At 35.5% G+C, this 72,089-nt stretch overlaps 2 protein-coding genes across 2 annotated transcripts; one reads left to right on the plus strand and one right to left on the minus strand.

Moving 5' to 3' along the window:
- Positions 1-9,233: 9,233 nt before the first annotated feature.
- On the plus strand, positions 9,234-13,318 carry LOC114265591 (vignain). Its single transcript, XM_028206414.2, has 4 exons — positions 9,234-9,790; positions 10,865-11,097; positions 11,198-11,338; positions 12,825-13,318. Exons 1-4 carry the CDS (start codon positions 9,346-9,348, stop codon positions 13,080-13,082), a joined length of 1,077 nt encoding a protein of 358 aa, XP_028062215.2. The 5' UTR covers positions 9,234-9,345; the 3' UTR covers positions 13,083-13,318.
- Positions 13,319-38,634: 25,316 nt separating this feature from the next.
- Positions 38,635-41,757, minus strand: LOC114265531 (protein terminal ear1 homolog). Its single transcript, XM_028206350.2, has 5 exons — positions 40,831-41,757; positions 40,010-40,694; positions 39,749-39,871; positions 39,469-39,610; positions 38,635-39,387 (listed from the first exon to the last, which is right to left on the minus strand). The coding sequence occupies exons 1-5, from the start codon at positions 41,489-41,491 to the stop codon at positions 39,037-39,039; spliced, it is 1,962 nt and encodes a 653-aa protein (XP_028062151.2). The 5' UTR covers positions 41,492-41,757; the 3' UTR covers positions 38,635-39,036.
- Positions 41,758-72,089: the final 30,332 nt, after the last annotated feature.

Raw genomic sequence — 72,089 nt, forward strand, 5'->3', positions numbered from 1 at the left:
GGAAGCCCAGGAATTTCCCTAACCCTACACCGAAGGCGCACTTCGACGCATTTAAGCGAAGCTTGTGTTGTTTAAGAATAGCGAACATCTCGGCTAGGTCGGACAAGTGGTCGGCCTACTGCTTGCTTTTGACCACCATGTCATCGATGTAAGCCTCCATTGTGCGGCCCAACAGAGGGGCGAACATCACCATCCTCTGGGAAGTTGCCCCGGTGTTCTTCAAACCAAAAAGTATGACTCTATAGCAGAACACTCTCCTCGGGGTCGTGAAAGAGGTTATCTCGCGATCGGGTGCATGCATGGCGATCTGGTGATAGCCGCAATAAGCAACTTAGAAACTGAGCCGGTTATGTCCGGTTGTACGATCCACTAGCTGGTCTATTCTAGATAGAGGAAAGTTGTCTTTAGGGCAAGCCCGGTCAATCGTCTTGTAATCAATGCAAACTCGCCACTTCCCATTCTTCTTGGGTACTACAACCGTGTTCAAAACCCATCAAGGGTAGTGCACTTCCTAGATTGTGCTAGCTTCAAGCAGGTTTTTGACTTCCTTCGCGACTACCTCGGCGTGATGAAGGACTGATCTCCTCGTTCTTTGAATGACAGGACGCGCATTCGAGAAGACATTGAGTTGGTGGCAAATAAAGCTTGGATCAATGCCAGGCATGTCATATGGCGTCCATGCAAAGACTTCGATATTCGCCATCAAGAACTCCACCATCTCGGTCCTTTCTTGGGTGGTCAGGCTAGATCCCAGCAGAAAGAACTTGTCAGGTTTTTCTATGTCGATCCGCACCTCCACCAACTCTTCAACAGCCTTTTCCTCGGCCCTAGTACCCACGTCATCTGGGACACTTTGGTCTTCCGGACCTTCGATCATTTGCACGAAGCCTTTGGCTACTCGGCTCCCATTCACTGCTACAAAACACTACTTCGCCATAACTTGATCGCCCCAAATCTCCTCAACTTCCCCCGTAGCCAAGAGAAACCTCATGACCTGGTGGAGGTTGATGCTACCGCCTGCATGGCGTGAAGCCATCCTCTACCAAGGATTGGATTGTATGTGGATGACACCTTCAATACCCAGAACTCCACCTGCTTGACCACGAATCCGACTTTGACCGGTAGGATTATCTTTCCCATTGGCCATTCCGTTGTGAGTTAAAACCAACCAGTGGCGAAGTTGCCGAAGCCAAGTCTGTATCTCGGAGTTTGAGCTGCTTAAAGGCGTCGTAATACATGATCTTGACCGAGCTGCCTTAGTCGATTAGGATACGCTTAACATTGAAGTCCCTGACGTGGAGGGTGACCACCAGGGCATTATTGTGCGGCGTTTGAATGCGCTCAAGATCCCTACTTGAGAAGCTAATCACATTTTTCTCCTCGGACTTGCCTCTTTTGACCGCGGGTTGGACTGACAAAACTTCCTTTATATGTTCTGCCTTTTTTATCATCCCTCGGAGCTCGCATACCTGCACCAGCTCTTCTATACCGTGGATCACATTGACTACTCCTTGGAGGGGTGCTTCTAGGTCATTCGAACCACTTGGCTCAGCCGGTACATGGTGCGCGGCCCTGACACCCCCATCGATGTAACAATCCAAGTGACCGGCTGCAACTAACTCCTCCAAGTGTTGCTTTAAGGGCAAACAGTTCTCCGTCTGGTGCCCTCGCTCCCTATGAAATGTGCAGCGGTTCCGCAGATTGAAGCCCTTTGCGCATCACCTAACTTAGCGGGAAACCGTACGTAAACCTCGTCGCGGATTTCACTAAGTATGCGGTAGATTGGAATTTTAAAAACCGTGGTGATGTCTGTCCAAGAGTTCAACTTTCTGTTTGCATCTGCTGCAGCATCGTAAGGATATTCTGCTCGGTCATTGCGGCGACCTTTACCCCGGTTCCTACGATTCGGACCACGGTTGGATTCTTTTGCGCAGTCACTTGGACGGTTTGTCTCATGTCCGACCGCGTGTACTTTTCCAGCCACCCTTTTGTCCGTTGCCACTGGATTTGTCTTCACGGTGGACGCCGCCACATCATCCTCTACTCGGATGTACTCATTGATGCGTTGCATCAGCTGCCCCATGGAAATCAGTTAGTTTATCATGAGCAAGTCCCTCAGTCTATGTCTGACCAGGAGACCGCGCTTGTATTGGGTGATTGCCAGGTTGGTCGGGAAATCTAGGATCTCGTTGAAAGTTTCCCAATACCTGGCGTTGTATGCTTTGAGGGAGTCACTCGACTCCATCTTGACGCTCAGAAGGTGGTCCACTTCCTTTGGCGTTTTGGTGTTGGTTTTGAATCGAGTCATGAATGTTTCCGCCAACTGCTGCCACCTTTCGATGCTTTCCTCCGGAAGCTTCTCAAACCATTTCAGGCCCAACTCGCCCAAACTTGATGGGAAAATAAGGCACATGAGAGCATCATTACACCTTTGTCCAGCCATAACCTGCCGGAAGTGGCTTACATGCATGTACGAATCGGTTTTCCTGTCGTAAAGCGTAAACTTGGGCTGGTGAAAGTCCGCTGAGAGCAGTGTGGTCTCTATCTCAAGAGAGAGGGAGGTGGCGCTCAGCCTCACCAAGTCTTTGTCCAAAGGAACACGCACGGCTGAACGAGGTGGCGGCATTATGACTTCCTCACTGGAGTGACCTCCGTAGAATAACCGCCGGAGCACCGGCACCCTTTAAACCTCCCGTCGGCGAGCTCGTTCCTTCAAGACGTCCCCCAGGTCCTCCGAATGAACGGAGTAGGAATACCCCGATGTCTTCAGCAAACCTGAGGAATGGTAGCTATTATATTGCGCGCTAGACTTCTCAGCAGGTGGGTCTGAGTCTCTAACCCCATAACTTCTGGTGATGGAAAGGAAGGGCGTGCGCCGCTGGTTCTAGCTGCCTGAGCGGCGGGGTTAGGTGTGCTCACTGTGGTCACCTACTCCAGCAACACCCTTCCCTTTGACTTGTCGTTTGAGAGCTTTCATCTCTGCCGCCATTCTTTGAATGACGGCATCTTGGTCCCTTAACTTGTGCTCCAGGCATTGAGCGTGTGACTCTCTTCACCGCTGGTGTCCGTCTGGACTCCGCGAGTGACCGAAGCTTCTGGCGCTCTTATCTCATGCATCTCTAGGAAGTCCTCCTGGGGAAGTCTCCAAGCCCGCCATGTTCGAAACGGCGGGAAGTCCGTCTCTCCGTCGGACTGACTCTGGGGTAATACCATCGATGGCAGACAATGGTACGTCGTCGTTGTTTTCCATAGAGGGCGATCTGATGAGCTTGAAGGGCAAGGTTGTATCTACTTAAACTTCCCACAAACGGCGCCAATTGTACGGGAAGCAAATATTCAACACCACCCGTACTCCTCGCGTCCAAGCTGCACCTTCCTCTGATCGTCCTGCGAACACAATGAAGGTGAGCTACCCGACGGTGTGTTGCCGGAAAACCCCTCCGACAGTCAAGTTAGCACATACTTAGAAAGAGAGAGAGAGAGAAAAGAAGACAATGTGCTAGAGTTTCTCTCACCAACAGATGTTCCATCCTCAACATGGGGGGCGCAGTCATGCTTATACACCTTCTGTGCGTATGCCTGCATCCATTTGCCTTCTGACGCATGGGCCTGTTCTCCTATCCCGCTCTCTCACATGTCAGTGCAAATTCAGCAAAACACCACCTAATCAAACTGCCAAACGGCATTGGCGCGAACGAATAGCCCAGCGGCATTACCCCAGCCTCATACGACCGTATTACTTTCCGAGACATACAGTGCTCCTAGCCGAGCTCCGTTATGACTGAGCTTAGTAGCCCTCCGTTATGACCGAGCTCCTACTAGGTTGGGCCGGTCTGCGGAGGATCTTACTCGCCGACCTAAACGAGCGAACAATATGAACCGGTCTGCAGAGAATCATCTCGGCCAAATCGGGTCTGGACTTCAGCCAAGCAAACTTCCCCAGGAACAGCCCAGCCCAGCTCGGCCCAAACACGCTCGGACTAATCTCTGCCCAGCCACTACCATAGCCCAAAGCCATATTATGAAATCTCCCTCTCAGTTAGCTAAGTTATTTATTTATTTGTAACTTAGCCATTTATTTATTTATAACTTAGCCATTTATTTTTTCGAATAGATGTTCAAAATGTGGTAGTTAGTGTGTGTTTAACAAAGGCTGGCTTTTGCAACCACAAATGGTAGCGACAAGATAGTAGTGTCGGCATCAATGGAGTTTGAGCAATGACAACAAGGACAATGTTGTCGATAGGTTTGGTGTTAAGTTTGATGTAAATCTTGTTTATTCAAATCATATTTGTGATAAGATGGGTAGTTTTTCAAAATTGTGTTTAATTTTTATTTTTATTTTTTTGGGAGTTTTTAGATAGTTTGTGTAGGGGTTTTTTTATTTGGACCAATGGGCTTTATTGTGTGTATATATATATATTAGATAAATTACACTGATAATCTTTATATTTTATCTCGTGTTATTTTGATCTTTACACTTTCAATTGGTTCAATTGATCCTTAATTTTAAAATTGATATCAATTTAATCTAATTGATAACGTCGTTAAAGTTTTTAACAAATAATCATTGAGTGATTGAGTTAGTTGAGGTTAATTCAACGTGAAAGTTCCTTAAACTGCAAAATGAGAAAATATCATTCTATCCTCCAAATTATTGTTTAAAAATTAATTTAACTCTTATTCTTTTAAAAATATCAATTTTACATTTAAATATTTTGATTTTGCATCAATTTTATTCTACCATCAATTACCGTCTATAATCAAATAGAAATTTTTGATGTGGTATTCAATATCATTTGAAATTTTATTTTATCTCAAAATTATTTTTAACATCAATTAATTTTTTGAATAAAATGAAACTTGAAGGTCTAATTAATATTTTAGAGATAATTGGGATAAATGTAAAATGAAATTTTAAATGAAAATGTGAATAAAATAAAACCCTCACGTGGGCTTAATGGCCCAGTAAAGTTATGAAGTTTCAATTCCGGAAAAGCCCAAAAAATGTCGGATATTCCTGATAAAACGTCGTCGTTAGGTCGGCTTCAGTGCGTTGGTCCTCATTTTCGTAGTTGCGATTTTGCGATCGATATTGATCTTCATCGTCATCATCACCGGTCAAAATTAGGGCAAAAATCTTGAGTTTTCTCGTCGAAGAAGGAAAGATGGTGAAAGTGGCGACTTACTTCGCGATGACACTCGGCGCCTTCGTCTTCTGGCAGTCCATGGACAAGATCCATGTCTGGATCGCTCTCCACCAGGACGAAAAGGTTCTCACTCTCTCTCTCTCTCTCTCTCTCTGTATATATATGTAACACGATGAAGAGGATTCAATCAGATTTAAATTGCAGTGGATTGGCTCAATTTGATCCCCACATGGTTGGATCTATTAATTGTTTTAACGATTGAATGTTCCAAAAGAGATTCCACAATCTGGTTCGAAATTTAGATACAATTATAAGATTGCACAACTTGTTATAATTTTATCTACATTGCTGTTTCGCTCAATTTTTCACTATTGGAAGATATAGCTGTGATTTGAGCTCTACATGCTTGTTTTGGCTGGTTCAGTTGGTGGAATTTCGGTACTGATTGTTAAAGGCAAATGCAAGCAAGTGTCCCTAGGCATTGTTTAATGTTGGGATTGGGCTTGAAAAGTGTTTTGGAAATAGGTGATTTTGTGCTTGTTTCTCATCACTTTGGGCAGTTCATACTGCCAAAAATTTGGTGTATATGATGAACGTTTTATTAGGATGTAAAAATGTAAAAATAGATTAATTTAAGACTTTGCGGTAGGGTGATGAGTGGGTGCTTGATTTGAATGTTTGCAGCAAGAAAGAATGGAGAAGGAAGCGGAGATAAGGAGGGTGAGAGCGGAACTGTTGCGACAACAGGCAGAGCAAAAGGATTCTCTTGCATAAGCATTGTGTCTTGATGCGGTTGGCCTTTTACTGTGAACTTTCTATTTTTGCCATTTTTGCTTGAATTATTCTGGTCAGAGTTGACAGAGTTCTCATAAAATACGACTCCTGTATTAAACTGATGAATTTGCATTGTTATGGACAAGAATTTGCTCTGTTCTGCCTTTTTAAGCTACTTTTTCTTTGTGGGGTGTGAAGGGAATATGCCTTTGCTTGCTATAAAACTTATGCATCTTGGATGATTTCTCTCTCTCTCTCTCTCATTGGAGTAGTTTTTAATTACAGTACAGTGGCAACCCCTAATTGCTGCCGGTAGCTAATAATAGGTCTCAGTTTAAAATGGGAAATGTACCTTTATTTTGAACTTATCATGGTTAATGGTGAGGTTGGTTTTACGTCGTCTAGCTTTCTTAGTAATTTAAGTAGGCAGTTCATTATTATCTCCAAAACAAAAAGTAGGCAGTTCTTCGTGTTTGGTGTCAAGTAAGTCTCTCAGCTTGATTAAGGAATAGGAAGCTCTATGTGTTATTACTTATCAATATAGGACATGTAAAGCACATTGATCTTTTGTTGGTTTCATGGCTTTACTAGTGTGCATTCGGTATAAAATTTGTTATACCTTCTGACACAAATAGAAGCAACCTGCAGTTATATATCAAATCAATAAAACTGGCTGTCGTATAAGGATATTTTGGGGATTAAATGAGCTTGTGAATATTTTTTCACCCTTCAAGTGTGTGATTCCCCCCACCCAAAAAAGAAAAAAAAACGTATATCTTTGTCTATGGGAGAGCCGAAAATAAACCCCACTTTAACAGTTGTTTAGTATATCAAGCATAGAGGGGGTTGCCGGAGGACTGGAGGAGGTCACTGGCCAGGGAAGCTAGAGGAGTGGGAAAGTAGCCGCAGAGGAGGAATGACTTAAGTTTTCCAATACTACAGTTCAGGGTGCTGAAAGAAGTATATGATGGATTAACCATATATTTTGTGGATGAGATTTCTGTGATCACTGATGATGCCATTTCTCTTGTTCTAGGCAGAAACTTTTAACTAAAGAAACCGTTAGTTTTTAGGTCACATTTTGATGTTAAAAGTCAATATCTGTAATAAAATGCTACTGTTTATCTATTCTTTTACAGAGTTGGACATAGAAAACCTCATAGGGAGGTTTTATTTCATATCACTATATATGCTTCTTAAAGGCATCATTGGCTGCCTGATGAGATGTGACATATAGAAACCTGCTAAAAATGGGGTTAAAGGAAAGGGTGATGATTGAGGGTTGCATAATTCTTGCTGAACCCTTGTAATTTACCATCAATACGTTGTGATTTTGTTTTCCTTATAGGTGCCATCCTGAACTGCTTTGGTTTAGGTGTGCACGGCTCTAAAATGTGTTATTACTAGAAAGGGATGTGAACTTATTTACATGATACAGAAACATTTCTTACCTAATTGATGTGGGATGGGATGGTGAGGTGGCTTGTAGAGAGCCTCCCGACTTCAAAATACGTCGTTATAAGAGTTATGTCAAAGACCTTAAATAATTTATCAAATTTTTTACCAAACTTCTGGTGTGGGATTCACAAATGTGGATTTGTGTGGGTCTCACACTCATGTGAAAGGTTTGATAAAAAATTTAATAGATTATTTGAAATTTATAGTATTTTCCTTATTATAAAGGGATGTGTTCTAACTTATATGGTCCAAAAAAAAATTCCTATCTAAACGATACAAGCTCTCAACTTTCAAACACATTATTAGAAAGGGATGTAAACTCGCATATATAATTGAAAAACTTTTCTTAACTAATTAGTAATTGATGTGGGACGAATAGTATTGTAAAGGTTTGGAATGAGGGCATTGCAGTTCTACTGTGAGTACCCTCTTTTGCAAATATGTTAAATTTCATATTTATGATTGAATGAAGAGTACATTTTCTGTTTTTTTTTTTTTTTTTTTTTTTTTTTTTTGGGGGGGGGGGGATCTATTTGTAGTTGCTGCTTGTGATATATACTTGATCCATGTCTATTTGTATTTCAAAATGAACTTGTTGAAAACTGTTCACTTGGTGCAAGAGAAATTAAAATAAACGATTTAAATTATCGAAATGAAACCTATCATAAGTTCTACTAGCCTAATTTGACAGAATTAAAGACGTCTCTGTATAAAAAAGAAGCCAAACCCTTGATTAATCTTGTGTGACTGACTGTTTTTTAAGGGTTTTTTTTTTTTTTTTTTTTTTATCACCAAAAAATCTAAATAAATAAATAAAGATTGTTAAAAAATATTTGCCAAAACATGAAATATATCATAATCATACACGCAATTCTTGTTATGTTGAAGCAAGCTTTTAAAAAAGTGGTTATAATTATTAGATGAACAGCAGTTTTGAAGCACTTTTTCATCATACACTTGCAAAGAAATCGTGTCTCTATAATAACATAATAACAAACTCTTCACCTTTGCAAAGAAATCGTGTCTCTGTATAAAAAAATGATGAAGAAATGTCAAGCTATTATTAGGTTGACACATGGCCACAAGCTTTTCTTTGATTCATATGATAATTTTTCTATTTCATTACAAAATTGAAATGGACATTAGTATAATTTAAATTGACACAACAATTATAGGATATTAATTTAAATTTGATGATGTGTTAGCAAATTTATGTTTTGAATTTGAGATTTTCATTTCAATCGTGCGATGAAGAGATGATTTTTTTTTTTTTGATTCAATTCTAATTTTTTTTGATGAAGAGATGATTTAAATCCCCTGTGGACTATATCCCTCCCATAGGGGGATTTTTTATTTAGAAATTCCTTTTCTTTCTTTTTTTTTTTTCTCCTTTTGTTTTAATGTACTTTCAGTAGCACAATTATATTTTGAGATTGTCATCATATCATAGTCCATTGAAATCAAAATAATCTATTCACTCTTCTCAAATAATTTGAATCGGTCCAATCTTTTTTTAATTGACCATTTTGTTCTTAATTTTTATCTAATTTTTTAACAAATTTTATCAACTGTAGTAAATTGCTATAATCTGAAAAAACTAAAGAGCAAATTAGTTCAATTAGAACTAGATTGACTAAATTTACGCAATAGGCAAATTATAAGAATCGTGGGTATAATTTGCCCATAAGTTTTAAATAAAAAATTTACAATAATAAATAAATAAATAAAATGGGAAAAATAAAAGGAGAGAGGTTTAGACATCTATGGATAAAGAAATTTTGGAAGCTTCCCTAAGCCTATCCCTCCATACTCCTATATAAGGGCATACTTGCATAACGCCATCATCTCAACCATCGTCATCACCACCACCCATAGTTCTCTCACACCTCCATTTTGATTTCTAGTGCATGCCCACAAGATCATAAACTACATTCTTTGAGAAAAATCAAATCATATCATAGCCATGAACATATCAAAGATTATCTTGATTTCTCTTTCACTAGCCATACTTTCCCAGCTAGTTCAGAGCATCGACTTCACTGAAAAGGACTTATCTTCCGATGAGAGCTTATGGGACCTGTACGAAAGGTGGCGGAGCCACCACACAGTGTCCCGGGACATCTCTGAGAAGCAGAAGCGCTTCAATGTGTTTAAGGAGAATGTGAAGCATATTCACAAAGTGAACAACATGGGCAAGCCTTATAAGTTGAAGCTTAATAGGTTTGGTGACATGACTAACCATGAGTTCAGAAGCACTTATGGATCTAAGGTTAAGCACTGCCGGATGCTACATGGCGGTCGTAGCGGTACCGGTGGGTTCATGCATGAGAAGACTGATAATCTGCCGCCGTCGGTTGATTGGAGGAAGAAAGGAGCTGTCACTGGTGTGAAAGACCAAGGCAATTGTGGTAAGTTTTCATTGAAGATGATAAAAGTTGTTAAATTTCTTGTAATTTTAAGTTCTGTTCTTCTATATGCACAGAATCTAATCATAAAACTTGATATAACTCTTTTATCTCTCATCTCATGTGTGAGAGTTGTATCCGATTTTATGATTAATTAGGTACATTTAGAATTTTTTTTTTTTAGTCAGGATAATTAAGTGACAAAGCTAAGATTTTCATGGAGGGAGGCAAAATGTCGAGTTGGATCCATTTAGTAGGCTTCTTTTTAGTCCATGATTTAGATATACGGGTCTTGTTTTAATAATTCTAATTATTCGTTTTGTAATATTTTTATATATATCATTAAAAAAAAAATTAAGTCATCTGTGTATTTCATTTTATTTAGTTAGGATATAAGCTAGAAAACGTACAAAACTTTTGATAACATAGATTAATTAATAAGTAAAAACCAATCAATCCATTCAATCTAAAATCATATATATATACACAAAATATAAAATAAAAGGAGATTTTATAGCAAAATAAATATTGAATGGGTAAACTATGGGTTTTATTAAAAATAAAAAATAAAAAGATGGACTACAAAAAAATTAGGGGCATATATATAATTTATAGGTGCCTTAAAGAGTATTAGCTAACAAAGTGTAAAACAGTTGTACATGCTTTATGGCACACTCTCGTAAGGTATATACAACTATTCCAAGCTTGTTAATAAATAATTCAAAATTTTTAGAGGAGTATAATGAAAGAGATTTGAAAATTAGAAGATAAACAGTAACTTTTTGAAAGTCAGATGCTAGAACCGGTTGTTGGGATAATAGATTTTTTCACAAATTCACATCCAAAGAGAAGTAATTATGTGGAGTTTGTGACTCAACTAAAATTCTCAATATATAATTGTAGACAAATTGTTATAATTAACAAGCTTATTCCCAATAACTTCTAAGAAGTTGGGTTATTGTTTAAATTGATAAGATGTAGCCATATGAAGCTGTATTCCTTTTGCTTTTAATACACCTCACAACATTGCTTGTTTTCCACAGCAATAATTTGCTTTTGATGTTTTACAAATTACAGGTAGTTGCTGGGCATTTTCAACAGTAGTTGCAGTTGAAGGTATCAACAAAATCAAAACAAATGAGTTAGTCTCTCTCTCTGAGCAAGAACTTGTTGATTGCGAAACCGACAACCAAGGTTGCAATGGCGGATTAATGGAAAATGCATTCGAATTCATCAAGAAAAATGGCGGATTAACAACCGAGATAATTTACCCTTACAATGCCCAAGATGGGTCCTGTGATTCATCAAAAGTATGCTCTATTTTTTTTTTAATAAAAATGTTAGAAAGAATGAACTGACATCTCAGTAAGCATCTAATTAAACGAATATTTTTGTTGGTTTTTTGTGTAGATGAATTCTCCGGTGGTGATGATTGACGGCCATGAAAACGTGCCTGAAAACGACGAAAATGCCTTGATGAAAGCCGTTGCAAACCAACCTGTATCAGTTGGAATTGACGCTGGTGGTTCTGATTTGCAATTCTACTCGGAGGTAAGTCATATATACTACTACTTTCTTTGGCGCGAGCTTATAAATTGACCTTTTTGACATATTTTTGTCTTTAATCATTTTTTAAAAAAGTTATGCCGGAATTTTTGGTTGCGTTTGGTAGAGTTTTGTAAATATGATTTGAGAATATGATCTTTGTTTTGAGTTTGTGAGTTATAAAATTATGATTTGAGTATAGAAAATTTGTTTGGTTATGATTTTTGAATAGATTGTTGAATTGAGTTTTGAATTGAGTATGGAATTAAGTTTTAAAAGTTTGATTTGACATGTGAAGTAAGAAAATTTGTTTGGTTATGAGTTTTGGAAAGAGTTTTCAAAACTTAATTCAAATTGTTATAACTCATAACAAAACACACTACTTTCACACTATTAAAAATTCTAATCAATACTTATAACCAAACTCTTTTTAAAATTCAATTAAAAAAATTTATTATTAATAGAAAATAACATTAATCAATTTTTTAATTGAAAATACTACAAAATAAATAATTTTTCTCAAAATAAATATTCAAAAAATTTAAATCATAAATATTTAAATAATTTAAATAATCTAAAAAATTTAATAAGTAAAAAATTAAAATAAATATTTAAATAATTTAAAATGTTAATATTTTAAATTTAAAGACAACTGTACACTCAGATCGTAACCAAACACATAAAACAAAACTCAATTAAGAAATTATTTTTAAAACTCATAACCAAAAACATAACTCGAAACTTCGTATTATTTTCACAACTCTACACTCAAATCGTAACCAAATACATAACAAAAAAATTAAAATATTTAAAAATATTTATATAAAATAGAGTTTGAATTTATTTAAAATATTTAAAAATTTAAAAAATTAAAATCGTAATATTTTGAAATTAAAATATTTAAAAATATTCAAAAAATTAAAAAATCGTAACATATTTAAATATTTAAATTCTTAACAAAATTAAAATATTTTTAAAATATTTAAATATTTAAAAAATTAAAATATTGATTTGAATTGAGTTTTGAAAAGAGTTTTGAATTATGTGTTTGGTTATGAGTTTTGAAAAGTAATGATTAAGTTTTGACTTGAGTTTTAAGAAATGGGTGTAGAATTATGATTTGAAAACTCAAAACAAACAACACATTCAAATCAATGAATGTAACTATAATGCAAATTGCTTACCAAACGGAGCCTTTAATTTACAAATTGGCCTAGAATAGATATTTTGAAAATTAAATAAATTTCAAAAAAATAATAAAAAGAGTAATGATTAAAATAAACCAAAATTTTGTTGAAAAAGCCTATAAAAAGTTGGTTTATTTTTGCCTTTACCAAAATTTTTTAATTAAAAAGTAAAATATTTTGATTTAAAATTCTAAAAATTTCACTAAAAACAAAAATAAATCCTAAAATATATCAATTTATAAGTTGCAGCAAAAAATAAATAAATTGAAAATTTATTTTTGAATGGTTGTGCAATTTCATTTCAGGGAGTGTTTACCGGCCCTTGTGGCACAGAGCTGGACCACGGGGTGGCAGCGGTGGGCTATGGAACCACCATAGATGGCACAAAATATTGGATAGTGAAAAATTCATGGGGGCCAGAATGGGGAGAACAGGGTTACATAAGGATGCAGAGGATGGTCGACGCGGAGGAGGGACTTTGTGGCATAGCCAAGGAGGCATCATACCCTATCAAGTTGTCCTCTGATAACCCTAAAAAAGTTTCTCTCAAGGATGAGCTCTAGATGATGATTCATAGTACACACAATTCTCAGTAGTTTTGTTTCAGCTTTGGTCACAGGCTCATGAATCTTTATGATTAATAAATCTGTCACATAGATTATATACTATGCTTTTGTGAGGACAGTTTTAGACATTGTATTTTATTGGTTTTTTATGTATTGGTTTGGATTGAACTAAAAGCTCTCTTTCTTGTTTGAAAACGAAATCATTGAAATATTATTTTTTAGACATTGCATTGTGTTTTTTTTTTTTTTGGGGGGGGTTAAATGTTGTGATTTTGATGTCAAGTGATTGTAATATCAAAACAGATTTGGTGAGCCTAAGATTATCGTATAGATGGAACAATCTAAGTGAAACTATTTCTTTCATGATAGCCCCACCATTTGATATGTATAGTCTGAATTGTTTTATATATATAGTTCTTTATTAGTAGACTTATTGTTTTATATTGGATCAACATATTATTCCCATTTTTTTTAAGGAATCTTTTTACTTGACTTATTTAGTGCAGTATTCGTGTCTTGTTTAAATTTTTTATTTTTTTTATTTTTGTGATTTTAGAAACAAAACGGTGAATTTTTGAATACACCCATCATTTTCATTTATATAAAAATAATTTTTGAAACTTCGAAGAAAATAACTTTTTGGTATTTCCATACCCAAAAAAAAAAATGTTCTTAGAAGAAAATAAATTGAAAATGAAACCTTTTCAGACACAGGCCTTAGTTGGGCTTAGGTATCATATGGACCCAAGAAGAATGACTTGATGTTGTGAAATGTGGATCCATCTACTCCCAAATGTTGGAACTTTAAGCTAATTTACCACCCAAAAAAAAAAGCCCATCTTCTTAGGGCTCCATACAACGTTTTCTTGTACTTTTTTCTGGCTCAGTCTAGTAAGCTGATCTCAGTCCAATACTGAAGTCGAGCCCAAATAGTGAATTAAGGCTTTTAAAATTAGGGACTTATAGACCAAACTAAACGCCCAATAAGCCCTACTCTAAATTAATAGGTCACATATTCGATTTTATCCTCATAACTCAATCCACTAAACCACAATTATAAATTCATATCGATTTTAACAACAAACTCATCACCTTCCAAACAATTTTCAATAACAAAAAGTACAATTTTTAAAACTAATATGTCTGTAAAGACCTCACTCTAAATTTATTGGATAATAACTCCAACTAATAGGCTGGCCAATAAAATAGATGGTCTAATTTTTTAAGCAGTAATGATATGTAGTTCGAAAATTTCCAAGCTCAAATTTATCCCGAATCCAAAACGACGTCGTTTTAAACGGTAATTTCGTTTTACGAGGGAGTTAATTAATAAAAATTATTTCATCGATAAGATAATTTTAATATATTTTACCGGTAAGAGAATCCAAAACGACGTCATTTTAGACATTCGAGAAAGAAAGATTTGGGGAACAAAACGTTATTGTTTTTTAAGACAAACACAGTAAAATAAAATAAAAAAGTTATAATTATGGATTTGATTTTTTTTTATTAATAATATATACAGAGAAATTTATAAAATAAATGATATAAATTATCAAAATAAAATTTATGATGAACGCCACGCATCCCTCAAAGCCCAACCCTAATGGAAAGGGGGGAGAAGGGTGAGAATGGAATATGAAGCGTTAAAAGCAAAGGAGTAATCAATGAAAAATACAATACAATAATCCGTACAAGTGTTCTTTCCAAAGTTGGCCTCCATCCAAGTATATATTCATATATATGTCTCACTTTTCTAATACTAGTAGTACTATATAATACTAGTATAATTTACATACTATACATATATACATATATTTGTGACATGTTATGAAGTTTATTAAATTAAAAAAAGAATTCTAAAGGTATTAAAAGAAGAAGATGGCATGGGGGGTGGTCCAAGTGGCCAACCGTGTGACCTTGATCCCCTCAAAAACCACTGCACGCACCCAGCACTTTTCACCCTCCCAAATCTAATTTTATTTTTTTAAGATTCTTTGACCACTTCAATTTGTGCAACCAACAAGAAAAAGATATTTTAAAATAATAAGGGCAAATTATATATCTTCTTCGAGATTTATCTAAAGAGCAATGGTAGAGGGCCCAAATTCTGTGGCTCAAATGTGGCTCAAATGGCCAAAACGACGTCGTTTTGGCCATTTGAGCCACATTTGAGCCACAGAATTAGGGCCCCCAAACATTTTTCTTATCTAAATTATAGATATTTTTTAACGTTTCAGAAATTACAGATACCTTTCGAAGTTTATATTCTCAGAACAAATTGTCCCTTGAGGTTTATATTTTCATAACAACTTGCCCCCTAATTTGTTATGCAAATAGTACTTCAAGGGGAATATCTGTAATTTCTCAAATCTCAAGAGGTATCTGTAATTTTGCTAAATCTCAAAGGAGTATATGTAATTTGCCCAAATAATAAATTTAATTAATTATTTTAAAAAAAAATAAAAACATCCTAGATTGGTACAACTCCACACTTGGGAAATGACCAAAGAATCCTGTTATTTTTTTAACAAACTTTATAAATAAAATAAAATAAAAATTGAACTAACATGTATGACATGCAAAGATGAAATTTTGGAATTTGAAACTAAATATAAAAAAAAAAACTTTATAAATTTATTTATTTGTATCGCACTATTTTTTTTAAGTATTGATTTTTTTATTATTTTTTATTTTACACAAGATAGGATGTGCTTATAAATAACATTAATACGCACACTGATGCCTCTTCATATAATTGAACCTGAGATCTCAAATTGGTACATAAATGTCTTTTCAAAATCACTTGGGTTAGAGACCGTGAATCATTTTACGATTGATGGTTGTGAGACTTTAGAATTGTTTTGGGCATAATTTATAAGTTGTTTTTTACTTATTATGAAAGGGTGTACAAAAAAAAAATAGAGAGAAAATATAATTCACATAAAGTAATAAATCAATAAGCTGGCTTATTTAGGGTTGGTTTGGGAAATGGGTTAGCTTTTTGACTTTTTTGATTATTTTAGCCTGGACTAAAAAGCTTGGTTTGGGAAGGGCTTTTTTGGCTTTTTGACTTTTTTGACTTTTTTTGTGAGAGAAAAGTATAATGATTATGGATTAGATGTAATGTTTTGTTTGTTGTGGTTAAAATAGCCTATTTTGTCTTTTATGTCTAAAATAGCCAAAAAAACTCACAACCTATCTTCCCGAACGATGCCCTAGATTTTAATAACTTGTTTTATAAGCTGACTTTTTATTTATTACGAAAGGACGTACAAAAAAAATAGAGAGATAATATAATTCACATAAGATGATAAATCAATAAGCTGGCTTACTTAGGCCCTGTTTGGTAGGGCTTATTTCCAGCTTATTTCAGCTTTTAGCTTAATCCAAACTATTTCGATGTGTTTGGTTCAGCTTAACTATACAAATTATAACTTTTTGTAAATCAAAAATCAACTTATTCTTTGAGTGGGGGAGAAGAAACTTAATTTATAAATCAAAAATCAGCTTATGTTCATAGTTATAAACTATAAGCTGTTAAGCTATAATCTATAATCACTTTCTCACAGCTCTACCAAACGGGACCTTAGTCGTTAGTGTTTTAATCTAGATTTTAATAACTTCCTTTGTATTTGGAAGACTGAACAAAAAATAAAAAAAATTCATACAAAATAAGTATAATATTGGATAGAAATGAGAGGAACTCACTAATTTTAGATTAATTTTATATAAAAAATTTGTTTGTATCTGATAACAACATTATACTTACAATTTATTGTAATACATTCAAACATCCACTAAATATATAGCACCCTTTTGAATACTTCCAACATTTCCCAACAGCGTATCTTTGTAGTCCGTCCAAACATCAACTGGGAAGAACCGATCTACAACTTCTATTCCGTGACGAACATACTCTTTATCCTTGCCACCAACGAGCTTGAATCTCATTTTCTTTAGCATCCGAAACCGGTCGGACTGGTCAGGATCAACAATCTAGGTCTCAGGATTACCCTCCCCAACTCCAATAAATATCTTGTCAGGTGTGGGGACGGACTCTGACGGACTATTATCACTTATGATGAAAAATAATATGTGGTGGACCACAGCTTCGTCTTTAGCATCTTGTCCCAATTGAACATTCTCAATTAATTTTATACCCTTAACCACGATCTTGTCTGATTGACGGTCACATCTCTTATTACCCAACTCAATACCATTAAGCAATCTGGCTACACCTTTATTATCAAATTTAACGTCCCTTAATTGTTCATCGTACAACTGTAACTTCCTTACTCCCCTCTTAGTCTTCTTAATATAACGCGGAATATTCTGAACGTACCGTCGGCGAATGTATGCCGCCTTAAAAGGTGCACGATTACGGTAACTCCGCTTATATCCACTGACCGCCGGTGTCCTTAACCTCCGGTACGCAAAGGGGGTTTGATACTGGCTGCTTCCTATTCTTTCCATTTTTTATAAAACACTCCAAATCTTTTATCCTACAAATTCTGCTGATTCTCTTACCTCTGCTAACCCTTCTGTTCAGATACCTTAGCTTTGATATATTTGCCCTCTGCTCCTTGTACACCGGAACAAACTTCGCTGGAGCTGACCGCCGGCTCTCTTCCCACAACTCTATTTGCCACGTCAAAAAGCGATCTACACACATTTGAGTGAACTGCCCGTAATTCTCGAGATACTCTTCTAAGGAGCACAACATTGTATACCAAATAAATCAACAAAAAAGACAAAGAAAAGGAGGGACGAAATAAGGTACCAGAAAGCAACCTCACCACAATAGCTATCCCACTGCAAAAGTATATTCCTCTATGCCATAAAATATTTTATGGTACCAAATATATAGCAAAAGTGGCCCTCGTGTAAGGACGAAGATTCCCCATTCAAAATAATTCAAACGCATTTATTTTCCCGCCTTTGCTTTATGTCTATCATTCTGCAAAAATATTTTCTTTACAGCCACACAAACCACTAGAAGAGCGACACGTGTATAGCACTATCTGACAAAGGAATCAAAAGTACTTATACCACTCACACCTGGGCCCGGGTGTGACTTCATTTTTACTACATCCATACACGTGTCCATAAGTACAGCAATGAATGGCTCAGATCAGCGGGAGGGGGGGCGCTGGTAATTTTAATACAGCGCGCCCCCAGTCACACCACTCACACCACGTTTTTTAACTAATAGGGAGGCCTTGTACGGCTGGTGTGAGTTCACTGTTTACCACTATAAAATGCCTCGCAAAGCCTCTTTCCGTTTTTATGCCAAGAATGTTTTCCTCACTTACCTACAATGCCCATGCCCAAAAGAACAACTCCTAGAACTCCTACAATCTCCCCTCCAACTAGCCTGTCAGCCATACTACATACTTGTCGCAAGGGAGCTCCATGAAGATGGAAACCCTCATCTTCATGCCATGGTTCAATGCGCGAAGAAGATCCAAACCTCAAACCCGAGATTTTTCAATCTCATTGGAACCAACGGGAGGATCTACCATCCAAATATAGTAAAACTCCACTCCCCAACAGTAAGTAGACAGTATATACAGAAAGAGGGCGAATTCGTGGAATGGGGAGAATTTTCAACTAAGGGGAAAAGTCCTTCGAAAAACAGAGACGAACTCTGGAGGGGAATACTTGGCGAAGCAGAAACGGAGGAACAATTCTTTACTCTCTGTAAAGAAAGATGTCCCACCGATTACGTCGCAAAATACCCCCAATTAAAAACATTTTCGAGGGATATTAAAAAAGAGAGAGGCCCCCATATACTAGCCCCTTTAATTCATTTCCTTTCTTAAATGAAAAAGTAAAAAAATGGGCAGAAAAAAATATTTTGTTTGTAAGTTGAAATTTCGTTCAGTACGAGTTATGTCAAAATTGTTGTCTCTCCGTTTGGAGGGAAAACGACTTCCTTAGATTAGGGATATACAAAAACAATATCAATAATTTATATACTGATGAAGAACTCTCCTCCTCCTCTGACACTACAAGAAATCATCTTTTTAGGGACAAATTTATTCCATCCCTAAAAGTGTAATATTTGTTGGAAAAAACTTTAGCCAACAAATTTCCTCTGTCACGAAGTTTGTCCCAAATGACCCGTCCGGAAAAGTCAAAAAATGACTTTTAGAGACAAAATTTTGCATTTGTCACTATAAATAGACTTTTAGAGACAAAAATAGGTGGTTGCAAAAAGTTTTGATTTTGAGACAACCAAAAATTTGTCTATAAAAGTCTAATTATAGTCCAAGGCAACGGTGGTAGTTATGGAGACAAAGAAACTGATTTTTGAGACAACACAAATTGGTGTCTAAAAGTTTTAATTTTTGGAACAAATGGTAGTGGTCCGTAAAAGTTTTAGGTTTTTAGGACAAAGGGAAATGGTGGTTAAAAGTTTTAATTTTTGGGACAAATAAAAGTAGTGGCTAAAAGCTTGTTAAATATTTTTTGAGACAACTAAAATTGGTCACCAAAAGTTTGATAAATTTTTTTTTTTTTTTGATTTTGTAACAATTATTCTAAAAATACTAATTTGAACATTAACTTATATTCCTTTCTTGATTTCTCAACAACCAAACAGAAAATATATATCACCAAACCATCCACTCTTCTCCAAATTAAAATTCAACTACACAATAAATAAATAAAAATGCTCATCGCATTCAATAACAAACAAATACCATGCTCTAATTCATTAGTACGTAATATCTTGATTGTATATATGACAGAGATTTCAAAAGTATCATTTCCAATTTATAAGGCTAGTGTTATAAGCATTGTTTATAGCATTGTTTATAGCGTTCAACTATTCAATGAACAAATTGTAATTAGAATTATATCTACCTACATAACAAAACAACTCAACTCATCGCATCTTCTTCTCAATGGTTTCGTTAAAATGACATTCAAAATCTAGCAGAGAGCTCCCAAGTGTTAAATCGACGCAAGCTTGCAGGACCTGCATAGAATAGGCCAAACTCTCAAATAGATTACCAATTAAAAATTATCCAATGATAGATTAATTTAATAAATTGCAATTTAATGTGCCGATTGTAGTATCTGAAGTTCAATTACAAACATTACTCCCAGTGAAAACAATTCCTTGTAGAACAGTAAGTAAAAGGAATAACTCCTATGAAAAGTGTAATTATGCAAATATATATATAGACAAAAAGGAGAATGTTTTTCTAAATCGCCTGCCACACTCCCACGTGAGATACATGTGGGCTTCACACAAATGCACCCCACTGTTTGTCTCTCATGTGATACGTTCTTCAAAAAAATTTTGTCTACTTATATTTTCTAAAGAGTAATGCAAGAGACCTCTAAAAAATAGTCCCTAAATTTACCCCTAAGGTGGTATAATTCAGTAGCCACCTTACCACAGGTCCACAGCTGGTATACATGCAGCAAGTTGTGATGCGTTCAAAACTAATCCTCAGAAATTGTCTTCGCCCACTCATTATTATGTAATCCATTTCCTTCAGAGAGAAAGAGTTCAAAACTAGTCCTCCCCCTTGCTCATAAATTAATGTAATCTTATCTTACAAAATCACTCTAGAAAGTTAATACTCACAATTTCTAGAAAAGTGAATGTATAGTCCTTTCCTCTTATCTGTGTCTGCTGGGCACAGTAAAAAGAGAAGTAGACAATTGTTTTTATAAACTGTTCAAGTGTGTTCTCTACTTCCTCTTTAATTCCTAGATCTGGAGGTGATAAGAGGAAAAGTATCTGATCAATGCTTTTCTTGTTGCCATGTAGTTAGCTTAGAGAGAGTTTCTAAACCTCAATTTCCAGCATAATTTCCATTGACCTCATCAAAAACTTAAAAACCAAATTTACCTCTTATATATGAATTTTAGATGTGGACTAGGTTCTCAACAATATTGATTGAAATTCAGCAATTAACAATCATGGGTATGTCAAAGAAAACAATTAGCATTTGAAGAATAACAAATCTTGATTTGGAATTTGGTTTTGGGAACATGGGTGCATTCGGGCAGAACCTCAGAAAGAATCAGCAGGAGTTCCAGCATCCTTCCACATTTTTGAAAAACCACAAAACACCTAAAGAAATCAAAACCCACGTGAGTCAGCTTAATCAAACCCTAACCCTTTACGCATCTAGAGATGAATCCCTAGAACAAAAGATCAAAAACCCAGTTCAGATTTAACACAAACAATCAAAAGGGACCCAGATCAGGTGCTGCTGCCTTGAAGAAAACGATTCAGAAGATACTAAAAGCACAGTGATGTATAACTTGTACTAGCATATGCATGCAATCCAATCATATTAATATCCTAAGATCCATCAGATTTATTGAATGAAACAAATATTAATTACTCAAACATTCTGAAAAGATGACTTACTAAGAAGAAGAATCAGTAGAGGGTACTCTTCGACTGATCTGCTGCATCAAGAAGTCGACTTTGGCATTGTATTCCGTGCGATCAGACTCCAAGATTTGAATTCTTCCCACCAGCTCCTCATTGATTCTTCGTTGCTCTTCAGCCTCCCTTGTAGCAGCCTCATTATCCCTCTCGAGTTGAGCACGGGTAAGTTTTCCAGATAATGTTGTACTTGGTTTTCGACCACGCCCTAAGCCTCGTATGTAGCCAACTTTTTGTCCAAATACCTCAATAGAAAGTTGCTCATCAGATATCAGGCAAGATCCTTCTTCAATAGCTTTCTCCTACCGCTTTTCAAGCTTGTACTACAATATTCATTAGTTGAGATAAAATTAAGTATCCAGCCACATTTTATTAAGGATATAAGGAATGAAAGTACATAAAGATTGATGTCTTACATGTCTAATCTCAGCATCAGCATGCACCCATGCCTCTTTTTTCTTACTAAAATGCGTTTTTTTGTACAACTCAACAAGTCCAAGTTCCTCTCCAGTGGCACGGTCTCGCTGTGCCATTTATAGCACACATTAAACCTCAATATAGATTACGTTGTTCAATTACAATTACAAAACATAAATTATAGATTCTATAATTAATACCTCATCATATTGCACTTTTCTGAAGGCCTTCGAGCTAGCAGTGTGGAGGACTTTCAACTTCTCCCGATTCAACTTATTCTTGCCACATCTCACCTATTATTAAATGCATAAGTCAGAGTACAAAGTGTTTCTTTTATTATTAAGCATTTCTTATCCACAAAAAATATAGAATTGGAGATAGCAGGTTGAAATGGGTTAGTAAATTGTAGAAAAAAATAAGAGGATAAAATCACTATATCATATATTTTTATTTGAAGAATGTTGTGTCCTTGTCTAATGGTGTTTTGATAAAATATCAAATCTATATCTCATGACCACGTCTGTATTTCTACAACATAGAATTTTAGTGACTTCTGCAACATTCTTTCCCTTGGTTTCATCTTTAGGCATAGTTTTACTATAACTTCTCAAAACAAAATTAACTCCAAGAGAAATTAATGTATCTTGCCCACTTGTCATACCTGTGTCCCTAATGCTCAATTCGGTTATAATTATTATCTGTTGGGTATAATTATTAATTTTGTCTCTTTAAGATTGATAAGTAGGTCTTCCTATTAAGTTATTATGGTTGAAAACATCCCTCTGGGTTGTCAAGTGTATTCTATGGACATCCACAGATCCAATATTTTCTCAATATTCACAAACCAAAAGAAAAAATTCTTGACAATGACTGCCTTTTTTGGCTCCATTTGAGTTCCATGCAAAGCGGCATCCGCATAAAGACAAAGTATGTTTCTTATTGTTAGCTTCATACATATTAAATGATTTGTAGTTTCCTTTCTCTATTTGGCATACATAAGTCTGCTTGTACTTCATCAGCCATCGACTTTTCATGCAAGTTGAGTAAATAAAACTTATAGGCAGAATTACTCTCAAATGAACAAATTGATTCTACTCATAATTGCTATTTTCGGGACTATCAACGTTACCTTATAGTCCTCGTCAGACCACTTTTCGCACAAGAACTTCCACGTCTCTTTTTCCATGTTTTCGGGTGGATCCGCAAGGGCAGATTCCATTGTAGGGAAACTTCTAAAGCGTTGTCGTAGGTCATGGAAATAGCTCTTATACCGGTCGTGCATCAAATTGAGGATAGATTCGATAGCATAGGGTTCATTGGTAAACTTAAAACCTTCCTGTCATACCAAACAAGAAAAAATTAAAGCACATTAAAATCTTCCCCCAAAGTTATTTATGGTGCGTGTTAATTATTGTGCCAGAAACAAATAAATGGTACAAATAGTGCTATCAAAATGCTTGATGAAATAATGTGGGAAGAGGAAATTTACTGGGGAAATAACTATCCAGAAAATAATTTGCGAAGAGGAATTCTAAATCTCAGCAATTGTACCACTTACCTGAAGGTATGCAACCAATGTTTCTTTATCCTCTTCACTAATATTAGTCCACGATGGCACATTTTGTGGGGCAAATTGCCTAGTGACAATCCCTAATTCACTGGTAAATTTTTCAGATGCTTCACCATATGGTCGTCCACTAACCTTACAAATCTGAATAGGCAGTCGCATCCCTTGATTTTTTAGCTTGGCCAATTTGAGGCTTCATGACTTCCCACATCCTCTCTTACTCTTGGATGTGCCTACTAGAAACAATGAAAAAGTATCATGTTAATATATAGATTGAAAAGACGAGAACCACCAACCAAAACAAAACATAAACTTAAAATATTTACAGACCATCAGTGTTGCAATGTGTGCTAGAAGTATCCGAGTGTGAAACTTGTGGCGTAACTTCATGTACTGATTCTGATATAAATGGGTGCAGCGTAGATGATCGAACTGATTTAATGGATGCATGGGGTCCATGTGTTGATTGAGTGGATGAGCGAACTGATTTAGTGGATGCATGGGGTGTAGGTGCATGGGGTCTAGGTACATACCCTGCTCGTCCTCTGTCTCTTGTGGACATACCTGTTGAGAAGTTGAGGGTATATATATCATATATTTCTACACTGCATATATACTTATGCATATATATTAATAAACAGTAGATACCATTAGATTTAGTACAAGTAACCAGAAATTAAGCAGAATCATGCAGTGCATAAAGCTTGTCATCATCAGAATGCCAAGATATAACATGCAGAGTTTTTTACATAGAATTACATATATTTTACCAACAAAAATAAAATAAAATAAATTAATAGTAGTACAACTAAGCACATGGTACAAACCTGCGCTCCTTTTCCGCAAGAGTATGGTCTAAGATGACACTATAAGCCAAGTCAGTTGTTGCCAGTGCTGCAAGATAGTCCTGCCATTAAGAAAGAAAAATAATTACATTTGATAACATTCCAACAGATCTGGTCCAAGTTTCACTGCCAATCAGAAGTGTCATCAGATGGACAAATCATATAGTGGATTATGCACAATGCAAGTTACCAAATGCACGTTTCTTTACAATTTCCCTTTTACTGCAGAATTGAAACTGCTACTGACCAACGCAAGTTACCAAACTGCCTCTTTCTATAACCACCTTTCACGTGGATCAAATTACTCCTTATAGAAAAATTATAAGAAGAAAGTAGTATATCAAACTGAGTAAATTATTGGTAATATTATAAATATTAATTCGATGCAACTTGAGATAAGAATATTCCTTCGAGTAACAGGGTTTTGCAGAGTAATCTTTAATTATACATTAGCATTCATGCAAATATGTTACTCCTGTGGATTCATCATCACTCCTTAGTCCCAGACTTCCAGTTAAGCATAATTGCAAGGAGACCTTTTCACAACTAATATTCAAAGATGCAAAATATCCTTAGTAAAATGGCACATTCAGTAAATAACATCAAGTAGATTTGTATAGATTTGTATTTTTCATCATGATTTCAGTAACCTCACAAGCAGTCTACTCCAATTGCAATCACACAATCACCAGAAAAATGCAATCACACAATAAATTGCAAATCTCAATGTCCTTCATCATGATTTCAGTAACCTCACAAGCAGTCTACTCCAATTGTAAAGAATGAACTATAAATCCTAAGTTTAACCTTGACATTGCATTTGACATAAATTATTACCCATAATTTGCAGGAAATGAGTTTAACCTTTAAGTGAAATTGTTCCATAATTCTACAGGTTAACAGATTATAGGTACTACATTCAACCACTCATAATTCCATTTGCCTTTTGAATGTGAAATTGTTCACCTCACTCCATGATGGCTTCACATTAACAGAGCATCGGTTGGATGATCTATGATGGACTGAGGCCTAGATTGGATATGATCCTCATCATTACATGAATGAATGTAGCAAATGTAGATTGACAGGAAATTGAACAACAATTTATATATAGGCAATTCATAAATATGATAGTCGATTATCAAATAAGTTGATAATATATGGTACCTGATCGGAATCGTTACCGGAGATTCGTTGAGAAATCAGAGAATCAAGGAGAGATGAGGCGGCAACGGAGCGATCCAGATATCGAATCGGTAGAGAAGAGATATATGAATCAGTAGAGAAGAGAAATTAGGGATTTGAGAGCGAAGGAGAGAGAGAGAGGAAGAGAGTGAGTGATGAAACCCTTTTTTTGTGTTTGTTTTTGATAGTCCCCGATTATTGAGTTCATAAATTAATCTATAAAATATAATAATATATGATTTGGGTTTATTAGAGACCAATTAAAATTGTAGGGATATGATTTGGGTTTATTAGGGACCAATTAAAATTGTAGGGAAAAGTGATTGATCCTTTTACAACCAAATAAATTTGTCTAGAAAATGTAATAACATGATTAAATATAATTTTTAAAAAATTCTTTCATTTTGTCCTTAAAAGTATAATTTTTACAAATAAATTATTTTTGTCCCTAAAAATTTGTTTTTAAAACCTTAATTTCTTGTAGTGTGATAACAAGAACCAGAGCAGAGGCCCATCCGCCCAATCTCCCTTTACCTCGAAGGACCCTTAAGAACAAGCAAAGCCGCCTGGGCCAGAAGCCTTGGACGACACAATTACTTCTCCTGCAGAATAAGCTTCAAGGACTACGACCAAGACGCTGTCTACAACGTCATAGACGACATCAAATACTCGACATTTCCCACAATAAAATTTAAAATAAGACCTATTTTAATGATAAATAAATATCATTGAAATATAAATAAATAAAATTTATTAATGTGTACAAGCATTTCAATAGAATGGCCGTTACACGTACCAAATGTGACAGTACATGATGACTTAGCACGAATTATTGTTTCAACAATGCTAGGTAGCTCAAAATTTTGTGGCTCAAATGGCTCAAATCCCTCAAAACGATGTCGTTTTGAGTGTAAATGAATGTAAAACGACGTCGTTTTAATAGATTTGAGCCATTTGAGCTACAAAATTTTGAGCTACCAAACATTTTCCTTATTGTTTAATAAATTTATTAATGTGTAATAGAATAGCCGTTACAGGTACCAAAATGTGATAGTACATGATATTTAGGGGTATTTTCAGAAAAATGGTTAAGAGTTAATTTTTTTTTTGTTTTTTTTGATTTTTTTTTTAAATATATAAAAAATATGAGAAGTGATTTGATTCAAAATAGATTAAAAGTAAAAAAGACAGCTTATAATTGTGTTTGCAAAAGATTAATGGTGATGACACTAATTTTAATTTTCCTATACCATTGTGGCAATTCTCACGTATTCTCTTGCAAACAAATCAATTCATTTTTTTTTTTTAAATTATTTATATGAAGCAAATCAATTCACTTAAGAGCTGGTTTGAAAACTTGCTATTTTAATGATTTTTAAGTTGTTTTATGGGATGAAAAAAATTATGTCTGAAATGATTTGTAATTTTTTTTATTGTTGAAAAAATAATTGATTAATGTATAAGATGTGATATCTTATTTTATTAATTATTTTAATTAATTAATTAATTTTTTTGTTAACTATTTTAGCCAAACTCTTAACTTCCCAACCAACACCTGACCTTTAATTGATATATTAAAAGAAGAAAAAACCTTTTGGAAGTGAAAAGAGAAATTACAAATAAGTAGTATAGTAGAAAAATAATTGCACTATAGATGAAATTATTTTTGATTCAATTATGAAATTATTTTTTCCAAATAGTCATGTTAAAAGGTGTATAACATATGCAAATTATCATATTTGTGAAATTAATTACCGCAAATGTGATAATTGAATGGTTTTAGGACCGTAACTAAAAAAATAATTATAACCAAACACCATATAAGTTATAATTAATGTTTTTTTAAATTACAACAAAAATAATATCATAATAAAGATAGTTTATAACAAGCATTAAATTAAGTTATAATTAAAATTATAACTAATATCATAATAAATAAATTATAACTAAATATCACAAATACTATAAGTAGAACATTTAATATACGTGTTAAAACAAGCGTGTGTCATAAAATTTCCCCATAAGAAACACCTGTTATATGAACAAAATGATGCGCCGATGCGACCAGCTATATGTATATAAGGAAGACATCGAGGACGAGGACGACGACCGTCTACGTTGTGGAGACGATAAAAATGGCATACATGTGAAAAAAAAGGTAGTGTAATCATCATCACCCCTTTTTCTGTCTCCCCATCAGAACTTCCTTTTAACTTAAGTTTGGGAAATTTTTGTCTCTCTTGTGAAACGATAAGCACCTGTTTCCACTCCGACATCTTGATTTTGTATATATTGGCATTGCATCGAATTAGAATAGAAAACAAAAACCTTTCTTCATTGACTTGCCCCAAAAAAAAAAAAAAAACAGACTTTTTTGGATGATAATAAAGCTGTAAAACAGATAAATAAATAAATGATGTGCCTGGATTAGGGGTGATAAATTGGTTTATAAATTTTAACAAGTTTTAAAATTTGATCAAACTTAATTTGTTTAACTTTTGTACTAATTTCAAACAAATTTTTGTGGAGACTACAAACCTTTAGTAATTTGATAATTTTATATAATTTTAAGTTGTCAAATCGAATCAAATAAATAATTACAGTAACTATTTAAATTTGATTTAAAAACTTTAACAATTTTTAAAATGTGTTTAAATTTAACTTTATAAATTCTAATAATTTTTAACAAATTGATTATCCCTTCCGAGACTTAAGTTGATAGTGACTCCTATGTTATAACGACGTACCTTGAGATCAATTGGATCCAATCGTGGTACAAATATTTAATTTTTGAAAAATGTTTGAGATTTTAAGATTTTTATTAAATTTTTTATCAAACACTCTGATATGAATGTTTAGTAAAAAATTTGATAAAAATATTGAGATTCCTCACATTGTTCATAATTTTTTTTTTACTTTAAGTCCTCGTTTGGGAAGGTGGTTATTTTAGTAGATTATTTTAATTTTTGGTTAATTTAGTAGGTTAAAATATTTGTGTTTAGGGATAGAGTAAGATTTTTTTGTAGTTGGATGTGATGTTTGTGAGAGAAAATGAGAAATGATTATGGGTTTGATATGACATTTTTTCTTATTAACTATTTTAACCTATTTTATTTATTTTTTTTATTTTTATTTTTATTTTTTTTGTAAATTTTAGCCCAAAAAAAGCCAAACCATAGCTTCCCAAACAGGGCCTAAATTTTAAGTCACAATAATAACGGTCACAACAAAGATAAAATTATTAACCAGTGTGTATTGTATTTGGCCTATTTTAGGAAGATTGTAAAAAGTAATTTTTTAGTTTTTAACCAAACTTTTGATTTTTTTAGACAAATGATCTGGAAAGTTGATAAAAAGTTACTTTTGACTTTTTTTTATTAATATTTGTTTATGATGCCAAATCACAAATAAATAACCAAACTACCCCCATTAATTTAAAATATTTACAACTTCACACATATAACACGTTTTGACTCATGAGGAGTAGAATTATAATTTTACCAGTAGTTAAAAATCAAATTCTCAAATAAAAAAAAATTGTAAAAAAATCAACTTTTAACTTTTGTTACTAAAAAAGTAACTAAAAGTCCAACTTCTCAAAATAACCCTTTGTATGGTCTTTGTGTGTTTAAATTTGGTTTTTACACAAAAAAAAAAAAAAAAAAACAAAAACAAAAAGTGTCAGCGTTTGATACCAACAATACGAGGTTTTGTTTTAAGTTGTGCAAAGGCAAAGGCCAACCGGAACCACACAGGGCCTGGATTCCTGACCCCAGGTGGCATATATCAGGTGGTCCACGTGGCAAACCCCCCCAGCCAAACTTAAAAAAGTAGTAAAAAGATACACAGGCTGACAAAAAAAATCAAAAATACAAACAAAATAAATAAAGGAGTGCTGCAGAGGAGAAGCAGAAGGTGTAGGCATGAAAATGGGATTTCACTTTAGAGCAATGGAGACAACTCTTGTTTTGAACGTAGACAAGCTTGTGGGATGGTCATGGAGTCCTGGCCTTTGTGCACTCATCAAAACTTGATTTTTAATATAAATAATTTTTTTAATAACTCTTATAAAATTAATAATTCAAATCACGAAGTAATGTCCAACCTAACCCGTTGCAATGTGGAGACCCCATTTCCGAGCCAAGGTTCTCTCCTTGCAGTCTCGTACTTGCGCTCGTCCTTGCAGGCCTTCGGGTCTACTTTTAGGCCCAATTTTAATAATTCGAACCGTTCATATTTTATGATTTATTCAGTATATCATACCTGTAAAAAATCAAGATGATCGGATATCAGAAAGCATATGTTCAAAAAACTGTTTTTTAAATTCTTTAAAAAATAGTTTTTAGTTCAATTTTTCAAACACATACTTTCTGATATCCGATCAACTTGATTTTTTACAGGTATGATATACTGAATAAATCATAAAATATGAACAGTTCGGATTATCAAAATTAGGCCTAAAAGTAGACCCAAAAGCCTACAAGAACGAACGCAAGTACAAGAGCTGCAAGGAGAGATCCTCATTCCCCATTTCCATTGTCATTCATAATTGCAAACCAACCCTAAAATTGATTCATCATTGATTTGTAACTGTCTAGGAAAATAGAAAAAGTATCACATTTGACAGTTAAAAACATCACATTTTTTAAAAAATTATTTTTGTTTTTTATAATTATCAAGTCATTCTAATTTCAAAGGATTCACAAAGTAAAATAATTAAAGAATTTTTTTTAAAAAAAAAAAACAAAACAAATCAGATTAGTAAAACTATCCAATAACACACCACACACCCCAAAAAAGTTATTTTTTTAAATATTTGTCAAAACATATTAACTTATTTAGGCATAGTTTGAGAAGTTGGTTTTGGTGGGTTAGTAGCTAAAATAGTCACAAAAAACAAAATAGGCTATTTTAACCACAAAAAACAAAGTATCAAATTCAACCCATAATCATTACACTCCTCTCTCACAAAAAAAGTTTAAAAAGCCAAAAAGCCCTTCCCAAGCCAGACTTTTTAGCCCCAAGCTAAAATAGTCAAAAAGTCAAAAAGTCAACCCACTTCCCAAACGGAGGCTTAATAACAGTTTTGATCTAACAATAATAATAATATAAAGAGGAAGAATTATTGTTCAGTGCATCTTTAGAAAAATAATTAACAAATACATTGAAAAACTTATTTTTTAATTACTAAATAAATAAAGTTTATCACAAATTGGTAATTATTTAAAAAAAAATTCTATTTTTACATAGAATTCATACATAAAACTTGACAAAAATAATGTGACAATAATATTTTTACAATTTTAAATCAAAATGATAGATATTTAAACTTTCAATAAATAACTATTAATAAGATTCATCATTTTTTATATAAAAATTTTATTTATGGGTAGGTTTGGGAAGATGGTTTGTGGCTATTTTAGTCACAAAAGAAAAAATAAGCTATTTTAGCCATAACAAACAAAATAGCACATCCAATCTATAATCATTACACTCTTCTCTCACAAAAAAAGTCTAAAAAATTAAAAAGTCATTCTCAAACTAAGGTTTTTAACCCAAGCTAAAATAGTCAAAAAAGTCAAAATTAAAAAGTCAATCAAATTCCCAAACGAAGCATATAACATTATTCCTTTTTCTATTGAGCAAATTACAAACACCTCTCTCGAAGTTTGGTGAAAATACAGATTCTTTCTTGAAGTTTGAGAAATTACATCCCGACTTCTGAGATTTATATTTTCATAACAAATTACCTCATGAAATTTTTATTTTTATGTAAATTTCTTCCTAATTTTTTATCCAAATTTAACCTTCAAAGAATAATTTATACTTTTTCAAACCTCACGAAAAATTTTGCCCTTTATTATTCATCTGGAGTTAAGAAAAAGACAAGAGCATCATTCAGGCACCGTTTGGGAAGGTGGGTTGGAGGCTTTTTTGGCTATTTTAGCCACAAAAAACAAAATAGGCTATTTTAGCCATAACAAACAAAACATCACATCCAACCCATAATCATTACATTCTTCTCTCACAAAAAAACTCAAAAAAGTCAAAAAGCCAAAAAGTCCTTCCCAAACCAAGCTTTTAAGCCCAGGCTAAAATAGCCAAAAAAGTCAAAAAGCCAAAAAGTCAACCCACTTCCCGAACGGAGGCTCAAAGGAAAGATGTGGGTGAGAGAGAAGATTAGTATGAAGAAAAAAAAAAAAGGCAGAGGGAAGCCTAGCAAGCAGGCATTAAGGTCTCTGCTCTGGCTGCCACGCCTCAGGTAGCAGTACGGTACAATACGGTCAAAGCCTCGCCAACTTCTTCTCCCCTCCATCCCATTGGATTCCCACCTGTTTGCCCTTGTTTTGGATTGGTTGTCTTACTAATCTTTTTAGAAGAATCTACACGTCAGTGTAAATTTTTAAAAACAAAAAATTCAAATCAATGAAAATTTTATAAATATTAATAATTAAATTTATAATTTTTTTCATGTAAACTTTTTACTTATATGTAATTTTCCATCTTTTTATTTATTTATTTTTTTAGTTTTTATTTTTTTACAAAATATTAGATTACATAGATTATAAAACTATAAAAAAACAAAAGAAATTTTTTTTTAAAAAAAAGTCAAATAAAGGAAGAAAAAAATTTGTTGATTTGTTTTCAACTTTTTTTCTTAACAATAATTCTTTGCAATAATTCAACTTTTAATAATCCTTGTAATGCTAGTTTAAAATGTGTTTAATGACGATTTAAAGATGATTTATAATTAATTGGGTAGTTAAATCATTGTTAGAGAATCTTACAAATTATTGCAAAGAATTATTTTTTTAATAAACTTTTTTTTTAATCTTTTAAAGAAATATTTTAATTTTTAGATCTTTTTACATTAAATGGATTAAAAAATTTAAAAAAAATAAAACACTGATGCAAATTTTGAAAAATTACTAAAAATAAAAAATTCAAGAAAAAAATCAAAATATCAAATTAGTGTTATTTTTGAAAAATAATTAGAAATCAATGATAAATTTTATAATATTAATAATTAAACTAATATTTTTTTCAAAAATTTATAATTATTTTTTAAAAATTTCACTTAATTGTAATTTTTTTTAAAAGATTTTTTTAAGTAATGTCCAATTCAGTCAACACAATAATGCTAAATACATAATTTCATACGGGTTCGAACAATTTATCTGATGGTCGAATGGTTGACCAGATGATAAATGATAATCGTAACGGACAAGATAACTACTACAATTGATAAAATAATAGCCATAATTGACAAGTTTTGACCCGTCAATCATCCCACCCGCCATTCAGATGAACAATTTCTATGTTTCATTCGGTATTTCATCGTATGTGTGCGTAGCATTACTGCAATCACTCACATTGCTGTCTAATGCTCTCGCTCTTTCTCTCTCTCTCTCTCTCTTTCTAATTGTTGGGTTTGCTTGGATAACCGAGCTTCCCAATGATTCACCTCTTTGCATGGAAGGCACTGGTTGGCCCACTCACTTGCTTTGATCAGCGCTTCGTTACTCCCTCTCATCTTTCTCCCTCTCTCTCTTCATCCTCAGTTACGCACAGACTGTTGTTTTTTTTTCTTTTCTTTCTGCTCTTCTTCTCCTTCTTTCTTTTTTTTTTTTTTTTTTCTCTTTGTATTTTTTTGGAAGAATAACATAGGGATTAATAACAAAATACTATAAAATACATCGTAAACATTTTGCATTCTTTAATTATTGTATGATATTTTATTATGTCTATAATTCAAAAATAAAAAATCTCTCACAATCATTTTTATGATATTTTCTTTTATGATTCTGCCATTACTTTTTTTCAGGAAGTAAGTAGACTACACAACGCGGCCCCGTCAGATCAGATGCTTACCTCTTAGCTATACCCTTTCAAAAATAAGATAGATAGCTAAATGGTTATTCTTTTTGATTTTAGTGTAAACTTTGAACAATTCTTCGAGAAAAGTTGAATTGAGACAATTAATTGTAAGCCGTATTCACTTCAATGGATGTAACAGTCAAGAAGATATAAGATAAGAGAAATAAATAAGTAAAATTAAATGTTAAATTTTATATTTTTATGTTATAATTTTTTTCTATTGCAAACTTTTAAATTATATACATATTATCTATATATATAAAAATATAAAATAAATTAAATACTTGTCTTGGGTCGCTTTCTTATAGAACTAAGAAAAACAGACGGATTATTCACCCAAAAAAAAAAAAAAGAAAAACAGACGGGGATGCAAAAACCGAGCAAGATAGAAAAAAATTGTCATCCCTAAACATCAATAACATCCGCTGCCTCTTCAAAATAAGGTAAGCTTGAAGTATTAGATAAATTATTTTGTTTAGATTGATAATATTGATGGAATCCACGACATTCATTCAAGATTTCATTCATTGAAAAGGCCTTTTACATTTTGGTCAATTTTGACAATTAAAAAAAAAGTCCGTTTATTAGAGTCTGTTTGCTACCATTCCGTTTTCAGTTTATTTTTAAAAAAAAAAGTAAATTACATATATCCCTCAAGGTTTGGCTAAATTATAAATACCCCTTGAGATTTGAGAAATTACAAATTCCTCCCTGAATGTTATATTTGCATAACAAATTAGGAGGTAATTTGTTATGAAATATAAATCACAGGGGCCATTTGTTATGAAAATACAAACCTCAGGGGGCCGGATGTAATTTCTGAAACTACAGGGATATCTGTAATTTAACTAAATCTCGAGAGAAGTATATGTAATTTGTCCTTAAAAAAAATTAAAAAACTGTCATAAAAACTTGTTTGACAATTTTTTCAGTTTATAAATGGTTGTCTCAGTTTATAAATTTGAGGAAAAAAACGTAATCTCAAAAAATGAGTTTATGTTTTTAGTTTTCAAATTTTTTTTTTCAATTAATTTTTTTTTCAAATATTTTTTTTAAATATTTTTTTCAATTAATTTTTTTTTTCAAATTATTTTTTTTCAATTAATTTTTTTTTCAATTAATTTTTTTTCCAAATAATATTTTTTTTCAATTCACTTTTTTTTCAATTAATTTTTTTTCAAATAATTTTTTTTTTCAATTACCTTTTTTTTCAATTAATTCTTTTCCCAATTAAATTTTTTTTCAATTATAATGTGTGTGATCCCATTGTCATAAATAATAAAAATGAATATAAATATTTTAGGCCTAAACAAACATATTTTTTAGTTTATGTTTTAAACTTTTTTTAAACATTTTGTTCAAACCAAACGCGTTTATAATTTATGTTTTTCTAAAAATAAACAAAAATCAATTTATAAAAATTTTGTAAACATAAACCAAAAACGTAAACTTTACCAAACGCTACCTTAGTGTATTAATTTATTTGAATCACATTCAGTGTTTTGGTTTGAATTTTTAAGATTAAGTTTTTTGAAAACTGAGTTTTTTATTTTTCGTATTTTTTTGTTTTTAATGGATATTTTTAAAATTCTAAGTATATTTTTATTTTTTTTAAATGCACCTTACTTAGGTATATCTAAAAAGTAAAGAATTTATGAAAAAATATTTTAAAAAATTAATAAATACATAAAAATATGAAAAATATACTGAATTCTTTTTTGTTTTTGTATTTTTGGTATTTAGTGAAATTTTTAAAAAAAAATCACAAAAATTATACTTTCTATGTGTATTTATGTTAAGTGTGTCTAAAAATTTAAAATTTTTCTTAAAATATTTAAAAAATTCAGTTAAAAAAAATAGAAAACAAAAAAGTAATATATTTTTTGTACATTGAAAAAAAAATCAATAAGCCAAAAAAAATCACTTCCTAATAAAGACAAAATGAATAATTTATTGATTCAACGGTTGTCTAATATTTTCCAAAATTCCAAGTTATACAACATTGTTTTTGCTATTACTTATTGACGTTTATCAATTTATACAGTAATTAAATAATGAATATACATATACATATAATTTTAATAAAGTAAAGTTACATGCATCAAATTTTTGTTTAAATTTGTTTATAATTAGTTTCATTTGGACAACGCATGAAATTCAATGCATTGATGACACATTACTTCATAAATAAATTTAATTAATGATTAATCTACTAACATTTTTCAAAATTCCAAGTTATACAACATTACTTTTGCTATTACTTATTGACGTTACAGTAATTAATTATTGAAATTTTCATAAAGTAAAGTTACATTCATCAAATTTTTGTTTAAATTTGTTTATAACTAATGTCATTTGGACAACCCATGAAATTTAATGCATTAATGACACATTACTTCATAAATAAATTTAATTAATATTTTAGTAAAAAAATTAATGATTACCACATTGAAAATAAAATCATCATTTATCATTTTACTAAAATAAACATTTGATAGGAAGACTTAAAGCTATGTTTGGTTTTGATTTTTTTGGCTGAAAAAGTACAAAAAAACAAAATTGACTACACAAATTAATAAGACAAAATATTATCTTCAAATCATAATTATTATATTTATTCTCTCATAAAAGTCAAAAAAAATCAAAAACAAAAATCAAGCGAGATTAAAATAACCAAAAAATTAAATTATTTTAGCTCTTTCCCAAAGAAAAAGCCAATTTCATTTGTTTAACAAATGAACCATTCATTAGAAAATCATTATAATGTTTTAGCCTCCATTTGAGAAGTGGATTGATTTTTTAATTTTTTCACTATTTTAGTGTGGGCTAAAAAGCTTAGTTTGAAAAGGACTTTTTAATTTTTTTTTTGCTATTTTAACTTGGGCTAAAAAGCTTGGTTTGGGAATGACTTTTCAACCTTTTGTTTTTTTTGGACTTTTTTGTGAGAAAATAGTATAATGATTATCGGTTAGATGTGATTTTTGTTTGTTGTAACTAAAATAACTTATTTTGTCTTTGATGACTATTTTAGCCCCAAAATTACTTGCCAAACACCACCTAGACATATTTTGTTAACTTTTAGTACTAGTTAAAAAAATTAGAAAGCCATTATAAAAATAAATTATTCTCTTTATTCTTATATATATATATATATATATATGTAAAAAATTAAGAAATCATTAACAGGCCTAATTCTCAAATGGAAATGAAGAAATAAAAAGATAAATCAAATATAATTAAATTTTACATTTAAAATTACAGATAAGTGATTGTGTGATGAAAATTAATTTTTAAATAATTTTTAAATTGATAAGAATAAATTTATAATATTATAAGAGAATACAGGTATAAGTAGTCGGTCAATCCATTACTCATTTTGAGTAGCGTCCGTCTGACATGGACTTAGACGGTGCAAGTTAGTTCAAAACAAAGGAAGGTAGCTAAACTGCGCCAGGGCAAGCAAAGCAAAGAAAGACTTGACAGAAAAGTCTAATAATGTAATCTGCGTGTTTGAGTAGTAGGTTTTTATGTAATTTTTGTTAGTCGTAGGAAAAAAAAAATTTAGTATTTAGAAAGATAGTTAAGTTTTTTTGTGATTGAATATAATGTTTGTGAAAAAAAAAATAAAATAATTATAGAATTAGATGTGATATTTTGTTTAAATTTATTTTTTTTGATTTTACAAAAATTTTGTCTTTTAAAAAAAAAATAAAGAAAAAAACCAAAACCAAATCTTACAAAAACACCATGTGACATTTGGAGGGAAAGGGTGACTTTCGGAAAACTGGTTAATATTTGCCTGTGAGAAAAAGGAGGTGGCACTTCTACACTCCTCTCTCTCTCTCTCTCTCAAAAGTTTGAACAACATTCAAGGCAAAGGCAAATGTAAAGAGAAGAACTTCAATGGACTTGGAACAGATGCTTCAATGTTCCCAACGCATTTAATCAACATTTCGGAAACACAACGGCGGTGTTTGGCAATAACTTTTTAAATTTTTTATTTTTATTTTTTCATTAAAAGATAAATTTTTTACAAAAGTAAAAAAAATAAATTCAATCAAAATATCACATCAAATCCCATAACCATTTTACTTTTTCTCTTACAAACATTATATTCAACCACAAAAAAATCTAACTTCCTAAACACAAAAAAAAATTTCTCCAAATGCGAGTGTTTGAAAAGTGAATTTTCTTATAAATTTTTTTAATTATAATATATTATTAGAAAAAAAAAATTATATTTAAAAAGATAGTTAAATTTTTTTGTGATTGAATATAGTATTTGTGAAAAAATAAAATAAATTGATTATAAAATTTAATATTATATTTTGTTTAGATTTAATTTTTTTAATTTTATAACTAATTTGTCGTTTAATAGAAAAAAACAAAAAAAATATTCAAAAAATTTCTTCCCAAACACCACGAATACCCATTATCAAATACTACAACAATTATTTAAAAAACATTATATTATTTTCATAAAAATAATTCTAATTTACTTAAAAGTCCTTAATGTTAAATTATTTCTCAAAATCTTAATAAAAAGCACTTATTAGTCTCATAATTCTTGTATATATTATTTTCGTAACATAATCCCTCAATGTGTAATGCAAGCAAGAATTACAAGTTGTTAACTTTAGAGCATTCCCACCAAAGCCCTAACCCCCTCCTTACCTATTTTAAAGAATAAATGACTCCTTATTTACCTGATCAGATCTCCTAAATAATTTCTTAAATTAATTTTTGCCACAATGACTCCCAAATAGAGTCACTGTAGCTTCCTTTTCTTTCCTTTTTTTTCTTTTTTTTTTGTTACTTTACTTTGTTTAGAGACTGCAATACACATATAATTTTTATTTTTTAAAATTTATAATTAAAAATTATATTTTTAATAAAATAAGAAAAAATAAAGAGTTTATTAGTAGAATAGATAAAAAAATAAAAAATATGTTGAAATAAGTAAATAAAAAAGTGATTCTTAAAATAAAGAACGAAGTTTTTAATAATATTTTAAAATAAAATTTAAGTAAACTGATGAGAATGCAATGCTATTACACCTCTATGAAAATATAATTATTATAAATTGATCTCACTAACACAGAATGAGATCAAATACAAATAAAAATCATGACATAAGACAGGCTATTTTGTGCCCCTGGTTCGTGTCTATCATCTCTCGATTGCTTCTCCATAAAAATATAATTATCTCGAATAGTTCAAACTAAAACGCAATTTCTCTTTTGAAAAAAAACAATGCAATTTGAAGCTAAAGATTGTAAGACATCAATTCTTTCTTCCACTAAATTACAACAAAGGGAGAGAGAGAGAGAGAGAGATAGATAGGAAAGGCTTTAGCAAAGGTTGGATTGGAATGGCATTGGGCTGGTGAGGCTCGGAGCTCAACAACAAAACCCCATTGGGGCAGTTTCCCAAGCTGTTGTTTGCCAGTTATAGCCAGCCAGTAATACTTCTACTAGTTCACTCTAGTGTATGTGACTACTAGCAGAGAGAGAGAGAGAGAGAGAGAGAGAGAGAGATAGTGAGATTTGGCCTTAAAACAAGATTGTGATCTCTCCTCTCTCTCTCTCTCTCACAAGAAACTTTTATCAATGTGACACCGAACCGACTACGTACGCCTATTTATTCATCTTCCTCAATGACATCACCGCCACTATGGCCGCCGTTACAGCTGCTTCCGCCGCCGCTGTTCCTGACACCGCCACCATCACTGCCACCACTGCCATTATGACAACCATTATTATTATTATTGTTGACAGTCTTGTCGTCGTCATAATCTTCAGCTTCGGAGCTCTTGGAACTGACGGTGGTAGGTGGAGATTGAAGAGAAGTGGAAGTGACGCGGCCGACAATGGGGTTGGGCTCCGTCACCTGCCGCCCGTCACGCGGCGGCGCAAACACCACCGGCAGGTACTCCTCCGCTTCGCACGGGAACTTCGAGTTCTTGAAGTGCTCTTTCAATGCCTCCACTCCCTTCCTCAAATCAAAATTCACACTAATGTAATCCATATATATATATATATATACACAGAGAGAGAGAGACAGATAGAATACCTGCAATCTAGCATAGGTGACTTCGCAGATTTTCTTGGAATTGAAGACTTCCCAATTTTGAAGATGAAAAGCCTTGTAGAGCCTCCATGTTGCCTCCGGCGAGGTCATATTCACGAACCCATATCCCACATTACACTTGTTTCTGTTTTTCAAAAACATGAAACACAAAACACAAAAGCACATACGTAAATTAAACCCAAAAAACAAAATAAAATAAAATAAAGAAAAATAATAATAAAACCCAATATGTATTTAAGAGATCAGGAAAAGAGAGAATCACATGAAATCGATAGGGAGGTATACAAAATCGTAGGAAGACAAGGGCTGATCATCGCCGCCGTCGGCCACCTGCTCGTTGCAGTGAATGCAGTGGTTGTCCAACATATTCAGCAGTAGTTTTTGACTGCGCCACCACCCACAAATGACAAACCCACAACACCCCAAGTCAAAATACTCAAAATTTTATATAAAATAAATACATTTAATAACCCAATAAAATAAAATAAAAAGAAGAGAAAAATCGGAGAGGCAAGGGCATAACCTGTACTTGTTTGGTATGTTTTTGATCATGACAGTGGTCCTGGAATCTCTGCAATTTGATTCCATAATCGCATCTTCGTTTATTAGAAAACGAGGATCGAAATTCTTTGCTTGTCTTCCCTTCAATGGCCTATTACTCTTGGTGCTTGTCTGTTGTTGCTGATTTGCACTCTTCTTTGAACTCTTTTTCATAGGATTGTTATTATTGCACCCTCGAATTCCATTGTCAACCTCACTCTTTACACATACAGCCGCCATTGAAGAAGCTTCAACAACCCCACCTCCATTCCCATTAGGGTTTCTTTTACAGAAACTTGATTTCTTCCCCATTGTTTGAGTTTGAGTTTGAGTTTGAGAATTGTAGCAACGCGGCGGCAGGTGGAAGGCGGGTATTTTACGATGAAATGATGGCGGCGGCGGTGGCGGCGGCGGCGGCGGTGGAAAACAGGTTGAATTCTTTCTTGAATAGTTTGAAGAAGAATTGAAGCTTTTGATTGTGGTTTGTGTGAATTTGGAGAACCTGTTGACATGGCCACCGGGTCGACTAAATTCGATGACAACGTGCGAGCCATGAATTTCCTTTCCATTCATCTCCGAAAGAGCCTTGGCTGCGTGTCTAACATCATAGAACTCCACAAACCTTTGGTGCCTCTTCAATGGCGTCTCTCTCAATTCCTTCACAGGACCTAAAATCAACAAATCTTTTAAATTAAACCAAAAAAAATAAAATCTGCAGATTTGATAAAAGCAAAACTGACCCAATAATATATAATTTGACATGAATCGATACGTGTATATGTGCATAAAATATAAAATTCATACCAAAAGCTTGAAAGATATCTCTGAGGCTGGTGGTGGAGACAGAAGAGTCTAAATTGAAGATCACGAGGGTCCCTTGGTTGTGCCCGTCGGAGACACCAGCCACCGCCGGAATCGTGAACTGGGCCCACACCGCGCGGCCAGAGATAAGACCTCGACCCCGCGGCGGCGGCGGAGGAGGCGGAGCCACTACCAAATTCTCTAATTCGTAATTATTCCGAGCAATCTCTTGGAAGTGCTTACTCAGCCTGCTCTGCTGCCGCAAGTGCTGCTCCCTTATCTCCGCCTCCGCCGCCGTCGCGTCTCTCAAATCGTAAAAATACACCGTCATGATTCCGTCGCGGACTCTCTCCATCTGCACCGCTCTTACATCTCCGAACACCTCCAATTCCCTCCTCACCTCCGATTCACTCACGCCGATGGGGACAGAGCTCAGGAGGAGAACCCTCGTGGCCGTCGTTGACGGCGGAAGCGGCGGAGGGAGTGGAACGTACGGCGGCGGAGGACAAAGCGGCACGACTTGAGGAGGCGGAGGAGGGTATGGGTAGTAAATTTGGGTTGGAAGAAGGGTTATTTGGTTGTGGCTATACGGGTTTGTTGGTCTGAACTCGGCTGCTTTTGGATCCAAACTACCCGGAAACCTCACAAAACCAGTGTCTCCCATGGCGGTTTTGTGGACAAAAAGCGGTTTGCCGGCGAAGTCAAAGCAAGTCAACCAAGTTGAAGTAGGTGGTGAGCGGTTTTCCTACTCTTCCTTATACTCCATCGCTTAGCTTCCCGAGTAGACTGCACATCTCTCTCTCTCTCTCTCTCTCTCACTCTCTAGTCTAACAATGTAAAAGGACAAAAACAACACAACATCTCTCTCTCTCTGTGGCGCTCTCTCTCTCTCTCTCTTCTTGTATGTGTAAAAAAGACAAAACAAAATGAGAAATGGTGGATTGCTTTTAAACCAGTTCTGTTGTGTACAAAGGTGAATGGGAGCACTGTTTATATTTATGTTAAATTACGAATTTACCCTCTGGCTTGAAAATTTGAGAGAGGATGGATATGGGCCGTACACGTGGCGTGCGAAAGAATGTTGGGGTGAAAGTATGTCATTTGCGAAATTAGTTCGAGAGAATAAGGTTGGTTTGGAATGTTTTAAATAAGTATATTTTTTTATTTTTTATGAAATATAAGTTAGATAGGGATTGAGTTAGAAGTAATATTGTAGAGAAGTAATGTGATTTAAATAAGATAATATAATTTAGATATAATAATAATTTTTTGACTTTTTTAATATATGCTAAACAAAGCCTAATTAGAAAGGATTTGAGAGGATAGAAATAAATATATTTTTTAATTTTTAATAAAAATTTGTATAAAAAAATAATATGATTTAAAAAATATATTAATATTATAAAAAATGTCAAATAACGTCTTAATTTATCATAAGAAAAAATAAATTAAAATATTATATCTAAATTATTACTCCCTCCGTCCCAAAATATTAGTCCTTTATTTCATTTTTCATTGTCCCAAAATATTAGTCATTCTTCAAAAATCAAGTACAAAAACAATGTAAATTTTCTATTTTGCCCTTCTTTTAAATTAATAAACAATATAAAAAGTACAATTATGACATTGATATTCTCAAAAAATGTACTATCAAAAGGGTAATTTTGGAAAATCAATTTTTTTCAAATGCAATAATTGTACTACCAAAAAAAGTTGAATTCCCCAAAAGGGACCAATATTTTGGGACGGAGGGAGTATGAAAAGATGTTACATCTCAAAAGTGTCAAATTGCACTTTTTATGTACTTCTTGTTTTGAGAGTATTTTGACTATTATTAAATTAAATTTATTTTATTTATAAATAATATATTTTAAAAAAATTATAAAATAAATCATTCAAATTATTAAAACAAATATATAAGATTATTTCCAATGGTGAATCAAATTTGGCATCAAATTTAAATTTTGGTGAAAAAGTCACATTTTAGTGCTCCAACGGTTTCACTAAATTAGTATCAAAATGAGAATTTAACAAAAAAATCATCAAACTGAGAACATGGTACAGATTTCAGCAAATTACTGTGCGTGACTGTTGAAGGAGGTCAACCGGTCAACCAGCCGGTTGCTTGGCTGATTGACCAACCGGTCGACCGATTTCCTTTCAAATAGTGGGTTCGAACCAGTCAAAAAAATGTTCAAACAGGTAAAAAAAAAAAAAAAATTACTCTTACCAGTCGACCGGCCGATCGACCCTTTCCTTTTGATGCACGGTTGGAGCAAGCCGTATCAAATTAAAAAAATTGACTTTTTTTTATTCAAATTTGGTGAAAATTTTGGTTTACCGTTGGAGATACTCTAATAATAAGTTTTATAAACATCTAAAGAAAAAATCTTTCAAAGCCTTCGTTTGGAAAGTAGGTCGTTTTTTTGACTTTTGTGACTATTTTAACCTGGGCTGAAAAACTGGGTTTGGGAAGGACGTTTTGACTTTTTTGTGAGAGAATAGTATAATGATTATGGGTTGAATGTGAAGTTATATTTGTTGTGGCTAAAATAGCCTATTTCGTCTTTTGTGACTAAAATAGCCAAAAAAAACTCTTGCCAAAGGGAGACTCAAGCAAAGTTTGGCATACTTCAAATAATTCATCTTTTTATCTTTTTTTCATCACATCACCTCTTATGTGGGTGAAAATCTGACCACACTGCCTGTTTATTGATCAGCTGGAGAGCACAGGCAGAATAGATGGCTTAAGTAACCTAAAACAGAAAGAAAAAGCTCCGGCGGTGGTTCTTCCACCCGGGGGCACTCCGACGATCAAGTCAGTATATCTCTCAAAGATAATCAAGTACTAAACTGAATACTCAAAGTATAAATTACATACCTTAGACCCACGGGGGTGCCTCTCTTTTATAATATACTCAATCCAAGTCCAACTAGAAGTATGACTTCTATGAACTCTAATTCACTGTTTACTCTGGACTCTTTTAAGTGATAAAGATAAACTCCTTGAGAGTTTTGTCCTTATCTTGATTCAGTCCCCTTTGTGCCTTAGGACTCTTACCCCCTATCTCGGATTTCGATATCTTCGGAGATGACCTCGGCTTCTCCGAGATTACCTCGGCTTAACTACCAAGGCACGTGGCACCTCGGCTGACACGTCGGCGTCACCATGCCACGTGTTGGTACTGGAAAATATATCCCCACACCTCTCTACTTTTCTGCATATCTTTTCATAAAAAGACAAAAAATACACTTAGGCTCCGTTTGGCAAGTTGGGTTGGGGGCTTTTTTAGCTATTTTAGCCACAAAAGACAAAATAGGCTATTTTAGCCACAAAAAACAAAACATCACATCCAACCCATGCTTGTATTATACAACTACTCCATTAGGCCTTGTTGGGAAAGTCAGATTTTGAACAAAAAAATAATTAAAAATTCACTATAAATTATCTATTTATTTTTTTATTTTTTATATATTTTTCCATAACAAATTTTAAAAAAATTTAAAAATTAATTTCCAAGCCAACTCTAAACAAAAAAAAAAATGTAAATTTAATTGCCAGACCCTTCAAGCTCTGTGTGACCTCGTTATATCATTTTCTCCACTATTGTCATTTCAATAATCTTCTAGCTATTAATAATTTTGATCACTTAAAAATATTTAATGAATATATGATTAAAAAAATAAAACTGAAAATGAAACGCATGATTTGTGCCAGTGAAGCTCAAGCAAGCAAAACAATGGTAGCGTTTGGTGACTTGGTAATACAAGTAGACGTAATGATTTGTGTATTAAGGCTTATTTTGGCAATTAAAAAAAATTAATTTATAAGTTTATTTAATTCATATTATCTTTTTTTTTATATTTTTTTAAATAAAAAATTAAATATGAAAATTTTCCTATTTCTTGAAATAGGCCTAAATACTATCGATAAGGCCTCATTTGTGTATCACTACAACAAATTTTAATTTTAGATATCAAAATTTATGAATAAAATTATTTTTTAAGGACTAAATAATTTTGTTGCTAAAAGTATTGTTATTATATTTTTAGCAACATAAATTGGACATTAGTGATGAATTATTATGTTTTTTAGATCAATTTTTTTGTCTCAAAAAATAAACTATTTTTAGACCAAATTATTTTGTACCAAAAAGTCTATTTATTAATGACATTTTCAAAATTTTGTTTGTAAAAGCTTTATTTTTTACTTTTCGGGACGACATTTTAACGACTATTCTCGTGTCGATAAAAATTGATCCCTGTGCCTTTTGCAACAAAATTTTTACTTTTTTGATTTCTAAAACTCTTATATGTTGTAGTGTAATTTTAGTCAAAAAAATCACTATAAATTGTCACATATTCTCTATTTTTTTACACATTTATTCGTAAAAAAATAAAAAATTACTAAAATACCCTGTTCTCAAACGAGACCTAAGAGTAAATAAAAGCCAGTTTGGGTCTTTTGTTTTGTTTTTGAGATAAAAACTCAAATTGAGTTGGCAAAATAATAATAACTATGCTTGGTTATTATTTTTCAAAAATACTTTTTAAAAAATTTTACTTCTTATTTTCCTTATTTTTTTGTTTTTATTGAATTTTTTTAATATTTTGAGCAATTTTTTTAATTTTTAGACATACCTAACATAAATATACCTAAAAAGTAAAAAAAAAAATTGAAAAAAACCTTTTAAAAGTTCACTAAATACCAAAAATATAAAAAAAAAATGAGAATTCAATACATTTTTTATATTTTTATGTATTTATTAATTTTTAAAAATAATTTTTCACAAATTTTTTACTTTTTAGATACATCTAAGTAAGGTGCATCTAAAAACGTAAAAAAAAATTGTTTAAAATTTTAAAAATATTCACTAAAAACAAAAAAATACAAAAACTATAAAACTCAATTTTCAAAAAACTTAATTCAAAAAATTCAAACCAAACACACTAATAGTTAAAAATCATCTTTTAACTTTTTATTCATTTTAAATCACATATTATTTCTCACATTTTTTACATATCTTTTGAAAAAAAAAAATTTAAAAAAAATTAAAAAATTAACTTTTAACCATTTCTCGAAAACAACCCTTAATCATTTTACAGTTACGTAAACTAAGCCACTCAAATCACTGGACTTAATTCCAATACTTTACTTTTATTGATTTATTTGTTAAAAATAAATATATTAAAGTTGATTTTTTGGAAAGAAAAAAAAAATCAGTGTTTAATTTCAATTTTATGAATTCAGTTTTTTAAAAATTAATTTTTTTATTTTTTTTTAGTAAATATTTTTAAAATTTTAAGTAATTTTTTATATTTTTTTAAATGCACCTTACTTAGATGTATCTTAATAGTAAAATATTTATAAAAAATATTTTAAAAAATTAATAAATACACAAAAATATGAAAAATATACTGAAATTTTGTTTTTTTATTATATATTTTTTGTATTTAGTGAATTTTTTAAAAAATAAAATTACAAATATTATACTTTTTAATTATATTTATGTTAGGTGTGTCTAAAAATTAAAACAAAATTCTTAAAATATTAAAAAAATTCAATGAAAATAAAAAAAAATACAAAAAATGAAAAGTAGAATTTTCTTAAAAATGAATCCTAAAAACTAAAATCAAATGAGTTTTCTTATTCATTAAGCTAGTTTTTAAGCCACAAAAATCAAAATCCAATTTAAGTTTCTTTTGGTTTTAGATTTTTGACTAAAAAAACACAAAAAAAATAAATTTGACTACATAAACTAATAAGACAAAATATCACATTTAAACCATAATCATTATACTTTTTCTCTCATAAAAATTTAAAAAGTCAAAAAAATCAAACCAAACGAGACTAAAAAAACTAGACTAAAAAGTCTCATCACAAAAAAATCAACTAAAGAAACTAATAACAAGCGAAGGCTTAATCTGTATTCGTTTAGACTCAATTTAGAAGATAATTATTCTTGACACACTTTATAGTATGGTTGTATTAATAAAATTTTGGTTTGAAAATTATTTTTCACCTTAATAAATTTATTTTCCTTTTATTACAAAATATATTTTCGTATTCACCCAAAAAAAAATATATATTTTTTCTATCATACATATCACAAAATGCGATAAACATTTTCCCATTGAAACAAACCAAATGCCAATGCTATTCATTTTTGTAGTAAATGCATTAATTACAAAATAATTTATTATAATTGTATCCAATCTAATTATGTCGCATTAATTGCACAACAACAAATGTGCTAGACATTTAGAAAAAAGATTATAGTAATAATAGGTGCATATATTCAAATCACATGGTAAGATGGGTTTCACAAAAAGTAAGTCCTACATATCCTGCATCATGTAGGCCCATCTCTTATTAGATATTTATGTTGTATTTTGTATTTCGCACTTGCACAATTTATTCAATAGGGATTCTTTTACTGTGTATAATCTTACTATAAAATGTATAATTTTATTTTAAAATTTTATAATATCAATTATAAAATATGTAATCTCATTGTAAATTAATGTAATAAAAAAATATTATAATCAAATCATAAATTTTTATAACATCAATCATAATATTATGAATATTTTATTACGTCAATTTGTAGTAAGATTGTATATTTTATAATTGATGTTACAAAATTTTATAGTAAAGTTACACATTTTATAAAAGAATGAGGGTTCGTTTGGCATTGACATTTTTAATTGACTTTTTGATTTTTTTGACTTATTTAGCCCAGGACTTTTTTGGTTGTTTGGTTTTCCTGCTTAGCTTTTTTGACTTTTGATTTTGGAATGACAAACCTTTTTGTTAGTTTTCTCATTTTTTGACTTTTTTGAATTTTTTTTTATCCATATGTGATTATTTAGTCCAAAATGTTTATCAAACCGAGGCTGAATAGCATTTTCCATTCAATAGATTATTAGTTAAACGTTAACAAATTACTTAGGACTCTTTTATGAAGTGGGTTAAAAGCTAAAAGTCGGCATTTAACCTATTTTTGATCACATTATTTCTCTCATATTTTTTCAAAAAAGGTTTTAAAAAATTAACTTTTAACTATCTTTCCAAAACCACCTTAGATATTCATTAGCATTGATCTTTATTAGTTGAAAGGTGTATGTATAATCCTATTGTATAATATAAACACTTGCGTTAGTACGAGTGTCACCGTTTTTTTTTTTCTTTTTTCTTTTTTTTGGTTAGGATAAAAATGGCGAAAAGTGAAGGAAATGAAAAAAAATAATAATAATTTGTTTAAAATAAAAGTGGTAAAAACTATAAGAAAATTAATTTTTTTTACAACTCATAATATGGTAATTAAAATTTTAATTTCATTAAAAAATATACAAAAAAATATAATAATTTTTAAATTTATTATAAAAGTTATTTAAAATTAGAATTATATTTTCTTATAAAATTTTTACCTTAATCAAATTTATACAATAATGGGGTCTTTTGGAAACGCACCAAAAAAACTAACATTTTTACTAAAAAAGTCAATTTTTTTATCCAAAACAACTCAACTTTTTGTAAAAAAAACCATCAAAAAAAGTCAAAATATATATATTCTTTTACTTTATTTTTTATCATTTATGTCTTTTTAATCACACAACCTTTTGTCATTCTCTCATAGCTAACAAGTCAGACACACCCATGTAGATGTATTATTACACTTCACTTTCTATATGATTTGTTGCATGGCATAAAGTTTCACAATTTTAAAATTTTTTATACATACTCAATATATTTATAAATATAAATATAAAAATAAAAATAATTTAATGATAAATAATATTTCTTTAATTAACAATTTTCAGTTGCAAAATTAAGACTTATATAATAATTGGCATAGTGAACATAAGGTTATGGTGGTGGTGGTGCAGAGGTACCAGTATCCATGGTGCTGCTGATCATATAGTGAAAGTGGCGGCGGAGGTGAGTGGCGGTGAAAGTGGAGGTTACTGTGAGTAGTGGGGTGATGGCTGCAGTTTTTTTTATTATTATTTATTTATTTGATACAAAAGGTTAAATCATGGGGTAATTGAAAAATAATTACTGTTGTAAACCTGGCACAAAGAGATTTTATTTTACAACCTTTTGTCGGCCATTCACTTGAGTTTCAATGCCATCGACCATAATTCATGCACACCAATAAAAATAAGTTATGATTTAAATTTATTTTAAATATAAATTTTATCATATAAAAAATACATTTTGTTGAAAAAAATATTTTCAAAATATTTATTTCATTAAAAAATATTCAAGTAAATTTAATGTGTTAATGGTGATGTTGGTGTGGTTGTAGGAGCTGTGGTAGCAAGTGTTGGAACAATTTTCTATATAAAATAAATAATTTGAAACAAATCAAACAAAAAATAAAGTACTTACAGAATTTATTTTACCGAAATGTAAAAGTACAAAAAGATCAAGTCAAATATATGAAATTCTGTTCTTAAAACATATTTGCTCCGCTACAATGTTTACGGATAAATGACGTCTATCTCCTAAGATATAATAATTCACAAATTGTAGTAATACTCCAAACAATTTGTACGGTGAATCAAACCCGTATTCTATGCTCTCTAAATTCTATTCTAAAACTAGTATGAAGAATAATGATGCAAGAAACCAAAATGAAAGCAACAAAATGAATTTTTCGTGGATATTTTCAAATCCCCAACTTGCTGGAATATGCTGGTATTTATAGGCAAAATGGTGACCAACAGATTTGTCCGAACAGATCCAGTTTTGAACCGAACAAGTACATATTTGAATCAACAAATACCGTTTGAATTTCAAACAGATCTGGTGGCAGTTGTTGTTAAAAATGTACAATTGAACAAAATAAATAAATTCATGATTTGCTTAATTAAATAATAGAACAGCGAATAAATCCATATTACATTGTAGAGGATAATACAAAAATATATATCATATAATATACTGAAAGATGAGAAATCAAACCAAATTCTGTGTGATATTACAGTGTCATTAAAACAGATTAGCCGTCCCACCGTAAATGCTGGAGGAACGTCGACTTCTATCTCCGAGAATAAGATAGCTTAAACCGGCTAACGCATAAGCACCTTCTGTTAGCTTGGAGAACCGACAATGGCAGTACTCTCTCTCACACAGGAAGAATTATTACACTAGTAAGCAAACTAACTATATGATTGGAAGGCAAAAACTTCTATACCAAACTAAGGGAGATGGGTCTCCTTTTATAGACAATGGGGAAGAGAGGAGAAGTCTACAACCATCAAGGCTAACCACTAATAGAGGCCATTACTCCTGCAAAACTGCTGGAGTAATGCACAAAACTGATGAAAATTCAAAGTGTGAGTTACACACAATATACACATATGTATATATACATTTTTGTAACAGACTTGGGCCTGCAATAGACCTGGCCCAAAAAGAATAAGTTGGTGGACCACCAATCCGGCCCAGCCCAAACCTAACCCATTTTCCTTAAGCCGTATGCCTCATGCCCAAGCCCAAGCCCAAGTCCAAGGCCCAAGTCCCAATATCCACAATCTACGACCCACGGACTCGGCCCTGGCCCGGTCCGGGCTGGCAGGCGGCGCGCACGCGTGTGTGGCAATTTTGCCATAACTAACTTGGACCATAATCTTGGCCCAAGCCCATCCTTGACGCATCCATGCCTCCCTTCCTTCAGAAAATTTGGATGCCCCAAAAGGTTTATGCCCTTCTCATAATCTTGAGGCTTAAATACCCATCAAAATTTTCCTCCACAATCAATATGGGATTAGTAGTTATACACAATTTCCAAAACCTCATTCATAAGGCCATCTTTATGAGACAATTTCTCATTCAATTCTCAATGATTTTTATCATTATTTTTGTGGTGTAAAGACCTTGTTACAAATAATCTAAACCCATTTAATCATACCTCAACCAATGGTTGGAACCTATTTTAATTTCACATTAAAGTTTACTAAAATTCATTTTTTCCAACAATCCTCCACATAAATAAAAATTGATCGAATAAGAAAAACAGACAACGTTTACAACAAAGACTCGGAGAGAGAGCACACAGACTAACCCTGCATCAAAAAAGGTAGTTGTTAGCCTTGAACGTTTCATAGTGACAGCCTATCGAATTTACTGGCTGACCAGTGAACGTGATGTCTTGAACTGTTCTGCCGTTTGTGTAAACCGAGGCAATAGACCTCACATAGGAGTTAGTCCAACCATTGTTCTTGTTCTCACTGGTGTGTCCGGTATGGCCCTGGAACACTAGTTTGGTTCAGTGAGTGGCTTTTAAGAATTCGGCCTTACTAACTCTTAAAGAAGAGGCCCCACTTCGCACTCACATAGGTGACCTATATAAAGTATCTCTTTTTACCATGGTTGACTATTCATATCACTTTGGTCATTAAAAACTTTAGCTTAACCTTTTACCCCAATAGGGCATCACTGTACAAAGGAATGAGCAAGAGGATTTACCTCTTCAGTGACTCACTAGTTACACGAAATTAGGTTGTCTCTTTGAACTTAGATCTTGGGATCCCCAGTCAACTAGGTTGGGTTTTCCGTTCCGGTAACTTTACTAAAGGCCTTAACCCTATTCCTCTTGACAACGTTTCTACCAACTCTTGAGTTAACCCTTTGGTTAGCGGATCTGCAATATTGTCCTTAGCCTTTACATAGTCTAAAGAGACAATTCCATTAGAGAGTAGTTGTTATATGGAATTATGTCTATGACAGATATGTCTAGACTTTTCATTATACATATGACTCTGTGCCCGTCCAATCGCCGATTGGCTATCGCAATGAATACAGATAGCAGGCACAGGTTTCGATCAACGTGAAATATCCTCAATGAACTGGCAAAGCCATTCAGCTTCTTCAGTTGGTTTATCCAACGCAATAAACTCAGATTCCATCGTTGATCTCAATATACACGTTTGCTTGGAAGATTTACAAGACACGACTGTCTCTCTGAGGGTAAACATATAACCACTAGTGGATTTGAAGTCTTTTATATCAGATATCTAGTTAGCGTCACTATACCCTTTTAGTACCACTGGGTATTTGGTATAATGCAGCCCATAATCCTGGGTGTAGCGTAGATAACCTAACACCCGCATAATGCCTCTCTAATGAGTGGCATTTGGATTATTCATGTATCTACTAAGCCTGCTAATAGAGTAGGTTATATCCGGCCTTGTACAATTCATCAGATACATCAAACTTCCAATGACCTGAGAATATTCTAGCTGAGAGACACTCTCACCATTATTCTTGGTCAAATGTAGACTCACATCTACCGGTGTCCTAGACATACTTGTATCTGATTTACTAAATTTCTCAAGTATCTTCTCCATATAGTGAAACTAAGAAAGTACAATGCCACTAGACGTTATGGTAATGTTAATACCTAGAATGACATCTGCAAGACCCATATCTTTCATGTCAAACTTTGAGTATAACAATCTCTTGGTAGTTCGAACTATTTCATCATTACTACCAATAATGAGTATGTCGTCTATGTATAGACACAAAATGACATAACCTCTGTCAGTGTCTTTAACATATATGCACTTGTCACACTCATTGATTCTAAAGCCATTTGACAACATAGCGTTGTCAAACTTCTCATGCCATTGCTTAGGCGCTTGTTTCAAACCATATAATTACTTGACAAGCTTATAGACTTTCTTATTTTTCCTTGGAACTGAAAACCCTTTGAGTTGTTCCATGTAGATTTCTTTATCTAAATCTCCATTTAAGAAAGCTGTCTTTACATCCATCTGATGTATCTCTAGACCACGTAAAGCGGCTGTCGCAATCACCATGCAAATGGATGTAATCCTTGTCACAGGTGAATACGTATCAAAGTAATCCATGCCTTCTCGCTGCATATATCCTTTGATAACTAGTCTAGCTTTATATTTATCAATTGACCCACTAGCCTTCATCTTTCTTCTAAAGATCCACTTACTCCCCAAGGCTTTACTGCTTGGGAGTAGATCAACCAACTCCTAAGTATGGTTATGTAAGATGGAGTCAATTTCACTTTTAATAGCTTATTGGGACTTTCTGGTAAAGTCATAGTTTCATGGAAAGTTCGAGGTTATCCCTCTAACATATAAGTCAAGAAGTCCAGGTCAAAGGACTTGGCAGTCCTAACCCTCTTACTCATTCTTAGCTCATCTACTTCCTCATCTTGATTATCTACTTGATCATCATCTTGATCATTATCTTCAAGTTCCTTCACAGAACTTTGATTCTCTCCTCTAGTTCAGCAAGGAAATATGTCTTAAAAGAAAAATGCATTCATTGACTCCATTATGGTATTCTTATGCATATCTAAAATATCAGACTTATGCACAAGAAACCTATATACATTATTATTCTGTGCATAACCAATGAATATACAATCCATGATTTTCTGACCTATCCTAACCCACTTGGGTGTAAGTACCGCCACTTTCGCAAGACACCTCCATATTCGTAGGAAATTATAAGAAGGCTTCTAGCCTTTCCATAACTCATATGGGGTCTTGTCTACTTTTTTCTAAGAGATTCTATTTAGAATGTAATTTGCGAAGAAAATTGCTTCCCCCCACAAGTCCTGTGGCAATCCAGAACTTAGCAACATTGCATTCATCATCTCTTTTAACGTCATATTCTTCCGTTCAGTAATCCCATTTGACTGAGGAGAATAAGGTGTCGTGGTTTGGTGGATAATCCCGGATTGAGCACAAATCTCAATAAACGGTGATTCATACTCACCACCACGATCACTTCTTAAAGCATTAATCTTGCGACCTAATTGATTCTCAACTTCATTCTTATAAAGAACAAATTTGTCAATAGCCTCATCTTTGCTTTTGAGCAAATAGACATAACAATACTTGCTGCAATTATCAACAAAAGTGATGAAGTACTTATTGCTACTACGTGATTGTATAAACTTTAAGTCACACGCATCACTATGCACTAAGACCAACGGCTCTGAACTTCTTTCAATAGAATGAAATGAAGATCTTGTCAACTTTGCTTCAACACAAGTTTTACACTTGTGTTTTGGATTAATCTTAAAAGATGGTATGTGATCTAACTTGATTAATCTACGTAAAGATTCAAAGTTCACATGTCCTAATCTACCATGTCACAAATTGGAAGACTCAAGCATGTAAGTAGAAGATGCATCTATATTCATCTTTGGGATAACAGTCGTTACATTGAGTTTAAACATACCCCCCAACATATAACCCCTGCCCACACACACTCCGCTCTTGGTCAAAACGACCTTGTAGGACTCAAAGACCATGCGAAAACCATGCTTGCTGAGAAGAGACCCTGAGACAAGATTCTTACAAATGTCCGGAACATACAGGACTTCGTTCAAGGTCAGCTCATTTCCTGAAGTCAACTTCAGGACCACCTTGCTGTTCCCCTCAACAATCGAGGTAGCAGAGTTTCCCATAAACAACTTCTCACCATTTGTAACCGGCTCGAAAGTTATAAACAGTTTCTTCTCGGAGCAGATGTGGCGTGTAGCCCCAGTATCAATCCACCATTCTCTTAGGTTTAAACCCACCAGATTCACCTCAGAGACAACGGCAAACAAGTGCATGCCATCCTCATCATGGAAGTGCTCTTGTATATCTGCTATATAAGCATGAGGTTTGGTCTTGTATGGCTTCTTCTGCTTGCGACAGTCACTATCCCGATGCCCCTCGCCACCACAGTTATAGCACTTCCCTAAGAACCGATAACTACGTTCTTGTAACTTGTATGCCGGCTTTGCAACGCCATCCATTGACCCCAACTTTGAGCCCTTGTTCACAGGAGGCTTCTTCCTTACCCTAGAAGATTTGCCATGCTCAATGACATTGGCCTTCACAGAGGAGGTACTCCCTCATTTCTTTCTATTATCCTCCTCAATTCGGAGTCGGACAATCAATTCTTCAACGGATATTTCCTTGCGCTTATGCTTCAAGTAATTCTTGAAGTCCTTCCAACCATTGGAAAGTTTCTCAATGATCACAGCTGTGACAACCCTCACCACTGTTTACTGATTAACCATTGATTACTGCTAAACTGAGACTAAACATGTTAATTAACTGACTGACTGAAATCTGGAACCGATTGATTGTCTGTATTTGTTTAAGTGCATTTCTATCTGTTCGACTGTTAAACTATATGTTCATGTTTTATGTTTAAATTACAAATTGAAGGCCTTATCGGCGACCGAACCTGAAATTGATTAGTGATATGTGTTAATCATAATTTATGTGATTTTACGGCATATTTATTTGGAATGTGATTTGGTATGATTAAATAGATTAAAATAAGTTAAATTATAAAAGTTGGCCTTAATCACCAAATTGCCATCCTAGTGGATTAATCTAAGACCCTTTTGTTGATTCATTTATGTTAGCATTAGACATTTCCTCAACCATTTCCTTAGGCGCAAACCGACCAAGAGAGAAGAGAGGGAGAGAGTGAGAGAAATTGAGTTCCATCTTGTGAATTGCTTAGTGAATTAAAGAAATTGAAGGTTGATTTCATTGTTGAGCTTCCTACACTTGATATTCAAGGTCTAAGGTAGAGAATCCACCTTCTTAAACTTGTCTTTAAGTTAGTTCTTGCTTGATTCTTGTTATATTGAAAATTAAGGTCATGAATTAGCTTAATTTGTTGAATCAAAGCTTAATCTTTGCATGCATGGGCATATTCTTGCATTTTGAAGTTGTTCTTCACAAATTTACTATATGCATGTTCATATTTTGAGTATAGTTCATGATTTTACCATGTTTTTTGAAGAATTAGCACCTTTGAGCAAGTAATTGAAGCTTTGAATTGGTTTAAACTCATGCATGTCATGTTTAAGTTATGTTCATGAAAATTGGTTTGAAATTGGATTTAATCAAACTACCTTTGGGCTTTGATTTCTCAAATTGATCTTTGAAACATGTTATATTATGAGTTTTGAAGTGTTTTCCAGAAAATTAGCTCAAAAGGACCGAATTTGGTACATTAAAACTTGTTTTTGAGCTTGAGGTTCGAATTTGGAAATTCCAGATTTTGGACTCACGCTCGAGCGGAGTGACTGGCGCTCGAGCGTGAAATTCGTGCATCCAGCACTTTACACTGTTTTACAGTCCGCTCGAGCGAGGTATTGGACGCTCGAGCAAGGACTTGTGTCACACGCTCGAGCGGGTATCGAGCGCCCAATCGAGCGTGATTTTCACACGTCCAGTACTTTTGGCATGTTTTACAGTACGCTCGAGCGGGTAACTCGCGCTCGAGCGGAGTATTTTGTTTGCCTGTATGCTCGAACGGGACCTCTGTTTTTCTAAAAATTCTGAAAATATTTTTAAAGTGCATCTTTGCATCCTCATTCCATCCTAATGAGGATATTGATGTAGAACCACACTGAGGCAAACTAGGGATTAAGTTATTATTTTTCCAACTGTGTAGCTTAGTGTGTATTCATTCTGCAACAGTGTAAGGTTGGCATCCGGAGACGCGTACTAGCTTATCTGTAGCCCAGAACTCTGTGAGTAACAATGTTGTAAAGATATGTTCGAAAATGAATATTTTCTGAATGATCAACTGAACTGTTTTCTGAACTGTTTACTGTTAACTGAATGAATGTTTGTCCTTTATTCTGGACTGTATCGTGGCATCCTTAGCAACTACTGTTGCTGTTACTGTTACTGCTACTGTTACAGAGATCTCTGTCAATTCCTATTTTGGAACTTCTGCTTATTGTTATGATGGCCATCATTGACTGTTCGGTCTTTCAAGACCTACTGTTTACTGTACTGTTCTTCTACTGGATGTATCACATATGACTGTTATGACTGAATAACTGATACACTTAATCAATTGACTGTTTTCAATACTGAAAGGACATTCATTCTTAATCTCTTTACGCATTATGTTATTCACTGGGCTTTAGCTTACTGTTCATATATATATGTAGGTGTTCAGGCACCAGACCAAAGCTAGGAGCGTGGGTTAGACTCCCTTTTGTCAAAGCCAACCATTGTGCCTCACTGCGAGGTTCCGAGCCTGTCAAGCTAGGGCTTTTAGGGTGTTTTACTTTCTCCATTTTTGTATCTGTTTTGTAATTACTGTATAGACTGAATGGTGTTGTACTGTACTGTTCTAATAGGGATTAAGTCCCTGTCCTGAATGATTATATATATTGTACATGTATGTATAGATTGTTCTGTTATGAATGTGTATATATATGAAAAGTCTTTTTGCATTCAGACTGTCACAGCTCATTAAACATATTTTAATTACTGTATTGGCTTCCGCCAGCCCCTGTACTCTATATTACTATATTATTGTTAAGCAGGCCTTCGGTAATCTCGGATTACTGGCCGGTTACGGTACTAAACTCATAGGGGCAGGTTTGGGTCGTGACAACAGCAACTTGGAATGACTCGTTCAACGGCATCTCCTCGGCATAAATCTCATGCGAGATCACTTGGAACTCTTGGACTTGGCTTATCACAATTTTTGAATCGATCATTTTAAAGTCCAAAAACCGGTCAACGAAAAATTTCTTTGCTCTGGTGTCCTCAGTCCTGTATTTCTTGTCCAGAGATTCCTATAACTAATTTGCTGAGCTCTGGGCACAAAACACACTGTACAGTGAGTCTACCAAACTGTTAAACACATAGTTCCGGCAGAGATAATCTGTCTGCTTCTATGTGTCAAGCGTTATGACTTTTTGCCTGTTTGGCTCATTCTCTGCCATAGCTAGAGGATCCTCGCTCAAACCTTTACAAGGTTCAGCGTGGCCAAGTAGAACAACATCTTTTGCTGCCATCTCTTGAAGTTTGCCTCAGCAAATTTCTCTGGGCACTCATGGTGACTAAGTGGTTCTCCCGGAACAATCGGAGTAATGCTAGGGTTGACCACAGAGGTCGCAGCAGTAGGGGTTGGCAACCCAGTTACCCCGGGGTTCATATCTCCACCAACATTAGTAGTAGCAGCAACATCGGTGACAGTTGCTATTTCTGAAAATTACACAAGAATATCACTTTCTGTGTTTTCAGAAATTAAACTTAACACTAGAAAATCTCATAGTTGAAAAATTAATTAAAAATTAGTCTCACCACTAAACCTAGAATCGAATATGGTCAAGAATGTTCCCAAGAAAACTGGAGGGGTCACATCGGTCCCACTTAAAACACAATTAACCTTTTAACAAAACTTTCAAGAGCATGTTGACTCTTAATCCGTGAGAAACAATTTATAGAATTAAGTTTTCCAAGGGATGACCTAGGTTAACACAAACCAAGGTTCAACACTTTTATGCAATTTAAAAATTGCTACAACAATATAAGCAAATAAAACTTTCTTTTACAACTTAGTAAACAAATCAAATAAATCTCAAGCAAAAAATACTTAAATTATATAGTCCATAAATTTCGTTTATGCAACCCAAATGTATTCATTTGGTTTTGGTTTTGGTTTTTGTTTTTTTTCCATTCCCTTTCGCACTGGTATGCCTACAAAAAAAGTTAGTAGCAAACCACAACATAATACAAAGTAAATAATTTAAAAAAACTTGTACTTAACCCTTATAGCACTATCATGAATAGCACAATTAAGTAAAATTTTAAAAAAAAAAATGCAATATAAGTTACACAAATAAAACTTAAAACTCCAAAACTAAATGTACAATTTTAAAAATAAAATTTGTAACTCCGAACTTAAATTCAAACTTTAAATCAAAATTGTTGTAACTCCAAGATTAAATTCAAACTTTAAATTAAAATTTGTAACTCCATATTAAATTAAAATTTTAAATTAAAAATTAATAGGCATGATTTATGAATGAAATTAATTCACAATAAATATTTAAACTTATAACTTCCAAATAAATCAAAATCAATTGCCATAAATTATAAATGAATTTAAACATGTAAATAATTCTAGCAATTAAAATCATGCAAATTACTATAAGGTTTTAAGCATGTAAATTGACATGGATAAGCCCATAAAAGCTACAGCCCACTATAAACAACCCAAGCCCGTCACTTGGGCCCCAATACATAATTCAACTAATGAGGCCCAACATGGCTGGAACTCAACATGGCATTAAGAACCAATGACACTCAGACACGTGGCAGGTGAAGGACAAGCCACATAAGCAGACAAAGATCCTGCAAAGTTATTACACTGCACATCAGCCACTAATCAAGCCCCTTACAGCATTTATTGCGATAAGCCCTTCCCGTTGAGACATAACGGTCTCACCATGAACAAGGCAAGCAAGAGCATAGACTTTCGGCCAAGATGGCAGGTCGGAAGGGACAACGAAATGATTACTAGGAATGGCAACGGGGCGGGGCGGGGCGGGGCCAGGGATGTCACTCCTCGTCCCCGATCCCTGAAGGTAAAAATGTCTCTGTCCCCGGTCCCGATCCCCTGTGGGGAACCCATCACTTCCCTCACCCCCGTCCCCTAATGGGGATCGGGTTTACCCGAAACTGAAAATTCCCCGACAGATCTGTTCAACACACAAGAACCTAAAAAAAAAAACAAAAAAAATCTGTCTAATGGACGATAGAACAGATCTGTTCAACACACCCATACAACAACAATCATCAGCAACAACAGATATATATATATATATATACACACAACAATCATCAAAAAAATTAATCATCAACAACAATAGATATATAAACACAACAATCATCAAAAAAAATTGTTCATCATAGACGAATGGAGGGCTCACGGACGGAGGGAGGGCTTTACTTCTTTAGATCTGTTCAGACGGTGGGCTTCACAATCTGACGAAGGGCTTCTTCTTCTTCAGATCTGTTCAAACGGAGGGTTCACGATCTAACGGAGGGCTTCACGATCTCACGGACGGAGGGATCTGACGAACAGAAGGCTTCACGGACGGAGGGATCTGACGGATGGAGGGCTTCACGGACGGAGGGAGAGGGGGTGAGGGAAAGGGAGAGAAGAGGAGAGGGAGGGAGAGAGAGAGATGAGACTGAGATTTGAGTCAGTGAGTGAGGGAGAGAGAGATGAGGGCCACGGTGAGAGAGAGACACAAAGGAAGTGAAATTGAAAAATAAGTTTGGTTTATATATATATAGAGGGGTAAAAGAGTAATTTTACTTCGGAGATAAAACGGGGACGGGAACAGGTCGAGGTTGAGACACTTATCCCCATCCCCGGCCCGAAATTGATCAAGGATCAATTTTTGAATACCATCCCCTCCCCGTTGGGGATATTTTTTGGGAAAAAACTGCTCAAATCGGGGTCGGGGAGTCGAGTCCCCGTCGGGCCGTGTTTAAATTGCCATCCCTAATGATTACCAAAGGATATAAGCAGACGTCGAAAATAAGAAGAAGGTTAAGCTTTCTATCTCTAATCTATCTCTACATTCCATTTCTCTTTCTAACTTGCTCGTCGGAGGGTTCGCTGGGGGACTCCCCGTTCCCCGTTGAACTCTTGTGCAGGTTCCTCTGTGGGCTTGGTCACCCGGACACTGGTTTGGAAAGCGTAGATCAGCCCGACTCATTCCATCTGGAACCCGCAGTATCATCAGTTGACACCGTCTGTGGGAATTGCTTTGCTCCGTACGCCAGTTGTGCTCATTGTCGCCGGTGACCCGGTCCCAATAACCCTTTCATGCCACCCACCAAGGTGTATGGTCACAACTAGATCCATGGCTTCTCACCACAATGTTGCCGACCACCAAGCCGACCCTCCCAATCCAAACAACCCACCACAGTATTTCACCGAGCTCACCAACAGCATTAACCGTCTGGCCAAGCAAAACCAAGCCCTGATTAATGCTCTACTCCAAAGAAACCCTCCTATGCCACCTCCAGATGTCCCACCCCACCAAGAATGAGCCCCGAGCCACACTATCCAGCAGCCCCATCCACCCAACTTGGAGGGGTTGCGACCACCCCCCCAGATATGAACCTACCTCCCGGGCCCCACATCCATTGGTCCAGGCACCCACCCCCGAGGAAGAGGCCAGTAGTGTCCGGCCTCCGTTCCCTTCCGGTGGTGACAACGTCCCTTTCTGGGATACAGAACTCCGAGCCATGAAGCTCCAGCTCCAGGGAGTCATGCAGAACATACCAAATAAACCATCCACCACAACCAACTCACCATTCGTTGCCTCCATCCGGGACAAACCTCTACCGCCTAAGTTCAGAATGCCCACCATCGATTCTATTGGCGGTACAACAGACCCAGTCGATCACTTGGAGACCTACCGGACCTTCATAATCCTCCATGCATTCCCCGATGAAATCATGTGTCGGGCTTTCTTCGTAACACTCAAGGGGTCGGCTCGACTTTGGTTTAGTTAACTGCCAGCAAACTCTGTCTCCACTTTCCAGCACCTTAGTGACACATTCCTCAGCCATTTAGTTTGAGCCCAGTGCCAGCGACGTCCGGCGACCCAACTCCTCAATATCTGTCAGACCGAGGGGGAGTCGCTGCGCAGTTTCGTTACCCGCTTCAACACCGAAGCCTTGTAGGTAGCGAAAAACGATGACAAGGTCATCCTTATGGCTTTAACGGCCGGTCTACGATTATTTGATTTCCTTTTCTCCCTCTCTAAAAACCCCCCGACCTCCATGGCAACCTTACTCTCCAAAGCCCAAAAATACATGAACGCCGAAGATTCCCTAGCCGCCCGACAAGATCCTATAGCCAAAAACCCAACCCCCAGAGAGAAGAGAAATGACTCAGAAACCAAAAACACCCAGTACACTCACCAAACACCTCAGTATACCGACCGACCACCCCGAGCCGACCAGTCGGCATCAACTCGGCCGCCCGATCGGTTCGAAAGATACACACCCCTCAACACCCCCATAGAACAAGTCTTGAACCAGATTCAGCGAGATTATCCCTTCAAATGGCCCCAACCGTCACGATCTCCTTCTAACTGGCGAGACCAATCCAAATATTGTCGCTTCTACCAAGACCAGGGCCATAACACCGAAGAGTGCGTTAACCTCAAAGACCAGGTCGAGGGCCTGATCCATCAGGGATGTCTCAGTCGGTTCACGGAAGCCTGCCCCCAGCAGAGGCAAAGGACTGAACCCATTAGAAACAACCGCTGGCACACCTCTCCACAGCAACCAACACAACCCAACCAAGGTCATGATCGCCCTTCACAGCAACCCCTGACACAAGGTAACCCCGCCCCACCTGTTAGAGAAATCAGAGTTATTGCTGGCGGGCTTGCTTGTGCAGGACCATCCCGCTCGGCCCAGCGGGCAGAACTCAGAAAAATAAGGCAGGGCTCAGACAAAGAAGTTACCACATTGGACCGCCCTACCAAACAGCCCAAACAGTGGATGGAGCCCATCACCTTCACGGAGGCTGACTGCATAGGCGTATGTTACCCTCATGACGACCCTCTCGTCACCTCTGCCCTCCTCTCCAACTACAAAGTCAGACGGGTTCTCGTCGACAATGGTAGTTCTTCCGACATCATCTTCCTAAATGTCTTTCGCCAGCTCAAGATCGGGGAGGAAAGTCTGTCTCCTCTCCAAACCCCATTGGTCGGTTTCACTGGAGACCCGGTGACCTCCATCGGCTCCATCGATCTTTCTATCACAATCGGCGAATACCCGCGGTAGACCACAAAGTTACTCACCTTCCTTGTTGTCGACTACCCCTCTGCTTACAACATCATCCTTGACCGCACTGCCTAAATGCCTTCCAAGCTATCACATCCACTTTCCATCTTTCCATGAAGTTCCCCACCGATCTTGGGGTCGGCACAGTGAGGGGAGAGCAGACCGTGGCCAGAGAATGTTATGTCGCCTCACTTAAAGAGGTCAAGCTCAAGGAGGCTATGATCATTGAAAGACTCGACGTCAGAGACGAGAACGAGCTGGTCAGAAGGGAACCAGTAGAAGAGCTTGTCGAGGTCCTTATCGATCCCACCAACCCGACAAAAACTGCCAAGATCGGCAGCCAACTATCCCCCCAGGCCAAGGCCGACCTTACCGCCCTCCTGATTGAGCACAACGATGTATTTGCCTGGACCTACATCGATATGCCGAGTATTGACCCATCTTTCATCACCCATCGTCTCAGCATAGAACCACATTTCCGACCATTCCGCCAGAAGCAGCGTATCTTTCATCCGGAGCGCAATAATCTTATCGCTGCTGAAGTAGAGAAGCCCCTTGAGGCACAATTTATCAAAAAGATGGACTACCCCAGATGGTTGTCAAACGTGGTCCTGGTTCGTAACAACAATGGTAAATGAGAACTCTGTGTCGACTACTCTGACCTCAACCGAGCTTGTCCCAAGGACGGTTATCCCCTTCCTCGCATAGATCTGCTTGTTGATACCACGGTCGGCCATCAAATGCTTAGCTTCATGGATGTCTTCTCTGGGTACAACCAAATTCTGATGCACCCGTCTGACCGGGAACACACCTTCTTCATCACCGACTGGGGAACTTACCATTACCGTGTCATGCCATTTGGGTTGAAAAATGTTGGAGCCACTTACCAACGGTTTATCAATGCCGTCTTTCATCATCAGATAGGCAGGAACATGGAAGTATATGTCGATGACATGCTAGTCAAAAGCAAACTCTTCACTAATCATCTGGCCAACCTATGAGAGACATTCGGCACCCTATGGAAGTATCAAATGAAGCTTAATCCGGAGAAATGCGCCTTCGGTGTAGGATCCACGAAATTCTTGGATTTTATGGTCAGTCAGCGAGGCATCGAAGCTAACCCTGAAAAGATCAAGGCTTTGATAGAAATGCAATCACTCCGAACGGTTAAGGAAGTTCAAAGGTTTACTGGAAGAGTCGCTGCCCTCAACCGCTTCATTTTCCGTGCAACGGACAAGTGCCTCCCCTTCTTCAAAGTTCTTCGACAGACTTTCGAGTGTGCGACCAAATCCGAAGAAGCCTTCCAACAGTTGAAGCAGTGCATGGCCAACCCGTCCTTACTCTCCCAAGCACTCACAGGTGAGCCTCTTTTTCTTTACCTAGCCGTCTTGAGCACCGCAGTCAGTGCAACCCTCATCAGGGAGGACGGTTCAGTACAACACCCGGTTTACTACATTAGCCGGGCTCTCAGAGGCGCTGAACAGAACTACCCATTGCTAGAAAAAATGTCCTTGGCCCTGGTCACCGCCTCAAGACGACTTCATCCTTATTTCCAAGCCCACTTCATAGTGGTCCTCACTAATCAACCTTTAAAGAAGGTAATACAACAGCCTGAGCTATCCGACAGGCTCATGCAATGGTCGGTCGAGCTCAGCCAATTTGACATCTCCTACCAACCTTGAACGGTGATTAAGGGGCAGGCTGTTGCCGATTTTACCCTGGAATTCACTAATCTCACTCAGCCCACTTTCCCACCGCCCCCCTAACCCCAGACTGAGGCAGAAGAACCTCATTCTTGGACCCTCAACGTCAACGGATCATCCTGCAAAGAAAGCAGTGAAGCTGGTCTCATCCTCACTGCCCCCGAGAGAGGTTATTTCAAGTGTACTCTCCGGTTCTTGTTCGATGCAAGCAATAATGAGGCCGAATATGAGGCATTGATAGCAGGTCTCTACCTAGCCAAAAACATTGGTGTCAGCCATATCCGGGTGTTCAGCGATTCCCAGCTCATTGTCGGATAAATCACGGGGGAGTTCGATGCCAAGGAAGACACAATGCGGGCTTATCGGGATATTGCACTCCCCCTTGCTCGCATCTTCAATACTTTCCACATCAAGCACATTCCTCGGGCGAAAAACTCCAAGGCAGATGAGATGGCTCAATTAGCTTCTGCAGACCAGTCAGACCTCAGCCATGGTGTCCGCCTCGAGTACCTGACCCACCCTGCCATTTCCCCAAACCAGCAGGAAGTCCACGTCCTCCAAAATGAACCTATCCCATGGGCAACAGACATCTTTCTATTTTTGACAACGGGGGAACTGCCAGATGACAAATAGCAGGCCGCCAAAGTCAGGGCCCGGTCGTCCAATTACATTCTTGTCAGCGGCTTCTTGTACAAACGTGGATTTTCACGCCCATATCTGCAATGCTTCAATCCAGCTCAAACGACCTACGTGATGAGGGAAGTCCATGAGGGTATATGTGGTAATCATTCGGGGGCCAGGTCACTAGCCCACAAAATACTTTGCACTGGTTATTTCTGGCCTACTCTCAACCAAGATGCGACTGATTTCGTACTTAAATGTGATAAATGTCAACGTTTTGCCAACATCCCTCATGCTTCTCCTACAGAATTGATCACACTTTGCAGCCCTTACCCATTTGCCAAATGGGGGATCGACCTAGTTGGCGCATTGCCCACTGGCCGAGGCCAAACCAAATTCGCAATCGTCACCATTGATTACTTCACTAAATGGGTGGACGTGGAACCCTTTGCCACAATTACCGAGCGGAACACAACTAGATTCATCTGACAGTCGATTGTGTGCCGATTTGGCATCCCCCAAGCCATCGTCTCCGACAACGGCAAACAATTTGACAATGTCAAGTTCAGGAAATTCTGTACAGAACTTCAAATCCAGCCATGTTTCTTTTCCCCAAGTTATCCCCAAGCCAACGGCCAAGTAGAGGTTATCAATTGTTCTCTTCTGAAGATCAAGCTAGATGCTGCTAAGGGACTTTGGGTTGAAGAACTACTAAATGTACTCTGGGCCTACCGCACTACCGCTCGAACCCCCACTGGGGAGACCCCTTTTCGCTTAACATACGGCACCGAGGCAGTCATCCCAGTGGAAATTGGTCTGCCTATAACGAGGGTTCTACACCCGAATCCAAAACTAACCGAAGAGCTACGTCAGGCAGACCTAGACCTAATTGAAGAGCTCTGAGAAACCACTGTTGTCAGGCGGGCCTCATACCAACATAAAATGAGAACACACTACAACCGCAAAGTCAACCGACGGAGTTCGCTATGAGGGACCTTGTTTTACGCGAAGCAACTCTTGCCACCAAAAATTCGGTCGAGGGCAAGCTGGCAGCCAAGTGGGAGGGACCTTACGTTGTCAAAGCTAGACCTCGTCCGGGTACTTATCGACTTCAGGATATGGAGGGTCGAGACCTCCCCCATCAATGGAACGTCGAGCACTTGAAGCATTATTTTCAATAAAAGCCCAATTGTCGTATCAATCCTTTGCTGTATTTCTTTTTTTGACAATCTACGCACTTAAATGTTCTTATTCTCTTCTCATATGATGTAAATTTCTGATCAAATGAGCTACACTTTAAATGACAACAATTTTATATCTCAGTTATCTATGTGGTATTTCAATAATGTCCGAATGAAGAGCCTCAGCCAAACTGAGCATGAAGAGCTCAACCAGACTGAGTCAGTTAAAGCCTCAGCCAGACTGAGCATGAAGAGCCTCAGCCAGACTGAGCATGAAAAGCCTCAGCCAGACTGAGCATGAAGAGCTTAGCCAGACTGAGTCAATTAAAGCCTCAGCCAGACTGAGCGTGAAAAGCCTCAGCTAGACTGAGCATGAAGAGCCTCAGCCAAACTGAGTCAATTAAAGCCTCAGCCAGACTGAACATGAAAAGCCTCAGCCAAACTGAGCATGAAGAGCTCAGCCAGACTGAGTTACTTGAAGAGTCAACCCGACCAAGTTAATCATGGCTCAACCCAAACTGAGTACGAATGAAGAGCTCAGCCAAGGCCATTCTTGCAATTTCATGATTGTGGCATAGTTGCCATACTTAATCGGATTCCAAGTCCATGATTTCACGCATTTGAACATTCTTTACAGTTTTTAACTTTTATTTCCTAACCCAGTCTTTCATTTCTCAACACTCTTACAGCACGCATTAAAATTTCACATTTTAAGACCTTTACATTACAACGTTTTTATTGATAACACCCTTTGCATCATAATTTTCCCACAAGCTAACTTGGCTCCCTACTTCTCAATTTTCACTACAATTTATACACCAGCCTTATTTTGCACAACCATTCTCATTCTTTTCAAATTTACAAAAATTAAGGCCATAGTGTGACAAACATAACTCAGAATTTTGTTTTTTCACAGACTTATACACAAGTTTACTACAAAAGTTACACGCCTAACAAAAAAAAAAGAGAGAGAGAAAGAAAAACAACCACAAACAACGCAACAACAAAATTTTTATTTATTTATTTACAAACGAAGTACAAAAATTTTACATTCTTCATTCCTCCTCACTCGAAACAAGATCTTCTTCGTCAACTCCTTCATCTAAGGGGGTCTGGGCCACATCGGCTTCCTCTACTCTAACATTGTTGAAGTCCAAGTCTGGGAACAGCTCTTCAGCCTTTCACTTGAACGTTTTCCAGCCGCTGTCCCAGAACTTAGCCATCTCATGTTTGTAGAAGTCCGACCGCTGGAAGCTCTGAATCACTTATTCTTCACTCCTGCTCCCAGTGGTCGCTCCCGATGGGCCAGCCCCCCAGACCCCTCTCTTGCCAAGCTTTGGCAATTGTGACATCAATAGCTATCTAAAAGTCGGTGAACCCCTTGAACTGTTCTACCGCTGCAACGCACAGGTCGAGGTACGTTGCCCTCTCAGATGCTAGCTTGCTCCTTTCTTCCTCCAACGCCCTCTCCAGCCCAACCTTTTCTGCCGCCGCCTTGGCGCGCTCGTCTGCCAACTCCTTCTCCAACCCAGAGATCTTCGAATTTGTTTCTTTTTTTTCCTTGATCGACTGGGCCCGCAGATCCTTGTTGCAAGTCATGGCCTCATCCCACCGTTCGTTGGCGATGGTGCAGGCCTTCTGCGCCTCTTCCAGCTTCTTCTGCTCGCTCCCCAATTGGAACTCGAGCGATACCACCTTACGACGTTCCGTCTCCAACTCTAACTTGGTTGCGAGCAACTCAGCATTGGCTCGGTCGGCTGAATAGCCTTACACCATTGCCAACACTTCCATCTTTTTGGCTTTCTGGGCCTCTTCTAATCCCCTAGCACACACGCCCCGTGCGGTCCTCCTCCACCACGCAGTTTCCCTCCTCAAACTTTCCAGTTAGGTCTTCACCTCCTCCAACTTTACCTTCAGTGGCCCCACTTCGCCTTTGGCAGCCGTAGCCTTTCTCAGTAGGGCTCCTGCTAAGGCAGTTTCCTTCGTCTGAGCAGAGCACAACCCCTTTAGCAATTCGACCTCAGTGAAACTGGCTATCAAACGCACTGCCGCCTCCTCCACCACGCCCAAGAGACGGTAGGCAATAGTCCTGGCTGGGCCTTCTTCTCCCCCCAGTTGCCCAGAAACTACTAGAGCGTAGTAGATAGAAATTTCAATTTGACCCCCTCTCCCTTTCCTTGGGTGGCAGCCCCTCCCTCTGGCTGTTGCTCTGCCCTCTCTTTAGACCCAATCACCCTATCTTCAACTTGTTTTTCAGGGCCAGTCGCCCCACTCATAATCTCTTTTGATGCCTCCTCCAAGCCCACTTCGGGGACCTCCTTCACCGTCACCTCTTTCCTCCTCTTCAAGGCGGGCTCCTTTTTACTCTCCCTCACTCTCTTCTTCTTCTTCTTCAACAATGCCTCCATCTCCTTCTTATTCCTCTCCTTCAGAGGATCCACTGGGGGCGGTCGTAGCTCAAAGCCGCCCAGATCTTTCTTCCCTAGCGGTTTTGGACGCGATCGAATTCATTCCCTCATGATCGTCTTTGGAGCAGGCCCCAATTGTGTCTTCTTATACTTGTTCGCCCAAGCGAACAATCTCCTATCCTCCTCCTCCTCTGCCTTCCTCTGCGCCTGTAACAACCCTCATACTGTTTGCTGATTAGGGACTGATTGATTACCGATAATCACCGATTACTGCTAAACGGAACTGATAATGACTGATAACTGACTGATGATAACTAACTGATAATTGAACTGATTGAAATACTGAACCGACTGACTGAAATTGAAACTGAATTGACTGAGTATATGTTAGTTAATTGCATTCTATCTGTTTGATTGTCTGATTATCTGTTCATGCTTATATGTTTAAACTGCTAATTGAAGGCCTTATCGGCGGCCGAACTAGAAACCGATTGATGTTCCGTGACCCTCATAATTAATATGATTTTATGGTATAATTATCGGAAAATTGATTAGGTATGATTAAATTAGATTAAAATAAGCTAATTAAAGAGTTGGACTTAATTACCGTTTTGCCCTTGAGTGGGCCACTATCTCATACACACACTTGAGCCTTATGTACACACTTGAAGAACATTTTGCTCAGCCATTTTCTTGTGCTTAACCGACCAAGAGAAGGAGAGGGAGAGAAATTGAGTTCTACCTTGAAAATTGTTTGGAATTGTTTGAGAATTGAGGTGTGATTGCTACTTTGAGCTCCTAGACCTTGAATACAAGACTAAGGTAGGACATTCATCTTCTTGTTGTTGTTCTTGAGTTCATTCTTGCACAATTCATGCCTCATTTGTAGAGCTAAGCCATGATTTGGTTCATTAATGGTGGATTGAAGCTCATCTCTTGCATGCATGTTAGTATTATTGCATTTTGAGGTTAATTACATGGACATTAGTACATGCATGCTCATATTGTTGTTATAGACCATGTTTTCATCTGGTTTTGAAAAGAATTGAGCTCATTTGAGCAAGCTTTGGAGCTTCAATTTGGTTTAAAACTCATTCATGCATGTTTGAATGTTGTTCTTGAAAATGAGTTTGTATATGGTTTTAATTGACTCACCTTTGGGGCTTGAATTCATAAATTGAGCTTTGAAACTTGTTATACATTGAATTTAATGATGTTTTCCAGAATTTGGACCCAAGAGGTCGAGTTTGGAGTGGTAGAATGCTTGGTTTGAGCTTGGGAGGCAGATCTGGAAATTCCAGATTTGGCTTCCTCGCTCGAGCGAAGGATTCCCCGCTCGAGCGAGCACCTTTGTCCAGGGCTCCGCTCGAGCGACCATCGAGCGACCATCGCGCGTAAAATTTCAGCATCCAGTACTTTTACTGTTTTGCAGACCGCTCGAGCGAAGGATTCCTCGCTCGAGCGAAGCCTTTGATTTTGGACTTACGCTCGAGCGTAGAAAGTCTCGCTCGAGCGAAGCCCCTATTTTCAGCAAAGTTTGCAAAATGTTTTCTAAGTGTATTTTTGCATCCTCATCCCATCCTAGGCATTCTTAGGCCTAGTTTAAGGCATCTTGTTGAGGATATAGATGTAGAACACACCAAGGCAAATTAGGGATTAAGTTATGTTATTTCCCAACCGTGTAGCTTAGTGTGTTCAATCTGTTAACTGTGTAGGGTTGGCGACTGGGGAGACACGCTCTAGCTTACTGTAGCCCAAACTCTGTGAGTAACGATTGTGTAAAGATATGTTCACAAATGATTATCTTCTGATTACTGAACTGAACTGTTTACTGAACTGATATTGTTTACTGAATGAATATATGTCCTTTATTTCTGAACTGTACTGTGGCATCCTTGGTATCTACTGTTTACTGTTACCGTTATAGAGATCTCTGTCGGTTCCCTCGTGGAACCACTACTGTTTACTGACTGACGGCCATCATTACTGTTCGGTCTTTCAAGACCTACTGTACTGTTATGCTAATGGATGTACCACATATGACTGTTTACTGTACTGAACAACTGAAATACTGATTGAATTGAACTGTTTTCATTACTGTAAGGACATTCATTCTAAACCTCTTTACGCTTTATGTTATTCACTGGGCTTTAGCTCACTGCTCATATATATATGTAGGTGTTCAGGCACCAGACCGCAGCTAGAGGCGTCAGGGTTACTCCAGTTTTGTCAAGCCAGCCTTTGTGCCTCACTGCGAGGTTCCGAGTTGCCATGCTATGGCTTGGGGGTGTTTTGTCTGTTTTTTTTTCCCCCTTCTGTACTGTCTAACTGTTCTGTATAGACTGAATGTTTTCTGTACTGTTTTGTAGGGTTGAGTCCCTAGTTTGAATGGATGTAAATATTGTACATACTGTTCTGTACTGTTTATGTATGAATGCATGAAAAATCTTTTTGGCATACAGACTGTCACAGCTCGTTGGACATTGTTTAATTACTGTATTGGCTTCCGCCAGGCCCTGTACTCTGTTTTACTGTATTACTGTTAAGCAGACCTTCGATAATCTTGGATTACTGGCCGGTTACGGTGCTAAACCCATAGGGCCGGGTTTGGGTCGTGACAGAGTGGTATCAGAGCGATATTTAACCACGAGTTATACCGCACACACGTGTCCAAATGAGCTATAGGGTGTCCTAGAAAAGTGATTAGGGCATCTCACGAGCATGTTAAGTGTGTGGTTACGTTATGACTGAATATCTGCTAATGTGTTAAACTGGTAAACAAATGACTGCTTATGTTTAAAACTGTTATAACTGCTTATAGTGAAATGGACAATGCAAATGAACCTGAGTCCTCATCTACTGAGGCAAGAATGGAAAGAATGGAAAGAATGATGGAACTGATAACTGCTAGACTTGAACAACAACAGAACCAACCGCCCCCACCACCTCCTCCTCCGGTACAGCCGGAACCTAATGTTAATGTGAATGATGGGGATATTATTGCTCTGACCCAGAAGTTCAGCAAAATGAAACCGCCATCCTTTCAGGGAGGCCTTGAACCGTTAAAAGCTGAAGCTTGGGTTCTGGAAACAGAGAAATTATTTGAAGTGTTTCCGTGCTCAGAAGCGAATAAGGTATTGTTAGCTACCTTCACCCTCCAAGAAGAAGCTAGAAGGTGGTGGATGTTGATCCGCGATACAAATGTTGTTATGACTTGGGCTCAGTTCAAGGAGTCCTTCTTTGAAAAGTACTTCCCACAGTGTGTCAGGGATAGAAAAGTGACTGAATTCGAACAGCTGAAACAGGGCACCACATCTGTTGCCGAATATGAAACCAAATTCACCGAACTTGCTAGATATGCACCGCATATGGTGGATACTGAGTATAAGAAGGCCAGAAAATTTGAAGGTGGCCTTAATGTGGCAATTCTGGATCGAATAAATGTTTTGAAACTACCGACTTTTGTGGGTGTTCTCGACCGGGCATTGATGGCCGAGTCAAACATTGCAGCAGTGAAACAATCTGAAACACCAACCACGGAATGGCATGGAAAAAGGCAGGGTTTCAAATTTAAGAAAGGCAAGCACAACCCGTTGAACAAAAAGCAAAACACAGGGTCAATGACTACTTCTAGTCAAGGAAACCGTACAATACCGCCCTGTTCTGAATGTGGGAAAAATCATAAAGGAGTTTGTTACAAACTATCTGGA

The sequence above is a fragment of the Camellia sinensis genome, chromosome 5, assembly GCF_055761805.1.
Source record: "Camellia sinensis isolate YWXY chromosome 5, ASM5576180v1, whole genome shotgun sequence".
Taxonomy (NCBI): domain Eukaryota; kingdom Viridiplantae; phylum Streptophyta; class Magnoliopsida; order Ericales; family Theaceae; genus Camellia; species Camellia sinensis.

Coding starts and splice junctions, on each gene's coding strand:
- LOC114265531 (XM_028206350.2), bottom strand. CDS start 41,491: ATGGGAGACACTGGTTTTGTGAGGTTTCCGGGTAGTTTGGATCCAAAA. Junction 39,872..40,009: donor AACATACCAAACAAGTACAG/GTTATGCCCTTG, acceptor GTGGTGGCGCAG/TCAAAAACTACTGCTGAATA. Junction 39,388..39,468: donor TCACCTATGCTAGATTGCAG/GTATTCTATCTG, acceptor GATTTGAGGAAG/GGAGTGGAGGCATTGAAAGA.
- LOC114265591 (XM_028206414.2), top strand. CDS start 9,346: ATGAACATATCAAAGATTATCTTGATTTCTCTTTCACTAGCCATACTT. Junction 9,791..10,864: donor GAAAGACCAAGGCAATTGTG/GTAAGTTTTCAT, acceptor TACAAATTACAG/GTAGTTGCTGGGCATTTTCA. Junction 11,098..11,197: donor GGTCCTGTGATTCATCAAAA/GTATGCTCTATT, acceptor TTTTTTGTGTAG/ATGAATTCTCCGGTGGTGAT.